This window comes from Mustelus asterias, chromosome 17 (genome assembly GCF_964213995.1).
Source record: "Mustelus asterias chromosome 17, sMusAst1.hap1.1, whole genome shotgun sequence".
Classification (NCBI taxonomy): Eukaryota; Metazoa; Chordata; class Chondrichthyes; order Carcharhiniformes; family Triakidae; genus Mustelus; species Mustelus asterias.
Genome location: NC_135817.1, coordinates 84,452,318 through 84,522,324, shown reverse-complemented (window position 1 = coordinate 84,522,324; position 70,007 = coordinate 84,452,318). Strand labels below are relative to the sequence as shown.

Here is a 70,007-nt window from a genome sequence, read left to right as displayed (position 1 = left end):
AGAGAACACAAGGGGGATTTTTATATATACGTATGTGATGTGAGAAGTGAGAGTGACAGCCCTTGATATCAAAGCCCCATTCAACTGAGTGTGGCATCAAGGAGCCCCAGCAAAACTGGAGTCAATGGGTATCAGGGGGCAAACTCTCCGCTGGTTGGAGTCATGCCTGGTATATAGGAAGATGGCTGTGGTTGTGGAGGGTCAGTCATCTCAGTTCCAGGACATCTCTGCAAACGTCCCTCAGAGTAGTGTCCTAGGTCCAACCATCATCAGCTGCTTCATCAATGACCTTCACTCTGTCATAAGGTCAGAAGTGTAAAAAACATCCCTCTAATATCTGAGTTATACTTCGCCCCTCTCACCTTGAGCCCGTGACCCCTCGTGATTGTCACTTCTGATCTGGGAAAAAGCTTCCCACCGTTCACCCTATCTGTGTCTTTCATAATTTTATACACCTCTATTAGGTCTCCCCTCATCCTCCGTCTTTCCAGTGAGAACAACCCCAGTTTACCCAATCTCTCCTCATAACTAAGCCCCTCCATACCAGGCAACATCCTGGTAAACCTCCTCTGCACTTTCTCTAAAGCCTCCACGTCCTTCTGGTAGTGTGGCGACCAGAACTGGACGCAGTATTCTAAATGCGGCCGAACCAACGTTCTATACATCTGCAACATCAGACCCCAACTTTTATACCCTATGCCCCGTCCTATAAAAGCAAACATGCCATATGCCTTCTTCACCACCTTCTCCACCTGTGACGTCACCTTCAAGGATCTGTGGACTTGCACACCCAAGTCCCTCTGCGTATCTACATCCTTTATGGTTCTGCCATTTATCATATAGCTCCCCCTACATTAGCTCGACCAAAAATGAGCTCACCCATTATCCACAATCAGGGGTGGGGATTGGGTCATACAACATCTGTTATTGAAAGGCAACTTAAAATGCTGCTCTCTGCTACCTGGAGAAAATCCCCAGCGACCAAGAATGTCTCAATTTACAGACAGAGTCCTAGTTTCAAGAAGACTTGTTACAAGAACATTTGTTACATATAATGCAGTAATAGTCCAATATGATGGTAGACAGAATGGACTCGCTGGAACTGAGATCACTATTGTTGACTGAATGGTCACATGAGAACGTGATGACGTACCTATCGAAGAGGTCACATAGTGAGAAGTGCGGGAAGTAGTTGTGGCATGGTGGTACAGTAGTTAGCACTGTTGCCTCGCAGCGCCGGGGCTTGAGTTCAATTCTGGCCTCGGGTGACTGGATGTGTGGAATTTGCATGTTCTCCCCGTGCCTGCATGGGTTTCCTCTGGGTGCTCTGGATTCCTCCCACAGTCCAAAGATGCGCAGGTTAGGTTAATTGGCCATGCTAAATTGATCCTTAGTGTCAGGATGATTTGCAGGGTAAATACATGGCGTGATGGGGATCAGGCCTGAATGGGATTGTTGTCGGTACAGGCATAGAACTATAGAACCATAGAAAAATACAGCTCAGAAACAGGCCTTTTGGCCCTTCTTGTCTGTGCCGAACCATTTTTTGCCTAGTCCCACTGACCTGCACTTGGACCATATCCCTCCACACCCCTCTCATCCATGAACCCGTCCAAGTTTTTCTTAAATGTTAAAAGTGACCCCGCATTTACCACTTTATCCGGCAGCTCATTCCACACTCCCACCACTCTCTGCGTGAAGAAGCCCCCCCTAATATTCCCTTTAAACTTTTCTCCTTTCACCCTTAACCCATGCCCTCTGGTTTTTTTCTCCCCTAGCCTCAGCGGAAAAAGCCTGCTTGCATTCACTCTATCTATACCCATCAAAATCTTATACACCTCTATCAAATCTCCCCTCAATCTTCTACGCTCCAGGGAATAAAGTCCCAACCTATTCAATCTCTCTCTGTAACTCAGCTTCTCAAGTCCCGGCAACATCCTTGTGAACCTTCTCTGCACTCTTTCAACCTTATTTACATCCTTCCTGTAACTAGGTGACCAAAACTGTACACAATACTCCAAATTCGGCCTCACCAATGCCTTATATAACCTTACCATAACACTCCAACTTTTATACTCGATACTCCGATTTATAAAGGCCAATGTACCAAAGGCACTCTTTACGACCCTATCCACCTGTGATGTCACTTTTAGGGAACTCTGTACCTGTATTCCCAGATCCCTCTGTTCAACTGCACTCTTCAGAGTCCTACCATTTACCCTGTACGTTCTACTTTGGTTTGTCCTTCCAATGTGCAATATCTCACACTTGTCTGCGTTAAATTCCATTTGCCATTTTTCAGCCCATTTTTCTAGTTGGTCCAAATCCCTCTGCAAGCTTTGAAAACCTTCCCCACTGTCCACTACACCTCCAATCTTTGTATCATCAGCAAACTTGCTGATCCAATTTACCACATTATCATCCAGATCATTGATATAGATGACAAACAACAATGGACCCAACACCGATCCCTGCGGCACACCACTAGTCACAGGCCTCCACTCAGAGAAGCAATCCTCCACAACCACTCTCTGGCTTCTTCCATTGAGCCAGTGTCTAATCCAATTTACTACCTTGATGGGCCGAATGATCTCCTTCTGCACTGTAGGGATTCTATGCTTCTATGATTCTAAGATTATCCCTGGGTTTCGCGCAGAGCACAAGTAGAGTGGAATTTTCCCATTCCGGGAATCGTAGCGGGCAGGGTTGGACCATGCAAAGGTCCATTGACCTCGGGCAGGAATTTCTGGCCTTGGGGCGAGCACGGCGGGAAAATCCCACCCGCAGTGTTTGTAGCTGTGAGCTTAGAAATAAACTACCTTTGTTCACAGTCTTTGATGCTGGTGAATTAAGGGACCCATAACATTCTATAACTAGCATTGACCAGGAGATGAGGAACATGGGAGGGTGGAGAGGAGTGAAAGAAATCTGCTTCCACTGGTGTTGCCTCATTGTGGCCCTGTTCACCCTCTCACTTCATTCTTAGCCAGCTGATCTCAGTCAGTGAGTCCACATGGACACCAAGAACTTGAATGTGATTATCCTGTCAAGAGAGAGGTGATGGGTAAGGCCAGTCACTTCCTCACAAAGTCCAGGAATTAAACGTATGGAATGTCCCAGCTACACAGCAGCTCGGTACAGGTTGTCTATCCCCTGTCTGGTAGAAACCTGTGTAGAATGTATTTGTCCCTGAAGTGCAGAAGGAAGTTAGCTTTCTTAATAAGAACATAAGAACATAAGAAATAGGAGCAGGAGTAGGCCATCTAGCCCCTCGAGCCTGCCCCGCCATTCAATAAGATCATGGCTGATCTGACGTGGATCAGTACCACTTACCCGCCTGATCCCCATAACCCTTAATTCCCTTACCGATCAGGAATCCATCCATCCGCGCTTTAAACATATTCAGCGAGGTAGCCTCCACCACCTCAGTGGGCAGAGAATTCCAGAGATTCACCACCCTCTGGGACAAGAAGTTCCTCCTCAACTCTGTCTTAAACCGACCCCCCTTTATTTTGAGGCTGTGTCCTCTAGTTTTAACTTCCTTACTAAGTGGAAAGAATCTCTCCGCCTCCACCCTATCCAGCCCCCGCATTATCTTATAAGTCTCCATAAGATCCCCCCTCATCCTTCTAAACTCCAACGAGTACAAACCCAATCTCCTCAGCCTCTCCTCATAATCCAAACCCCTCATCTCCGGTATCAACCTGGTGAACCTTCTCTGCACTCCCTCCAATGCCAATATATCCTTCCTCATATAAGGGGACCAATACTGCACACAGTATTCCAGCTGCGGCCTCACCAATGCCCTGTACAGGTGCATCAAGACATCCCTGCTTTTATATTCTATGCCCTTCGCAATATAGGCCAACATCCCATTTGCCTTCTTGATCACCTGTTGTACCTGCAGGCTGGGCTTTTGCGTCTCATGCACAAGGACCCCCAGGTCCCTTTGCACGGTAGCATGTTTTAATTTGTTTCCATTGAGAATTCTTATTCAGAATTTCACCTTTACAAATGATATATATGGTAAAATAAATCTCCTCTGAGCCACATAGTCTGAAAGACGTGCTGGTTAAGTGAATTGGCCATGCTAAATTCTCCCTCAATGTACCCGAACAGGCGCCGGAGTGTGGCGATTAGGGGATTTTCACAGTAACTTCATTGCAGTGTTAATGTAAGCCTACTTGTGACACTAATAAATAAACTAAATTAATGAACCGGATGGATTTTTACAACAATGGTTTCATGTTTATCATTAGACTTCTAATTCCATATTTGTATTGAATTCAGATTTCACTATCTACCATGGTGGGTTGCCAGGGCATTGCTCTGGGTCTCTGGATTACTAGTCCAGTGACTACACCACCTCCTCTCCCCCAGTATATTTATCAATATGAAAACCAATCCCTTAAAAAAACCTTTGTTTCCCTGGAGGATTTTCACAGTAACTTCATTGCAGTGTTAATGTAAGCCTACTTGTGACGCGAATAAAGAGGCGTTCAGGGCTGCCAGGGTATGCAGCTGTAAAGGAGGTGTTTTGGTGAGTTGGAATCCTGTTACTTTAGCAATTTTATTATTTGTTGCTGCAACTTGCTGCTTCAGATCATGGTTCCAGCTTCCTGCTCTCCAATTTCAGTTTGTTCTGTGATTGCAACAGGACACTAGAAATACGAACAGCAGCAAAAACAACCGAGAGAAACATCCATCTCCTCCTTCATCAAAAATAAAACGTAAACTCTTCCGGATTTTTTTGTTGCCCATCACCAGTGTAATCGTGAATCAAACAGAGAATGCTGGGAAAACTCAGCAGGTCTGGCAGTGCATGTGGAGAGAGAAACAGAGTTAATGTTTTGAGTCCAAAAGACTCTTCTTCAGAGCCAGTGAAATCTGCTCTGATAATGGATTCTCTGGAGCAATTATTCCATCTGAGTTCTCTTTGCTAAGACCAATCAAAATGTATTAATTGCTTCAGTGTTCATTCTTGATTGCAACACAGGCAAACTATTTGAATTTTATCAGATCATCTCTAAACTCAGTGATAGGTTGAGTTTATTCAACAATGGGGTGGCGCTGTGCGGGCACAGTGGTTAGCACTGCTGCCTCATGGCGCCAGAGACCTGGGATCAATTCCAGCCTTGGGTGTCTGTGTGGAGTCTGCATTTTCTTCCCGTGTCTGCGTGTGTTTACTCCGGGTGCTCCGGTTTCCTCCCACAGTCCAAAGATGTGCAGGTTAGGTGGATTGGCCGTGCTGAATTGCCCCTTAGTGTCCAAAGATTTATAAGTTTGTGGGTGAATACATGGGGTTACAAGGATAGGGCCTGGGTGGGATGCTCTGTTGGAGAGTGGGTGCAGACTCAATGGGCCGAATGGCCTCCTTCGGCCCTGTAAGGAGTCTATGAACATGGTGGAGTGAACTCAAAGGGCCGAATGGCCTACTTCTGCTTCTATTTTCTATATCCTCTTAACTTAACCCTTTAAGCCCTGTTTTCATTCGAGTCAATCTGCAGATGACTGCAGATGATACAAAGTTGGGTGGGAGGGTGAGCAGTGAGGAGGATGCGGAGATGCTTCAGCGCCAGGGACTCGGGTTTGATTCCAGGCTTGAGTCACTGTCAGTGTGTCAGTGGGGTATGTTCTCCCCGTGTCTGCGTGGGTTTCCTCCGGGTGCTCCGGTTTCCTCCCACAGATTGGAAGACGTGCTGGTTAGGGTGAATTGGCCATGCTAAATTCTCCCTCAATGTATCCAAACAGGCGCCGGAGTGTGGCGACTAGGGGATTTTCACAGTAACTTCAGTGCGCATGTAAGTATACTTGTGACTAATAAATAAACTTTAACAATTAATTAACAACATCTGTGCGTTAGCAAGGTATATTTTCTTGGATGTTCATCTGTGTCGACATTCAATTTGTGAAGAAATCCCAGATAAACCACATAATAAAAGTTCGACCAATTTTCAATCGCAGGATTGAGTGAAACACTGAAAATTACTAGCGAAGCCATGGATCCTTTGTCCTTTCATCGGAAGCCCTGATATTTTAATTCTCCACCTTGCTCCCATCTTTGCCGCCAACTGACCGTCGTGTGTCAACCTCAACGTAACCGTACCTTTGGATTAGTTTCTGAATTTAACAATGAATTGGACAATTTACGATTGTAACCTCTGCCTCCATTTTGTTTCCTTTTATTTGCAAGTTTCAGCCTTAATTTACTTTTCCTCTTGTTTTTCTTATCGAGGACATCTGTTCATTAATCTGTCATTCGAACCACTTTGAGATTCAGCTTCTGTTTCTACATTGGTCCCATCACCATTCCCTTTGCCAGTTAATGTCTTCCATCTTCCAACCCCCTCATGGACCTTTATTTTCTTCATTCCCTCACCGCTGCCCGCCCGCCCCCCCCCCCCCCCCCCCCCCCCCCGGCCCCCATCGACCCAGGTGACACCAATTGTGTTTCTAATTTTCCCCAGATCAGAAGAAGGATCATCGACATGAAACATTGGGCCGCATTTTTTGGCCCTTCCCACTGGATCTTCCGGTCCAGCTGAAGACGCCTTCTCTCAGCGGGATGGGCAAGTCACACAAAACATCATAGACAGTGGTGGGACCGGGAGACCCCACTGGCGGCCAATGGAGATGAGGAGCCTCTGCTGCCTGAAGACACACCATAGATAGGGCAAGGAAAAATCCCAGCCATTGACTCTGTTTCGCTGGCCAAAATTCTCCCATTGCTGCCTGCTGTGGGAATGGGCGGGACAGAAGTTCAGCAGACCATAAAAAGGTCCGTTGAGCTCAGGCAGGAATTTCCGGTCTTGGAAAGCATCCAGCCAAGGAATCCTGCCCACCCTGCAAAGGCAGCTTGTTGTTGTTGTTGAAAGAATGTTCCAGACACCGACTGTTTAGCTTGTGTTGCTGCGTTTATTTATTTGCTAACTCTTGTGGGTAAAAATTGTCAAATAACTCCCCACAAAGCTGGAGCTTGAAGCGTTACAGAAGCAGAATGGAAGCAATGAAGGGAGTTGTTGGAAGGTTGGGACAAGTTAACACTTCACATGGTAACTCTCTCTGTCCCTCCCCATCACAATCCACAGCGTGTAATGATCATTCATTGAAACTCTGGACTGAATGGGAGGATTTGGAGCCAGTCTCTGACACTGAGAGTACTACATTGTTGATTGGGTTTCAGATTCACTGCAGCAGATCCAGTCCATTGCTTTATTTTTACCCTCTACAGCCCAGAGACATTGAAGGCACATAGGTCTGCATGGTGGCACAGTGGTTAGCACTGCTGCCTCACAGCACCAGGGACCCGAGTTCGATTCCCAGCTTGGGTGACTGTCTGTGTGGAGTTTGCACGTTCTCCCCGTGTCTGCGTGGGTTTCCTCCGGGAGCTCCAGTTTCCTCCCACAGTTTGAAAGACGTGCTGGTTAGGTGCATTGACCTGAACAGGCGCTGGAGTGTGGCGACTAGGGGAATTACACAGCAACTTCATTGCAGTGTTAGTGTAAGCCTTACTCGTGATGAATAAATAAACTTTAAACTTTAAAAAGCTGCTCAGAGTCCGACCCAATCCCCTCACACTCTGCAGGGAGAGAGGGAACAGATTCGGGAACGCCATGGTACTTATCCTTGGGATTCACATTGGATGATGATTCACACGGATGCTTGGAATGGGTATCTCCAGGATCAGGTCCCTCCCTCCAAACGGTGATCAGGTAAGGAAGGTCACAACTCCTAACAATGAGTCACCCCTTCACCCCAGCCACTCCAGCTAAAGGAGTAGAGTGCGATCCCAGGGGCCTGACTACTGGTAAGGACAGGTTGATGAGGTGTGATTGTCCCAGAAATGCAAAGCTGAATGGTTAAAGGAGTCTCATGCTGTGATAGGAGGAGTGCAGAGCAGAATGCTGAGTGAAGGGTCTTCCATCTTTAGAGTTTGCAATCATCCAGAAAGTGACTGAGATCAAGTTTGCTGCATTTCTTTCTCCAGGCAGGCCTGCAAAGGAAAACAGTGTCAGAAATGAAGGACAGGGGCCAGGTCTGAAGATGCTTCTGCCTTATGGTTTGCACTGATGTGCTGGTCTCCCCAACATTGAGAATGCGGATATTTGTGGAACCCTCCTGTCTGGTTATCCTCCTGCAATCGTCAGCGAACCAGGATTGATCCTGACTTGATAGCGATGGTGGAGTGGGAGATATACCGGGCTGTGAAGTTGCAATTTATGGTTTATGACAATTCTGCTGCTGCTGATGGCCCACAATGCCTCATGGATGCCCAGATTTGAGTTGCTAAATCTCTGTTCAAAGTCTATCCTATTTAACATTGCGGTGATGCCACACAACACGAAGGAGGGCAACCTTAACGCAAAGAGCCGGGGCAGCACGGTGGCACAGTGATTAGCACTGCTGCCTCACAGCGCCAGGGACCTGCGTTCGATTCCTGGCTTTCATAGAATCATAGAAACCCTACAGTGCAGAAGGAGGCCATTCGGCCCATCGAGTCTGCACCGACCACAATCCCACCCAGGCCCTACCCGCTAATCCCTTTTTTTTTACCCGCTAATTTACCCGCTAATCCCTCTAACCTACGCATCCCAGGACTCTAAGGGGCAATTTTTAACCTGGCCAATCAACCTAACCCGCACATCTTTGGACTGTGGGAGGAAACCGGAGCACTCGGAGGAAACCCACGCAGACACGAGGAGAATGTGCAAACTCCACACAGACAGTGACCCGAGCCGGGAATCGAACCCGGGACCCTGGAGCTGTGAAGAAGCAGTGCTAACTACTGTGCTACCGTGCCGCCCAAACCACTGTGCTACCGTGCCGCCCACCGTACCGTACCGTACCGTGTCACTGTCTGAGTGGAGATTGCACATTCTCCCCGTGTCTGCGTGGGTTTCCTTCGGTTGCTCCGTTTTTCTCCCACAGTCCGAAAGACATGCTGGTTAGGTGCAGTGACCCGAACAAGCGTCTGAGTGTGACAACTAGGGGAATTTCACAGCAACTTCATTGCAGTGTTAATGTAAGCCTAACTTGTGACTAATAAATTAACTTTAACGCTTGTCTAGTGGTTGTAGGAAGGCAGTGAGACAGGAGAACGGGGAAAAGGCAGGAACACAGCTGGAGCTGTGTGGGGGCAATGGTCATTTGATGGCACCTCCAGCAACCCCTCCATCTGGGATTGGCTGCTCTGCCTTCCGACTCAGCGCCACAACGGAGCAATGGTTTATGCCAATCATGTCTTATCAAGTTGCCATTTTCTGCTAATTCATTCCCCAAAGTCCTGGAGCTTCTTATCAGCCTGCTCATTTCCTGATCTAAAATTCTGAACCCTGAGTGTTAATGCCACTACTTTCGCTTCTTATTTGATTTTCTTTTACATTGTTTTCCCCCACGATATTATTCTGATCCTTGACCCTGCACCGCGAGGCTCCACTTAAATCCATTTTGTCCATCATTTTGAACTGTAACAGTTAGCGAGAGCTGAAAGAATATAACAGCGATCAACATACCACATGAACATTCCAGGACGGGCCAGAGATACAGTAATGGCACACTTAATATCGTCAGTGAGATTATTGTCCAACAAACCTATAACAGAGAATAACACAACCTGTCAGAGTTCCACCATTACAGCAGGGATACCAGTGCGCCAACTAATGTGTTAGGTGTGGAGTCAGGAGGTGAGTTACTCTTTGCAGAATTCCCAGCCTCTGAACTATTCTTGTGGCCACAGTATTTATATGGATGGGCCCAGTTCTGTGTCTGATTAATGGTAACCCCCAGGATGCTGATAGTGGGAGACCCAATGGCAATAATGCCATTTCAGGTCAAGAGAAGTTGGTTAGATTCTCTCTTACTGGAGGTGGCCATTCTCTGGCCAGTAATTGAATGTTGTCTTGGCCTTGCTACACGTGGACATGGACTGTCTCAGTGTCTGAGGAGTCGCAAATGGTGCTGAACATTATGCAACCATCAGCAAACATCCCCACTTCAGACCTTATGATGGAGGGAAGGTCATTCATGATGCAGTTGAAGATGGTTGGGCTTCGGAACCTAAAGAACTAAGACAGTGATGATTGATCTTTAACAACCACATCCATCATTCTTTGTACAAGGTAAGATTCCAGATGCCTTTCTCCACGGTGACACAGTGGTTAGCACTGCTGCCTCACAGATCCAGGGACCCGGGTTCGATTCCCAGCTTGGGTCACTGCCTGTGCAGAGTTTGCACATTCTCCCCATGTCTGTGTAGGTTTCCCCCCACAGTCTGAAAGACGTGTTGGTTAGGGTGCATTGGCCATGCTAAATTCTCCCTCAGTGTACCCGAACAGGCGCCGGAGTGTGGCGACTAGGGGATTTTCACAGTAACTTCATTGCAGTGTTAATGTAAGCCTACTTGTGACACTAACAAATAAACTTCAATAAACTTTAAAGAAATCTATCCCAGTTAGCACCTCATCCGGGCCACACAACATGGTGGAAGTTATCCTTAATGTGAAGACGGGATTTCATCTCCTAAATTTTTATATCACATTATCAGAGTATTTCCAAATGCTTTACAGCAATGAAATGAAGTGTAGACATACTGCGATATAGAAACTTTAGCAGTCAATACACAAACAACAAACTCCCACAAAAAGCAATGGTATAGTGACCTGAGCACTCCTTTGTTCAGTGATGTTCGTTCAGGGAGGAAGATTCACCCCGGGCGCGAGAGATAACTCCCTGGCTCACCTTCAAAACGGCGGCCGTGGGATCTTTGACGCCAGACAGGGCCTCAGTTTAACATTCGGCCCAAAGGTCAGCGCCTCCAACAGTGTCGCACTCCTGCTGCGCTGCACCAGAAAATGTCAGCCTGAAGTTTGTGTTCAACCCTCTCAAAATGGACCTGGACCGACGCTCTCATGATTCAGAGATTGTGAGTGTTACTCACGGAGCCACAGCTGGCCACTGATAGCTAAAATAACCTGCACAATCAATATAGCGCTGGTTGACTTACTGCTACAGCTGATCCCACATTGACTGTAGCCGGGATTGGAACTACCATCGTCACACCATAAGGGGCTGCCAATCTGGAAGATCCCATATTTAGTCGTTGTTTTTGCTTCTGTGTTGAAGCTACTTTCATTTTCAGCCAAGCATACCCCTAAAATTAAAACAGCACAAGAACAATATTGGTGGTGATATTGCACCGACATCAGTTTTTCTCTTGTTGAACCTTTGTTCTTTGAGGCTGACAAAACTGCATTGTTTTTTTGGGGTTGGAGAATAGAAAGGGTGGAAGGTCATGTGATGAAATCTCCAGCGGTACATCGAGCCAGAGTTGGCAACCTCACTTCCTGCCCAGTTTGCTGTTACAAAGTGATTGCGGAGTATTTTTTATATAATTCAGATGAATCACATGTTGTGTGAAGTCACATGAGGAGCAAGCCTGGGCAGCAGATTCTCTCCCTCAGAGCGATCGGCGAATTCCTTCTACTTGTGCAACATTCCAGCAAAATACCTTATAGCTCAGGCATAGGCCGTTCAGCCTGACAGTTCTGTGCTGGTGTTTAAGCTCCATCTGAGCCACCTTGGCCACTTCATCTCACACCATCAACATATCCCTCCACACTTTTCCACCCCATAAATTGATCCAGCTGCTCTGTACAAGTTGGCGCAGTTAAATTTTATAATTTGGCGGGATGTTAATTCTGGATCTCTGGCCTATGTGCATCGCCACCTCAGAACTCGAGACGATGCAACAGGCACAAGATATCTTTTAGCAGATACTTTGGCCAGAATTTTCCAGCCTCGCCCACAGCTGGAATTCTCCAGCCCCGCTGCTGTGAATGGAGATTTGGCTGATCTGTGGTAGCAGGGTGTGCACGACTGGAGATTATTTCATGTTTTTTCTCCTTCCCTCTATTGCCCTTGTCATTAAGCTATTCCTCTTAGTTTTGATGAAGCTATGTTAAGAGTCTTTCTCCATCCTCCTTTCTCTCTCTTGTGCTGTTCCCCATTTCTCTCTCTCTCACAGACAATTTACAATGCTGTTACGGAGTGGCCTTTTATTGCCTTGAGGCAGAGCTTTCACCCCCTCATTGGGGAGGAAGAGCCATCTCCAATAATGGCTGGCCATTCAAATGGTCACTTGGGCGGCATGGTGGCACAGTGGTTAGCACTGCTGCCTCACAGCGCCAGGGACACAGGTTCGATTCCCAGCTTGGGTCATTGTGCGGAGTTTGCACGTTTTCCCCGTGTCTGCGTGGGTTTCCTCCGGGTGCTCCGGTTTCCTCCCACAGTCCGAAAGACATGCTGGTTAGGGTGCATTGGACATGCTAAATTCTCCCTCAGTGTACCTGAACAGGCGCCAGAGTGTGGCGACTAGGGGATTTTCACAGTAACTTCATTGCAGTATTAATGTAAGCCTATTGTGACACTAATGAATAAACTTTACTCTACTTTGCTTTGTCCCAGCAGACATTGCTGAAGTGTTGTAGGCCGTCCCGAAAGTTAGTCCAGGATTCTGTCGGGGTCTGCTTGGCAGGCCCTGGTGAGGGGCTTGGTGGCTGAGGTCCTTGGGGCGGATGGGGAAGCGGGGGGCGGGGGGCGGGGGGAAGCATGTAGAGGAGGGGATATTTTGGAGGGGTGGCCTGCAATGGGAGGCCAGGTTTCCAGTTTCACTGGTTTGGTTTCCCCAAAGGGGGGGAAAACCCCAGTGTTGGCAGGGATCAGTAATTGGCGTGTGAGTGATGGTGGGGTGGGGGGACGGAGTCATGTAATGGGTTTGGGACTGCGGCTAATGTACCCAATTTGCACCAGGTTGCCTGCTGGACCTTCCTGCGGGGGCATTAACACTCCCACATTCTCCAAGCCTTGGAGTTGCAGAAAATTGGAGAAAAGACTGTTTCCAGCTCTTTCCCCTTTATCCCCCCTCACATTTCCTGGGATATTGTTCAGTCACGTGACCCAAGCTGAATGTGCTGGAACTCTGGACTTTGTGATCTGTACAGACCGACCCCACACCACACATTGCATTTACTCTCCAACCCACTGACAGAAACCTGTGACCTTAAATTATCGCCTTTGTGGGAGGGAATGTGGTCAAAGTGGAAGCTCCCGGTGATACAGTGGGAATATTCAAGTACTCTTGGCTTTGTTAATAGTACTGACACAGTGAGACTCACAGCTAGCCAAGCTCTGGGGATGGCCCTTCAGTTCACTATTCTTGAAGATCTGAGCCAGTTCACACTTGGTAAAGATTCTTCCACTTGTGGCCTGAAGCAGGAGACTGAAGACGAGGAAAATTTTCATTGGCACAGCCTCGGGTCTGGAATCCATTCTGCCCTCATGCAGGAATGTTCAGCTCACAAAATTCCTCAAATGGGATGAAACAAAAGAAAGAAAATGCTTTTTGGATGTGATGGTGTCATAGAATCATAGAATCCTAAAGTATAAAAGGAGGCCATTCAGCCCATCGAGTCTGCACTGACCACAATCCCACCCAGACCCTATCCCCATTACCTCATGCATTTACCCTAGCTTGGCCCCCGTGACATCCAAGGGCAATTTAGCACGGCCAATCAACCTAACCCCCGCACATCTTTGGACTGTGGGAGGAAACCAGAGCACCCGGAGGAATCCCACGCAGACACGGGGAGAATGTGCAGACTCCGCACAGACAGTGACCCAAGCCGGGAATTGAACCCGGGTCCCTGGTGCTGTGAGGCAGCATTGCTAACCACTGTGCCACTCACTGATTTAATAACAATCAGATTGAGATGCACCGGGTGATGGGGGGCTGGGGTGGTGGGGGGGGGGGGTGGGAGGGGTGCAGGGGTGGGTTGCTTTCACTACATTGCTCAGATCAACCACTCTTAATATATGAATAAACAAAGGAACAGAGGAAGAGAAGGAGTCATTCAGCCCCTCAGGCCTGTGCTCTCTTCAACTGTTCACTCATGTAGTCATAGAATCACAGAACCTAGAGTGCAGAAGGAGGCCATCAAGTTTGCACCCAGGCCCTACCCCCATAACCCCACTTATTTACCCTCCTAATGCCCCTGACATTACGGGACAATTTGACGTGGCCAATCAACCTGATCGATACATTTTTGGAATGTGGTCGGAAACCGGAGCACCCAGAGGAAACCCACGCAGACACGGGGAGAATGTGCAGACTCCACATAGGCAGTCACACAAGCTGGGAATCGAACCCGGATCCCTGCCGCTGTGAGACAGCAGTGCTAACCATTGTGCCACCGCGCCGCCCAAGGGACAAGGATAGTGTCCAAGGGAAAAGGGGCTGGCTAGGTTGCAACTGCTTCTTCCTGCTCTTCCCATCTCTTCACATTCTCCTGTTCCACCTCCAACTCTGCCACTTCTCTCTAACGGAGAGAAATACCCGGTGTCATTGATGGCCAATGGCTAATTATCAATTCATTAGAAAGAGCAGCAGATGTGTCAGGTTAAAGCTTGTCTGTACCTCAGACAATAACAATAGTCCCTCGGTACTGCACCAGGTTACCTTCAATTCCCTAGAGTACCAATTAAACAAAAGACTGAAGAGTTAAGAGTGCTACCCAGTGAGCTCGAGGAACTGAAACCTTTCAGGTGAAGTGTCTGATCTAGAAGTGTACCCTTGCATGAAAAGAGAGTGCAAGAAACAGGTAACATGGGCAAGGAAACCGCCTGTTGATTAGAGCACCCCATTCCCCCTCACCAAACTCGCTCCCCACCTGACTCACTCCGCCCCATTTCCCCAGAACCTCGCAGCTAATCAATCCTCCATGTTGAACACCAACTTGGAGAATGACTGAGGGTGTCAATGGTGCACAATGTACTCCAGATGGTGGCTTCAATATCCATCACCAAGAGTGTTACAGTATAGTCAATAGACCGAGATGGCCAGCTCCTCAAGGATGTAGCTACTAGACTGGTCTGAGGCTCATGGTGAGGGAACCAATAAGAGGAAAAAATATATTTGACCTTACCCTTACCAACATGCCTGCCACAAATGAATCTGTCCATGACAATATTGGTAAGAGTGTCCACCACACAGTCCCTGTGGAGACAAAGTCCTGTCTTCGTATTGAGGATGGCCTCCATTGTGTAACGCACCATGAGCAATCAGCAGCAGCAGAATTGTCCTCAACCACATCTGCAACCTCATGGCCTGGCATATCCTCCACTCTACCATTACTACTAATCCAGAGGGTCAGCCCTGCATCAATGAAGAGTGCAGGAAGGCATGCCAGGGATGGCACCAGGCATACCAGAAATGAGATGTCAGACCTAAGCACTGTAGTCTGCCATATCTGGCCATGAATGATGGCAGACAGTTAAACAACTCACCGGAGGAGCAGGCTACACAAATATCCCCATCCTCAATGGTGGAGGAGGCCAGAACATCACTGCAAAGGATAAGGCCCTGGAGGTCCCCAGTGTCACAGATGTCAGTTTTCAGCCAATTTGATTTGCTCCGCGTGATATCAAGAAATGGTTACTGGAACATTTCGAAAGGTAAAGGCTGAGCAATATTCCAACAATAGTACTGAGGCCTTGTGCTCCAGAATAGGACATCCTAACTAGCCAAGCTGTTCCAGTACAGCTACAGCACTGGCCTCTACCTGGCAATGTGGATAATTGACCACGTATGTGCTGTACAAAAAGCCAGGCGAATCAAAAACAATGACAGTCCCATCTGTCTACTCTTGCTCATCAGTAATGTGATGGAGGGGGTCACCAAACAACGCTATCAAGCGGCACTTACTCAGCAATAACCTGCTCACTGACAATTTGGGTTCCGCCAGGGTCACTCAATTCCTGACCTCATTATAACCTTGGTTCAAACATGGGTGGCACGGTGGCACAGTGGTTAGCACTGCTGCCTCACAGCTCCAGGGACCCGGGTTCGATTCCAACCTTGGGTGAATGTCTGTATGGAGCCTGCATGTTCTCCCCATGTCTGTGTGGGTTTCCTCCGGATGTTCCGGTTTCCTCCCACAGTCCAAAGATGTGCGGGTTACGTTGATTGGCCATGCTAAATTTCCCCTTAGTGTCCAAAGATATATCGGTTAGGGGGATTAACAGGGTAAATACATTGGGTTACGGGGTAAGCCTGGGTATGAGTCAGTGCAGACTTGATGGGCCGAATGGCCTCCTTCTGCACTGTAAGAATTCTATGATTCTATGAAAAGAGTTGAACTCCAGAAGTGCGGTGAGAGCGACCAACTGCTTCATCAACAACCTTCCTTCCATCATAAAGTCAGAAGTGAGGATATTCACTGATAATTGCACAATGTTCAGTATCATTCCGGACTTCTCAGACACTGAACCAGTCCATGTCCAAATGCAGCAAGACCTGGACAATATCCCGGCTTGGGCTGACAAGTGGCAAGTAACATTCGCGCCACTCAAATGTCAGGCAATGACCATGAAATTAATCGTCATCCTGACATTCAATGCCATTAACATCACTGAATCCCCGACTATCAACATCCTGGGATTACCATTGACCAGAAACTGAATTCGACCAGCCATATAAATAATCTACAAGAGCAGGTCAGACGCTGGGGATTAGGCAGCGAGTAACTCACCTTCTGATTCCCCAAAGCCTGCCTGTAATCTCAGGGTGAATGCAGCCTCAATAACAGTCAAAAAGCTTGACAAAGATGGCACAGCTGGGTGGCACTGTGGCACAATGGTTAGCACTGCTGCCTCACAGCGCCTTTGTTTCCTGGCTGGGGTCGCTGTCTGTGCAGAGTCTGCACTGTCTCCCCATGTCTGCATGGGTTCCATCCGGGTGCTCCGACTTCCTGCCACAGTCCGAAAAATGTGCTGGTTAGGTGCAACTCCCTCAATGTACCCGAACAAGCACCGGAGTGTGGCGACTCGGGGATTTTCACAGTAACTTCATTGCAGTGTTAATGTAAGTCTACTTGTGACACTAATAAATAAATTAATAAATAAAATATCACCCAGAACCATGCCTCCCACTTGATTGGCATCCCATCAACAAACATTTGTCCGCTCAATCACTGATGGACAATAATAGCTGATTTTACCATCTACCCTGCAGCAACTCATCAAAGTTCCTTTGGCAGCACCTTCCAAACCCCTGACCATTACCATCTTGAAGGACAAGAGCAGAAGACAAATGGGAACACCACCACTTGAAAGTTCCCCTCCAAATCACTCACCATCCTGATTTGGAAATATATCGCTGTTCCTTCACTGCCCCTGGGTCAAAAACCTGGAACTCCCTCCCTAGCAGCACTGTGGGTGTACCTACACCACAAGACAGGAAGCTCACCACCACCTCCCGAAGGGCAATTAGGGATGGCAGTAAATGTTGGCTGAGCCAGCCACATCCACATCCCAGGAATGAATAATAAATAAATCCATTTGACAGGAATAGAGTTAGAGCCAGCTTCACCCAAGTTTCTGGGTTTAACATGTTTATGGAATATTAGCTGTTTGACCTCTCCAGCCTCCTCTGCCATTTAATACGATCACGGCTGATCTTCAAGTGTTTCAAACTTCACCTCTCCACCTGCTCCTCATGTTCTTGACTCCTGAGAGAACCAATAATCTGTCTCTCCCAGCCTTAAATATATTCAACGATGGAGCAACCACAACTCTCTGGGGGAGAGAATTCCAAAAATTCACAACCCTTTGAGTGAAGAACTTTCTCCTCAGTGTCAGTCCTAACTGATCGCCCCCTTATCCTGAGACTGCGCCCCTGACTGTTTGATTCTCCGATCAGCAGAAACAATCTTTTCACGTTTATCCTATCAAAATTCCCTTCAGAAGTTTGCATGTTTCAGTGAGATAGATGTGGGGTTCTTTAAAACAACTCCTCGAGTTGCATTGATATGGCGCTGGGGGTGGGGTGGCGGGGGCGGGGGGGGGGGGGGGGGGGGGGAGTCCCTTTCATATCCTGCAGCCCAGTCAGGATGAAGGATAACACGACTGACTCACCGTGTGTTTGAAGGAATCAGGCTTGGTGATCTTGCTGTCCCTTCAGATTTTGCTTCTCGGGGAAGATAAGCTCACCTTAAAGGAATTCCTTTAATGATTCCTGTAAATAGATCACTGTCCCCTCCAATCACACACCCCTCACAACTGCCAGTGGCATGTTCCTCCCCCACTGTCAGCCAATAGGACACTTCCACGGCCTGAATTCTGGTGTTGGCAACTCTTTCCTTCCTGGGAGTGAGGTGGAGGCTGGCACAAGTCTGGGTTGGCGGGGGTGGTGGGGGGAGATGAGGGGCGTCGATTAGTGAAAGGAGACAGGATGGGTTAATGCGTTGGAGACACACTAAAGCTTAAGTTTATTTTATTGTTGTCACAAGTAGGCTTACATTAACACTGCAATGAAGTTACTGTGAAAATTCCCCAGTTGCCACACTCCAGTGCCTGTTCGGGTACACTGAGGGAGAATTTAGCATGGTCAATGCCCCTAATCAGCACGTCTTTTGGACTGTGAGAGGAAACCCACGGGAAGAACGTACAGACTCTGCACAGACAGTGACCCAAGCCGGGAATTGAAACCAGGTCCCTGGCGCTGTGAGGCAGCAGTGCTAACCATTGTGCCACCATGAGTACACACCAGTTCTGCACGGTACTGGGTGAGACATACTGTCCAACTCCTCAATGTTCTGGATCATATCATTAACTCAATGTCCTGCTCCAGATAGAATATCATGTCCTGGCTCTAACAGCTCACAGTTTAAACATTACAATAGTACAATGTGTTACTAACCATAGAGATAATAAATACAGCAGTGCCTATTCTCTTTACTGTACCATAGTTCTCACCCAGAAGTACCTCCTGCTCAGGTCCTATGGCCTGTTGCAGCACGTCAGATAATGTTGTGTAAAAAAGAATGCTCAGTAAAGGTCAGCAGGCACTAGGAAGCCTTTGGCTGGGATTGAGGAATTGAAAAGGGTGGGCTTTTTTAAATTCACTTACGGGATGTGGACATCATTGGCTGGGCCAGCTTTGATGGGAGTTATTTATCGAGCTCAAGATAGCAGATAAATGAACAGAAAACTGTCCCATGGAAATAAAAGCAAAATGCCACATGTGCTGGAGACATGCAATAAAAGTGCGAGAAAAATTCCGTGGGTCTGGCAACGTCCGTGGAGAGAGAAACACTCACGTCCAATGGGGGGAGCTCTTCTTCAGCCCTGAAGAGGGGCAGGAATGTGATGGTTTTTACAGTGTTGAAAAAGTGGGAGGAGGGTCAGGTGGAGCCAAAAGGAAGGTTAGGGGAGGTTAGAGTGGGGAGGAGAATAAACTAAAAATGTGTCTTGGAAAAAAAGGCATAGCAGTTGGAAATGGGGGTAGCAAAAGAACAAAACATTGGTCTAGAGTAGGTTTCGCAGGGTGGCACAGTGCTTAGCACCGCTGCCTCACAGTGCCAGGGACCTAGGTTCGACTCCCAGCTTGGCCACTGTCTGCGTGGAGTTTGCACGTTCTCCCCATGTCTCTGTGGGCTTCCTCCCACAGTCCGAAGGACGTGCTGGTTAGGGTGCATTGGCCATGCTAAATTCTCCCTCAGTGTACCCGAACAGATGCCGGAGTGTGGTGGCTAGGGGATTTTCACAGTAACTTCATTGCAGTGTTAATGTAAGCCTAATCGTGACACTCATAAATAAGCAATAACAGATTAAAGGTCAGTGCTGTCTGAAAACAAGACATGAGCAAGATACAGACTGGCACTGGGGAAAATACAAAATGAAAGACAGATTTCATGGTTTGAAATTGTTGAACTCAATCCTGAGTCCAGAAGGCAGTGGCCATGTGGTATTGTCACTGGAATAGTAATCCAGAGACCCAGGCTAATGCTCCGGGGATCTGGGTTCAAATCCCATCATGGGATCTGAGTCTTGAATATGTTGGATACAGTTTTCTGGAACAAGAAAGCTTGCTACCTTACATTTAGCAATGAATTGATCAATAATCGAACAGTGAGAGAACACCAACTAACCAGATTGACATAAAATGATTGTGTTCAAACTGAGGGTTGTGAAGGAGAGAGTAATTCATGAAGTAGAATCATAGAATCTCCAGTGCAGAAGGAGGCCATATTTCCCATCGCGTCTGCACTAACAACAATCCCACCCAGGTCCTATCCTATCCCCGTAACCCCACATATTTACCATCCTAATCCCCATGACATTAAGAGGAAATTTAGCATGGCCAGTCAACCTAACCCACACATCTTTGGACTGTGGGAGGAAACCGGAGCACCCGGATGAAACCCACGCAGACACGGGGAGAATGTGCAGACTCCGCACAGACAGTGACCCAAGCCGGGAATCGAACCCAGGTCCCTGGTGCTGATTTTTTAAATTTAGGAAAGGTGGACTTTGAAGAGGGTGGAAGGTAAAAAATAGAGAAAAAAAAGGCAGGAATTGACCACCAGTGATTCCCCTGCACAAAATCTTCCCGAAACCTCTGTTTATTTTGCAATGATAGGATGACAATTACAGGAATGAGAAGTTCTTCCCTATTACTCTGATAAAGGAAGGAGTGTTAGAACAATGGGATGTGAGTGAGAGCTATCTGAAAGAAGCTGCTGTAATGAAGGGCTGAATGAGTGCGTGGGGATAGTTGCTGGGGGGTATACTTAGAGTCATAAAGTCATAGAACTTTACAGCATGGAAACAGACCCTTCGGCCCAACTTGAATTGCCCATGTCATTGACATCTTGGATCAATTCAAATCCCTGTCGGGTGGTTTTAGGGCCTTGAGTTTGAACAGAATGAATGGCCTCCTGTTTCTGTATTTCTTTCCTCGGTTTCTGATCGATAAGGAACGGCGATGTGGATATCGATAAGGAACGGCGATGTGGATATCGATAAGGAACGGCGATGTGGATATCGATAAGGAACGGCGATGTGGATATCGATAAGGAACGGCGATGTGCTCTTTCTGAGAACAAAGGGCAGTTCATGCCCTTGAAAAGAAAGAAGAACTGCATTTCTTAAATATAATTTATTTTTGATAGTTCTCCAGGAAGTTCCTCAGCAAGCTGGAGATCAGAGAAAACAAGAAAATAAACCTCGAGGAAACGTTTGAGGAATTTGAAGATCCTCGTGTCTCGAGATAATCCTTTAACACAAGAGGCGCTGGGGATGGGAGTAGGCTTGGCAAGACTCCAGCTTCATGGCTCAACTGCAGAGAAAACCCTTTTGCAAAAGGGTTCGAGCAAATACTTTTTTTTTACTTTGTTCATTTGGAGATTGCTGACATTGAGGGAGACTTGCAGGGGCAGTGTCCCCATGTGTCTGCTGTCCCTCTTCCTCTTGATAGAGGTTGCAGGTTTGGAAGGTGCTGTCAAAGGGACCTTGGTGAATTTCTCCAGTGTCGCTTGTATATGGCGCACACTGTTGACATTGTGCGCCAGTAGTTGAGGGAGTGAATTTGGAGGTGGTGGAAGGAGGCACGTTAGCAACGTTCAAGGTGTACCTTGATAGACATGATGTGGAGATGCCAGTGTTGGACTGGGGTGAACACAGTAAGAAGTCTCACAACACCAGGTTAAAGTCCAACAGGTTTATTTGGTGGCAAAAGTTTATGGCATTTGGTATGGTATTATGGTAGCATTATGGTATTATGGTAGCATATGGTAGTATTATGGTATGGTATATGGTATTATGGTAGCGAAAACTTACCATAATACCATATAAATCTGTTGGACTTTAACCTGGTGTTGTGAGACTTCTTACTATCTTGATAGACACAGGAACAGGAGACAAACAGAGGGATATAAACCAAATATCAGTGTTCCTGTGCCACATTGTTCTTTGTTCTTTGAAAGTTCATTTGCAAGGGTTGCAGAGCAAGTCCAATTCAGTCCAGTCTGCAAAAGAGAAAGAGGATGATGTGCCTTTCTTCAGAAAATTAGAAGCTTTTGACCTTGCTACAGCAGACTGGGTAGAGTGTGTGGAGCGTTTGGAATATAGAGGGGGAAGGTAACAAGCAAATTATGGGGGCGATTCTCCCAAAAGTGCTGAATTGGTGGGAAAACTGTTCTAGATCACGATTGTTTTGTCAGTTCAACTTTTCACCTGAATCTCCGCACTCTGTGCACTGCAGAGGTCCCAGTTGTGAATTTCATTAAAAACCCAGGGGGACGGGGCCTATTCGCGCCGCAGTCAGACAGTTCTGGAACTCCACGGATGCGCAGTGGCCCCGATCTTTCAGACTCCCCATTTGCTGGCCAGCCCGGGACCCCCGCAGTGTTGCTCCTTCAGCCCCCCACTCCCATGGCCCAATCGCAGCCCCCACAACGATTCCCGGGCCAGCCCTGACCTCCCCCCACCCCGGAGCACCCCGATGTACAGCCAACCCCCCCCAGCAGTGGCGATCCCCCCACCCCTCTCACCCCGGCAGATCCCACCCCCGCTGACCCCCCCAGGGGGCAGGCCCCCCCGACAAAGCACCCCCCCAACCCCCAGTCTGCCCCAATCGCTGCCCTGCCTCCAGCCCAGACCGATCCCAATGCAGAGTGGCAGCGGGACCTCCCACCCCCACCGATCACCCCTAGGCCTCACCCCCTTGGCACTGCCCGATGCCTGTTGGACAGTGCCAAGGTGCCCCCTGGGCATGGGCACTTTGCCTCCTGGGCACTGCCAGGGTGCCCATGCCCAGGGGGCACCACCCCACCCCCATCGCCTGACACCCTGAGGGACCTCAATTGCCCCCCCTTCATTCCGGCGTGGTCTCCCGCTAGTTCCCCAAACATGGGGAGCTACTCTAAACCCCGCCGGAATGAAGCACTCCTGACAGGGTGGGAGATTCAATCGGGACCGGCAAGTTCCCGATAATGAAATGGAAAACATATTTGAAATACATGAAAAAAAGGTTCAAATGACTTAGCTGCCTTCCTGCCGGTTTCCAGCGTGGTCTGGACTTCGAGTGCTCGCCGGCTGTGGGAGATGCGCATGCGTTCCCGGCACATGCACAAATCCCAGAACAAGGCCGACAACGCGCTTCTCCCAGCCCGACCCGCCAGAAAAGTTGCGGGTCGCGACGGGAGAATCACCCCCTATATTTCTGACTGCATTTCAGATTCAGATGTATAACTTGTTCCGACGTTTAATGTCCCCCAGAAGCTCCCAACACAAACACGTTTGCAGAGCTCATTGAGCTAGCAAAGGGGCAAAAGCGCACTGTGCACTGAGTAATATTGCAAAGATACAAATTTAACTTCATGGGGAGAGCCCCACAGGAGTGCATTGCAGCCTTTCGAGCACGGCTAAAGCAAACCGCGGAGCATCGCAATTTTGGGTCAGCGTTGAATGACATGTTCGTTTAATATGCGGTGTAAATGATGGACCTATACAGAGAAAATTATTAGCTGAATCAGAGTTTAATTTTCAAAAGGTGCTAGAAATGGTATTAGCAATAGAGAACGCTGAGGAACAGAGTGTACAGAGTGACAAGGTTCATTAGGTAGGGTAGGAAGCTGCAAGCATCAGTGGTGAAGGTTCTGGTTTAATTGTGAGATAAATGCAGAAGCCAGAAAAGTCACAAGGTATAGAAAATTTAATTCACAGCCTCGGAATAATGCTGGAGACAGACATTCCCCAGAAACGTGTCGATATAGAGAAGCAAAGTGCTTAGTGTGTGGATGAAAAGGACATTTGAGACACAAGTGTAAAAACAAGCAGGGCCAGTCCAGTACCAGCAGAGTCAATAATCCAGCCCCAGTGAATAGTATGGAGGATTACTTAGCAGGTGAACGGACCATTTTATCACTAAATAATATGAAAGCAGCAAGGTAGCCCCTATCGCAGTGGTGTTGTTAGTGAACAGCTAGCCACTGGAGGTAGAAGTAGACATAGGAGTGTCAGCTACTGTCGTGAGTGAGCAGATTTGCCAGTAGCTCTGGATAGGGGCTCCACCCCTGAGGCTGAAGAACATTGCAACTGGAATGGCTACATATACTGGAGAGGCCATCAACAAAATAGTAGGGATGACCATAACTCCAGTGAGTTATTTACAGCAGTCTGCACAGCGACTGTTAATGGTAATGTCTGGCCAAGGACTGAGTTTAATGGGGTGTGACTGGCTCCAAGAGATCATTTGAGACAGACCATCCAGTCCATTGCTGTTGATGTATTTTCAAAAGATATTCGATACAGTGCCAAACAAAAGACTCATGAGCTAAGGTACTGCTAATGGAATAAAAAGGACAGCAGTAATGTGGATACAAAATTCACTGAATGATTGGAAGCAGATAGTACTGGTGGATGGATTTTTGGGGGGGCTGGAGGAAGGTTTGTGGTGGTGTTCCTCAGAGGTCAGTTTTAGGTCCCTTGCTTTTCCTGATATGGAGTCATAGATGTTTACAGCACGGAAACAGGCCCTTCGGCCCAACTTGTCCATGCCGCTCTTTTTTTTAAACCCCTAAGCTAATCCCAATTGCCCGCATTTGACACATATTTCTCTATATCCATCTTACCCATGTAACTATCTAAGTGCTTTTTAAAAGACAACATTGTACCTGCCTCTACTATTACCTCTGGCAGCTTGTTCCAGACACTCACCACCTTCTGTGTGAAAAAATTGCCCCTCTGGACCCTTTTATATCGCTCCCCTCTCACCTTAAACTTATGTCCTCTAGTTTTAGATTCTCCTACTTTTGGGAAAAGATATTGACTATTTAGCTGATCTGTGCCCCTCATTATTTTATAGACCTCTATAAGATCACCCCTCAGCCTCCTATGCTCCAGAGAAAAAAGTCCTAGTCTATCCAGCCTCCCCTTATAACCCAAACCATCAAGTCCCGGTAGCATCCTGGTAAATCTTTTCTGCACTCTTTCTAATTTAATAATATCCTTTCTATAATAGGGTGACCAGAACTGCACACAGTATTCCAAGTGTGGCCTTACCAATGTCTTGTACAACTTCAACAAGACGTCCCAATTCCTGTATTCAATGTTCTGACCAATTAAACCAAGCATGCCGAATGCCTATTTCACGATAGATGATGGGGCAGGGCTGGGTCAAATACAAAACTCTCTCGCCTGACCAAAATCCTGGAACTCCCTCTTCGCATTGTTCGTGTACTCCCGGGTGAAGAAGGTGGCTCAGTTGGGGTGGCGATGGTCTAGTGGCATCATCGCTAGACTATTAAGCCAGAAACTCAGCTAATGGTCTGGGGACCTGGGTTCAAATCCTGCCATGGCAGATGTTGGAATTTGAATTCAATAAAATATGCCTAGAATTAACAATTTACTGATGACCATGAAACCACTGTCGATTGTTAGAAAAACCCATCTGGTTCACTAATGCCCTTCAGGGAAGGGAATCTATCATCCTGGTCTGGCCTACATGTGATTCCAGATCCACAGCAATGTGGTTGACTCTTCACTGCCCTCTGAAATGCGCCACTCAGTTGTATCAATCGCTCAAGAAGCCAGATCACCACCTTCTCAAGAGTAACTAGATATGGGCAATAAATATTGGCCAGCAAGTGATGCCCATGCCCTACGAATGAATTAAAAAAAGGATCCTTTTCCGAAGTGCCACTAAGACCTGTGAGCAACATCCTCTACCCCAAAATGCTGGGACTTACCCCTCCCCTCACCCCCATCAGACCCGCGTTCCACGTATCTGGGTTCCCTTGTGTCCTGTCTGCTGCCCCCTCTCCAATTTACCCCCTGGAGAGCGATGTGGGTGTGACTGCTCCCCTCCATTACCCCCTTCAGAGATGAGGTCACCAGGTTCTTGTTTGAATTGTGCTGATGTGATGTCACACCAGCACCCAGTGAATATTTAGTAAGGGGATCGTCCCGGCCGGAGGGACCTCTAATGATATTTATAATGTATTTAAATACGGTCCCTGACCTTCCTGGGAGATGTTCAGTATTCTGCAAAGGAGGTCAAGGAGATTGATTAAGAAGGGAATAACGCTTATGAGAGTATGAGAGTAAACTCACTAATTAACATAAAAATGGATTGTAAAAGTTTCTATAAGTATAAAAAAAAGATTAGCGAAGACAAATGTAGGTCCCTTGCAGTCAAAAACAGGAGAATCTACAATAGAGAACAAGGAAATGACAGAGCAATTGTTGAGGTTCATTCTTCACAGAGGAGGACTCAAATAACTTCCCATAATGGCTAAGAGATCAAGGGTCCAGTGAGAAAGAGGAATTGAGGGAAATTAGTATTACTATAAAAATAATGCTGGAGAAATTAATGGGACTGAAAGCTGATAAATCCCTAGGGTCTGATAATCTACAACCTGAGGGATTAAAGGAGGTGACCATGGAAATAATGGATGTTGTCATGGATGTCATGGAAATAATGGATGTTGTCATCTTCCAAAATTCTGGACATTCTGGAGCAGACCCAGCAGGCTGGAGGGTAACCCCACTATATAAAAAAGAGAGAGGGGGAAAACAGGGAATTACAGACCGGTTAGCCTAACATCAATAATAGGGAAAACGTTAGAGTCTATTATAAAGGATGGGATAACAGGACACTTGGAAAATATCAATAGGATTAGATAAAGTCAACATGGATTTGTGAAAGGAAATCATGTTTGACAAACATACTGGAGCTTTTCGAGGACTTAATGAATATAATAGATAAGGATGAACCAATGGATGTGGTGCATTTGGATTTTCAGAAAGCTTTTGAGAAAGTCCCGCTTAAGAGATTAGTGTGCAAAATTAAAGCACACGGGATTGGGGGTGATATATTGGCATGAATTGAGGATTGTTTAGCAGACAGGAAGCAGAGAGTAGGAATAAATGGGTCTTTTTTGAAGTGGCAGATATGACTAATGGAGTCCCACAGGTTTCCTGGGATGGAAGGATTGTCATATGAGGAGAGATTGGGTCAACTATGCCTATATTCACTGGAATTTAGAAGAATGAGCGGGGATCTAATTGAAATGCATGAAATTCTGACAGGGCTGGACAGACTGGATGGAGGGATGTTGTTTCCCCTGGCTGGGGGTGTGTAGAACAAGGGGTCACCATCTCAGGATACAGGGTAGGCCATTTAGGATTGAGATGAGGAGAAATGTCTTCAGTCAGTGGAATTCCCTACTACACAGAAGACTGTGGAGGCCAAGTCACTGAATATGTTTAATCAGGAAACAGATAGATTTCTAGACTCTAAAGGTGTGAAGGGGTATGGGGAGAGTGCTGGAGTATAATGTTGAGATGGTGGGTAAGCCATGATCGCACTGAATGGTGGGTGGAGCAGGCTCAATGGACTGAATGGCCTACTCCAGCTCCTATTTTCTATGTTTCTATGAGATGCAAATGAATGTGACATAGGTTGAAGGGGCTGAATGGCCTACTCCTGTTCCAATGTTCCTGTGTGCCTATTCACTTTGGAAAGTGGCTCAGCTGAGAGCTCAGCATAGAACATAGAACATAGAACATTACAGCGCAGAACAGGCCCTTCGGCCCACGATGTTGCACCGACCAGTTAAAAAAAAACTGTGACCCTCCAACCTAAACCAATTTCTTTTCGTCCATGAACCTATCTACGGATCTCTTAAACGCCCCCAAACTAGGCGCATTTACTACTGATGCTGGCAGGGCATTCCAATCCCTCACCACCCTCTGGGTAAAGAACCTACCCCTGACATCGGTTCTATAACTACCCCCCCTCAATTTAAAGCCATGCCCCCTCGTGCTGGATTTCTCCATCAGAGGAAAAAGGCTATCACTATCCACCCTATCTAAACCTCTAATCATCTTATATGTTTCAATAAGATCCCCTCTTAGCCGCCGCCTTTCCAGCGAAAACAATCCCAAATCCCTCAGCCTCTCCTCATAGGATCTCCCCTCCATACCAGGCAACATCCTGGTAAACCTCCTCTGCACCCTCTCCAAAGCCTCCACATCCTTCCTGTAATGTGGGGACCAGAACTGCACACAGTACTCCAAGTGCGGCCGCACCAGAGTTGTGTACAGTTGCAACATAACGCTACGACTCCTAAATTCAATCCCCCTACCAATAAACGCCAAGACACCATATGCCTTCTTAACAACCTTATCTACTTGATTCCCAACTTTCAGGGATCTATGCACACATACACCTAGATCCCTCTGCTCCTCCACACTATTCAAAGTCCTCCCGTTAGCCCTATACTCAACACATCTGTTATTCCTACCAAAGTGAATTACCTCACACTTCTCCGCATTAAACTCCATCCGCCACCTCTCGGCCCAACTTTGCAACCTGTCTAAGTCTTCCTGCAAACTACGACACCCTTCCTCACTGTCTACCACACCACCGACTTTGGTGTCATCAGCAAATTTGCTAATCCACCCAACTATACCCTCATCCAGATCATTAATAAATATTACAAACAGCAGTGGCCCCAAAACAGATCCCTGAGGTACACCACTTGTAACCGCACTCCATGATGAATATTTACTATCAACCACCACCCTCTGTTTCCTATCCGCTAGCCAATTCCTGATCCAATTTCCTAGATCACCCCCAATCCCATACATCTGCATTTTCTGCAGAAGCCTACCATGGTGAACCTTATCAAACGCCTTACTAAAATCCATATATACCACGTCCACTGCCTTGCCCCCATCCACCTCCTTGGTCACTTTCTCAAAAAACTCAATAAGGTTAGTAAGGCACGACCTACCTGCCACAAAACCATGCTGACTATCACCTATCAATTCATTACTCTCCAAATAACTATAAATCCTATCCCTTATAATTTTTTCCAACATCTTGCCGACAACAGAAGTGAGACTCACCGGTCTATAATTCCCGGGGAAGTCTCTGTTCCCCTTCTTAAACAATGGGACAACATTCGCTAACCTCCAATCTTCTGGTACTATACCAGAGGCCAACGACGACCTGAAGATCAGAGCCAGAGGCTCTGCAATCACTTCTCTTGCCTCCCAGAGAATCCTTGGATAAATCCCATCCGCACCAGGGGATTTATCTATTTTCAGACCCTCCAGAATATCCTGCACATCCTCCTTATCAACTGTAATACTGTCTATTCTACTCCCTTGCAACCCAGTGTCCTCCTCAGCTATATTCATGTCCCCTTGCGTGAACACCGAAGAGAAATATTGGTTCAATGCTTCACCAATCTCCTCCGGTTCCACACATAACTTCCCTCTGCCATCTATAACTGGCCCTAAACTTGCCCTAACCAACCTTCTGTTCTTGACATACCTATAGAACGCCTTAGGATTCTCTTTAACCCTATCCGCCAAAGTCTTCTCATGTCCCCTTTTAGCCCTTCTAAGCTCGCTCTTCAACTCCCTCTTAGCCAATCTAAAGCTTTCTAGTGCACTACCCGAGTGCTCACGTCTCATCCGAACATAAGCCTCCTTTTTCTTTTTAACCAACAAAGAAACTTTTTTGGTGCACCACGGCTCCCTAGCCCTACCAATTCCTCCTTGCCTGACAGGGACATACCTATCACAGACTCGCAGTAGCTGCTCCTTGAAAAAACTCCACATGTCGGACGTTCCCAGTCCCTGTAATCTCCTAGTCCAACCTATGTTTCCTAATTCTCTCCTAATAGCCTCATAATTACCCTTCCCCCAGCTAAAACCACTGGCCCGAGGTTCATGCCTATCCCTTTCCATCACTAAGGTGAACGTAACCGAATTGTGGTCACTATCACCAAAATGCACACCAACTTCCAAGTCTAGCACCTGGTCTGGCTCATTTCCCAGCACCAGATCCAATATAGCCTCACCTCTAGTTGGCCTGTCTACATACTGAGTCAAAAAACCTTCCTGCACGCTTTGAACAAAAACTGACCCCTCTAACGAGCTAGAGCTATAACAATTCCAGTCAATATTAGTCAAGTTAAAATCCCCCATAACAATTGCCCTATTACTTTCACTCCTAAGCAGGATTGACTCCGCAATCCTTTCCTCAACCTCTCTAGAACTTTTAGGAGGTCTATAAAAGACTCCCAACAGGGTGACCTCTCCTCTCCTATTTCTAATCTCCGCCCATACTACCTCAACAGATAAGTCCTCAGCAGGTCAGATAAAGCCAAGCAATGATGTATCCAAAAATGAGATCTGCATATTAGTTGCACTTTGTCATCGCGTAGCAACTGCTCGTGTTTGGATAACAGAGATCGCAAGATTCGATAACTATACGCAAATGTTGTTCGACTTACCTCAGGGGAACTGTGAGCAACTTTGTTTTGGAAATTAAGTGTACTGGATCAAGTCCAATCCTGGGCCCGTGGTAGTTTCTAGTGTACTGCAGTGGGTGTTAGCTACAGCAGAAGGTGCTGGTGCACCAGGGTGGCAATTGCTGATGGTGAGGTGAGAGATGCCAAGCCAAGGAAGAGCTAATGATTGTACAACAGTGAATCTGGCACACACACAAAGCAGAGTGTCTATGTGACCAAAACTGGACAGGAGTTTCAAAATAAGCACGGTTGAAATGAGGATATGGGAAATCCTTTACCCTTATATGTTTCCGCTTCCAAATGTGGGTCAGGATCGAGATGAGGCTGGGGAAGCTCGAGGGACTGGGGTCAACTGGCCAGCTCCGAGGAGGAGGGATCCTCAGAGGGTGCAGTCTCACATCATTTCCTGTCACCTTCCGCCAGTGCCAAGGCATTCACCTCCGTGCATTTGTGTTCATGGTTCGATTCAGAGTGACAAGCCGGTGAGTATCTCACAGACCTTTTATTACCTTTTCTTCCATGGGATGTGGACATTACTGGCTAGACCAAAGAAACAAAGAACAGTACAGCACAGGAACAGGCCCTTTGACCCTCCAAGCCTGCGCCAATCATGATGTCTGCCTAAACTAAAACCGTATGCACTTACGGAGTCCATATCCTTCCATTCCCGTCCTATTCATGTATTCCTCTAGTTGCCCTTAAATGCCGCTATCGTAACTGCTCCCACCACCTCCCGGGCAGCGCATTCCAGACATTCACCACCCTCTGTGTAAAAAACTTGCCCCTCACACATCTCCTCTAAACATTTCCCCACGCACCTTAAACCTCTGTCCCCTAGTACTTGACTTTTCTACCCTCGGAAAGAGTATCTGACTATCCACTCTGTCCATTCCACTCATAATCTTGGAAACCTCTATCAGGTCACCCCTCAACCTCCGTCGTTTCAGTGAGAACAAACCGAGTTTATCCAACCTCTCCTCATAGCTACTATCCTCCAGACCAGGCAACATCCTGGAAAACCTCTTCTGTACTCTCTCCAAAACATTCACATCCTTCTGGGAGTGTGGCGACCAGAATTGTACACAATATTCTAAATGAGGCCTAACTAAGGTTCTGTACAGCTGCAGCATGACCTGCCAATTTTTATACTCAATGCCCCGACCGATGAAGGCAAGCATGCCGTATGTTTGCTTGACTACCTTATCCACCTGCGTTGCCACTTTCAGTGATCGGTGGACATGTACACCCAGATCTCTCTGCCTATCAATACTCTTAAGGGTTCTACCATTTACTGTATAATTCCTACATGCATTGGACCTTCCAAAATGCATTATCTCACACTTGTCCGGATTAAACTCCATCTGCCATTTCTCCGCCCATGTCTTGCTGTATCCTCTGATAATCCTCTTCATTATCCGCAACTCCACCAATTTTTATGTCATCTGTGAACTTACCAATCAGACCAGCTACGTTTTCCTCCAGTACTTATTTCTTATCCCTAATTGTGCTTGTGATGGTTTCCCCCTGATTCCCATTAACTCCAGCCCTGCTGGGGCTCCTTGATGCCCACACTCGACTAAATGCTGCCTTGATGTCAAGGGCTGACACTCTCACCTCACCTCTGGCATTCAGCTCTTTTGTCCATGTTTGGACAAGGTAACAAGGTCAGGAGCTGAGTGACCCTGGAATAACCCCAACTGAGTGTCGGTGGACAAGTCATTTCTGTGTACGTTCCTCTTGATAGCACTGCCAACAGCCCCTTCCATCTCTTTGCTGATGGTCTAGAGTAGACTGATGGGGCAGTAATTGGCTGGGTTGGATTTGTTCTGCTTGTTGTTTACGGGACATACCTGGGCAATTTTCTACATTGCCGGGTCAATGCCAGTGTCGTAACTGTATTGGAAGAGCTTGGCTAGGAGCGCAGCAAGTTCTGGAGCCTTTAGGACTATTGCTGGACTATTGTCAGGGTGTGGAGATGCCGGCATTGGACTGGGGTAAGCACAGTAAGAAGTCTCACAACACCAGGTTAAAGTCCAACAGGTTTATTTGGTAGCAAATACCATAAGCTTTCGGAGCATCGCTCCGAAAGCTTATGGTATTTGCTACCAAATAAACCTGTTGGACTTTAACCTGGTGTTGTGAGACTTCTTACTATTGTCAGGGCCCATAGACCTTTCAATATTCAGTGCTTTCAACCTTTCCTTTACACCATGTTAAGTGAATCAAATTGGCTGAAGACTGACATCTGTGATGCTGGGGACCTCCAGAGGAGGCTGAGATCTTTTAAAGCTTATTTATTAGTGTCACAAGTAGGCTTACATGAGGTTACTGTGAAAATCCCCGAGTCACCACACTCCGGCGCCCATTTGGGTACACTGAGGGAGAATTTAGCACCGCCAATGCACCTAACCAGCACGTCTTTCGGACTGTGGGAGGAAACTGGAGCACCCGGAGGAAACCCACGCAGACACGGGGTGAATGTACAGACTCCAAACAGGCAATAACTCAAGCCGGGAATCCAACCCGGGTCCCTGGCACTGTGAGGCAGCAGTGCTAACCACTATGCCACTGTGCCGCCCTGTCGTAGTGCCAACACAATGGAAGGTATCCTCAGTATGAAGACAGGACTTTGTCTCCAGCCATAAGACTGTCCTCTGGTTATTTCTGTAAATTCTGCCATGGACAGATGCATCTGCAGCAGGGAGCTTGGGGAGGATGGGGTCAAGTATGTATTTTCCCTCTTGGTAGTTACTCACCACCTCCCACAGTCCCAGTCTTGCAGCTATGCCCTTTATGACCCAGCCAGCTTGGTCTATGGTGGTACTACCAAGCCTCCCTTGGTGATGGACATTGAAATCCCCCACCCGGAGGACATCCTGAGCCCTTGCCACCCTCAGTTCTTCCTCCAAGTGTGTTCAACATGGAGGAGTACGGATTCATCAGCTGATGAGGGACAGTGGATGATAACCAGCAGTAATTTTCCTTGCCCATATTTGACCTGATGCCATGAGACGACATAGAAACATAGAAGCTCAGAGCAGGAGTAGGCCATTCGGCCCTTTGAACCTGCCCCGCCATTCAAAATGGTCATGGCTGGTCCTCTATCTCAATGCCATATTCCCGCTTTCTCCCCTTACCCCTTAATGCCATTAAAACCTAAAAAATAAGCTATCTCTTTCTTGAATATATTCATTGACTTGGCCTCTACAGCCTTCTGTGGTAGAGAATTCCACAGATACACTTGCCTTTGAGCCTTAGTTGCTCCAAATGTGAACACTCATTCGTTTATTAGTCCACTGCATTGGGTGGAACCTGGATCACAGGCACAGATCACTAATTGATGTGGTTCATCTGAATTTCCAAAAGGCCTTTGATAATGTTTGGTTTATTCATTTTATGGGATGTGGGCATTGCTGGCTGGGTCAGCATTTACTGCCCATCCCTCATTGTTGCCCAGCAGGTGGTGGTGGTGAGGTACCTTCTTGAACTGCTGCAGTTCATGTAGTGTAGATATACCCACAGTGCTGTTAGGTGCCTTATTACAGACTAATGAATAAGGTGAGAGAACGTGGAGTCGAAGACAAGTGACAAGAATGGATTGCGAGCTGGATTTAAGCAGAAAGCAGAGAGTGGTTATAGTGGATAGTTATTGAGCGTGGTGGAGGGTGGGAAGTGGGATGATCAGTGCCGGAAACACTGCTGTTCAGCTTACATCAACAATGTTTCTAAACCTGCGGATGAGATCCAGTTGGAGAGGGTGGGAACAGGGAAAGGGAGGACAGTCAATGTTGAGGAGGACTGCAACGAACTACAGGACGACATTAATATTTTATTCATTCGTGGGACATGGGCGTCGCTGGCTGGCCAGCATTCATTGCCAATCCCCAGTTGCCCTTGTTCAGAGGGCAGTTAAGAATCAACCTCATTGCTGTGGCTCTGGACTCACATGTAGGCCAGACTGGGTAAGGACAGCAGATTTCCTTCCCTAAAGGACATTAGTGAACCAGATGGGTTTTATTAGTGAACCCAGAGGGGTGGCACAGTGGTTAGCACTGCTGGCTCACAGCACCAGGGACCCAGGTTCGATTCCCGGCTTGGGTCATTGTCTGTGTGGAGTCTGCAGGTTCTCCCCGTGTCTGCGTGGGTTTCCTCCAGGTGTTCTGGTTTCCTCCCACATTTTGAAGGACGTGCTGGTTCGGTGCATTGACCCGAACAGGTGCCGGAGTGTGGTGACTAGGGGAATTTTACAGTAACTTCATTGCAGTGTTAATGTAAGCCTTACTTGTGACACTAGTGAATGGTTGGGATCCAATTGGCACTTCTCCGCTTTGGCCAAAAAACTTTACTTTGCAAACTTTGAAAGTGTCGCCTGCACACCCAAATCTGGATCATTAATATATATCTGGAAAAGCAAGGATCCCAAGCAAACTCGACCACAATTATCAAAGATTTTATAGCAGAGTGCTTGGTAAACAGTGGTAGAATCGGACAGAGTCAGCATGGATTTACGAAAGGGAAATCCTGCTTGAACAATTTACTGGAGGATGTCACTAACAGAGCTCATGACGGGGAGCCAGTGGATGTGGTTTATTTGGACTTTCAGAAGGTTTTCGACAAAGTCCCACATAAATGATTCTCTGCTGAGGGAAACAGATCCTTCCATCTATACAATCTAGGCTTTTCATAATTGTCCACATCTCAATTAAATACCCCTCAGCCTCATTTATTCCAAAGAATACAACCCCAGCCTATCCACCTTTCCTCATAGCTGAAATCTTCCACTCCTGGCAACATTATCGTAAACTTCCTCTGCGCTCTCTCGAGTGAGATCACATTCTTTTTACTGTGATGACCAGAACTGTACGCAGTACTCCAGCTGTGGCCTAACTGGTTTTTTATCTAGTTCCAGCTTAACCTCCCACCATATTCTACAATTTGGTAAATAAGGAATACTATTCTATAATGCTGTTTTAACCATCTTACGTATGTTAGTGACGATACTTCCAAAATCTAAATGACAGAGTTGGGCAGAGCATTGTCAGCTTATAACATACCACTCAAATAGGAACATGGAAATCAAATGGAGTTTTTTGCCTCCTTAACGAAAAAGCACTGAGTAAGTTGCTCTGCTACAGACTCGTCATTATTTATTTCATTGTCTGAAGGAGGTGATGTTGATGGGGACAGCAGGCAAGAAGCAGAAAATCAAACTCTCTCAAATCATTCCTTGTCCCCAAGAAAGCAGCCAAGCAAAGGCTGCAGTAACTCGATAATAGACTTGAGCAACTTCCCAAGTACCAACCTTAGGCTCACTGGTCTATAGTTCCCTGTTTTTTCTCTACCTCCCTTTTTAAACAGTTGGCCGGAATTTTCCAACACCATACACCCCGCCGCCGCTGCCAGCGAGAACGGAGAATTAGGCGCTCTGCCAAATCTCCAGTCACTTCAGCGGGACCGGAGAATCCCAGTTGTGGACGAGGTCGGAGAGCTCTGGCCCACTATTCTTCACTCCTTGCTGATTACATTTGATAGCTAGCTTTAAGAGGCCCTTCAGGAATAGAACTGGAACATCAGTCAATTGAAATTTTGGAGGTTTTAATTGATCAACTTCACAAACATAGAGATATTTCAACACATTGTCCTGTATTATGATGATAGTGTGCCTGTAAGAAATATATTTTGGTCATGTTTCTTGTTTTAGCTGTTTGTTTTATTGTCGGTGCCGCTTTGTCTGAAACCAGCAGCCCCTGTTGTTGCTGCAGCAGCATCATTGATTTTTATTACTAAAATGTTTGTTTTAATCTGGCCCGATGCAAGGTTGATTTATTTTGCGTTTTCCCTGGGGTTTTTCAGAGTGGGGCTTGATTCGGGTTTTGACAGGAAAAGCCATGTTAGTGGGTGAGGCTAGTCTCACAGATTGAAACCCAGTTTAGTTGGTGTTTGGGATCTGTAGAGAGAAGTAACTCTTTCTCTCTCTGAAGCCTGGAGACTGGGATCTGCCAGAAACTAGCGCTGGAATTCTACCACCCTGCCCACCACGGAATCGGAGCGGGCGAGGAGTGGACAATGGAAATGTCCATTGACCTCAGGCAGGAACTTCTGGTCTTATTTGAGCAATGCTGTAAAATCCCATGCTAGGGCTCTTTCTCTGAAGTTCCACTGTTTGGTGGTCAATCTTTCTCTGGAGACTGCTGTGTGCAAGTCAGAAGGCAGATGGCTTGGTGTATCAGTTCTGAGGGGTTAAAAGGCTGGAAAATGAATGTCCATGTGGGCATATCTCTTTTTGGTGCTAATTGGTTCGGATGAAGGGTTTATGTCTATGGGGATATTGCTTAATTTGGAATTAATAGGGACAGCTATCTGTTAAAAATTATACCTTGTCATATTTAAATATTTTAATTGGTAAAAGTTATGCAAATTATTTTTGTTATATTCTAACTGTTCTTAAATAAAGTTTGTTCAATTAAAAACTATCTGTTGGGTCAATAAAATCACACCTGGAGTGAAACACCTTATGCTCACACTAATGCAAAAATCACATAAAGTTGGGGTCTAGGCTAACTTCGTAATATACCTTGGAGTTTATTATCTGGTTCCTAACAGTATCTGGAGGTGTTTGAAGAGGAGAAGCATCCTATCTACCTAACATTTGCTTCAGCTAACCTTACAGTACTTCATGCAACTGCATTGAAGCAAATTTCCTCTCAGGCTGATCTACCTTTGATCAATAGACCATTATTTGATGAGATAATGTGGCACTATAAATACCTTACTTCTGAAAATCCAGTGTCATAGCTGGGAACCATTGAGAAGTCACTGGTTTTGAAATAATGTCAACATCAGATTGCTCGGAACAAATTGTTCAATTCTCCTCATTACCGAAAATGAACAATTTTCTTTTGGCCGCACAAGCTGAAGATTAATGTTTGACTCTTCTAATTCAGTGCAGCTTTGTGATAATACCCAAAAAGAGATCAGCTGTCAATGATAAATCCCAGGAAGTGTTGGGTGAACTGACACAAACAAATCCTCCCAAATTTTAGGAAAACTCTCATAAACTCCCCACTTAGTTCTTGCAAAGAAAAGAATCATGGGTGGCTATTTCCAGCACCCTCCCCGATGGTGTGTTTTCCAGCAGTGAAGGCAGCTCGCCATTGGCCGGCAGTGGAATCTTCCAGTCCTGCTGATGTCTACAGGATTTTGCGTAGCCTGCGCTCTCTACCCCTTGGGGAAACCAACACGGGGAGGGGGGGGGGGTCGCCAGTGGCAGGACTGGAAGATCCTATTGGCGGGACTGGAAGATCCCACCAGCAGAAAGGGCTGAAAACTTCTGCCTCATGTCCAGAGATGTACTCAATATCATCTCATATGGTACATGTTTTGTGGGTATTGGTGTGGTCATAGATGTTGATTTTTTGATTTGATTTATTATTGTCACATGTATTAGTATACAGTAAAAAGTATTGTTTATTGCTATACAGACAAAGCATACCATTCATAGAGAAGAACTGGAGAGGGTGCAGAATGTGGTGTTACAGTCATAGCTAGGGTGTAGAGAAAGATAATCTTAATATATGGCAAGTCCATTCAAAAGTCTGATGGCAGCAGGGAAGAAGCTGTTCTTGAGTCGGTTGGTACGTGATCTCAGACTTTTATATCTTTTTCCCGACAGAAGAAGGTGGAACAGAGTATGTCCGAGGTGCGTGGGGTCCTTGATTATGCTGGCTACTTTTCCGAGGCAGCGGGAAGTGTAGACAGAGTCAATGGATGGGAGGCTGGTTTGCATGATGGACTGGGCTACGTTCACAAACCTTTGTAGTTTCTTGTGGTCTTGGTCAGAGCCGGAGCAATTCCAAGCTGTGATACAACCAGAAAGAATGCTTCCTATGGTGCATCTTTAAAAATTGGTGGGATATGTAGTGGACAAGCTGAATTTAAATTTTAAGTTTATTCATTAGTGTCACAATAGGCTTACATTAACACTGCAATGAAGTTACTGTGAAAATCCCCTTGTCGCCACACTCCAGCGCCTGTTCGGGTACACTGAGGGAGAATTTAGCATGGCCAATGTACATAACCAGCACGTCTTTAAGATTGTGGGAGGAAACCGGAGGACCCGGAGGAAACCCACGCAGACACGGGGAGAATGTGCACATTCCGTACAGACAGTAACCCAAGCCAGGAATCGAACCCGGGTCCTTGGCACTGTGAGGCAGCATTGCTAAGCACTGTGCACCTTACCTTAGCCTCCTGAGAAAGTAGAGTCATTGGCGAGCTTTCATAACTCTTGCGTCAGCATGGAGGGACCGGGATAGGTTGTTGGTGATCTAGACACCTAGAAACCTGAAGCTTTCGACCATTTCCACTTCGTACGTGAATTATTTAGAAAGTGCAAGCCATGCTGGTGAAAGGTACAAAGGATACTAATACACCAGTCTCTCAAAGTTGCACATTAGCATAAAAATGTTTCCCTCAATGTCACACACCATCCTGATTTACATCGCTGTAGTTTAATTGTCGCTGAGTCTAAATCCTGGAACTGCATCCTGAATTTCACCTCGCCCAAACCCTAACCTGAATTCAGCAGTTCAGAGAACTGACTCACCACCAAATTCTCAAGAGCAAATAGGAATCTGTAATAAATGCCTGTCCTCTTAATAATGTTCACATCCCACGAATGAATAAAAAATGCTTCCAACATGTGTGATGGCCTAGTGGCATTATCGCTAGACTGTTAGTCCCTCAACTCGTGTTCTGGGAACCCGGGTTTGAATCCCGCCACGGCAGATGATGGAATTTGAATTCAATAAAAAATATCTGGAATTAAGAATCTACTGATGACCATGAAACCATTGTCAATTGTCGGAAAAACCCATCTGGTTCTCGAATGTCCTTTAGGGAAGGAAATCTGCCATCCTTACCTGGTCTGGCCTACATGTGATTCCAGAGCCAGAGCAATGTGGTTGACTCTCAAGTGCCCTCTGAAAAGGCCAAGCAAGCCACTCAGTTCAAGGGCAACTCGGAATGGGTGGCATAGTGGCGCAGTGGTTAGCACTGCTGCCTCACAGCATCAGGGACCCGGGTTCGATTCCCAGCTTGGGTCACTGTCTGTGCGGAATTTGCACGTTCTCCCCATGTCTGCGTGGGTTTCCTCTGGATGCTCTGGCTTCCTCCCACAGTCTGAAAGACGTGCTGGTTAGGTGCATTGGCTGTGCTAAATTCTCCCTCCGTGTACCCGAACAAGGGCCGGAGTGTGGCGACTAGGGGATTTTCACGTAAATTCATTGCAGCGTTAATGTAAGCCTAATTGTGACTGATAGATAAACTTTAACTTTAAATTCTGGCCCAGCCAGCGACGCCCATGTCCCACAAATGAATTAAAAAAAGAAAATTGACCCAATCTATTTCTTTCAAAATCCAAAAAAATCCCATCAAATTACACCTGAACCTTTTACACTCCACAGATACAAGCTTAGTTTATACAAGCTCTCCTCTTAATCTAACCCTTGGACCCTCGGCAACATTCTAGTAAAGCTGGCCTCAGCAACAACACATATCTGCTGACAGAATTCCATTTTGGAAAATGGGAGAGCAGCAAGTGCACACCTGGAAAATCCTGGTCTATTTACTCCGAGAGAACGACCTGCCAGTGACCTAAAGTGGTCAGACTTAAATGAATAAATAGGTATTGTGAAGGAATGAGTGAATGTTTGAAGCACTCAAGCAGGTCGAAGCTGGTGTTGTGTTGGGCAGAATGCCCTTTGTTTCCCGCAGATCAATAACCAGTTGGAGTGTGCTGTTGTTTTTTAAAACATTTGGCTGATGTGGCAGAGGTCACAGACAAGTCAAGGAGAGGAGCAAAAGTTCCAGTAACCCATTACGGTCTAAACCATTGCATCCCCAGAACTGCCCCCCAAGACAAATTTATATCTTACAGGAAGGCAGGCTTTGCTAATCAAGTGATTAAAAGTCAGTGCTGCAGTCAGTGTTAACACCAGTGCCTCAAGTTACAAAATCGCAGATGAATAAAACCAATACAAAGGTGCAAGCAACATACTTATTGCAACTGTGACGTTATCTAGGGTGGGTTGTGAGAACAGGGCAACTCTTACAGCAGTGAACTAACCATTCAGCCCATCAAACCAGTACTGGCTCTTTGAAAAACGTGATGGTTAGGTTCATTGGCTGTGCTAAATTCTCCCTCTGTGTACCCGATAAGGCGCCAGAGAGTGGCAACTGGGGATTTTCGCAGTAACTTCATTGCAGAGTTAATGTAAGCCTACTTGTGAATAATAAATAAACTTTCACTTTACTGAAAGAGATAGCCAACAACAACCTATATTTGCAGAGCACATTTAACATGTAATGAAATGTTCACAAGATACTGATGAATTATAATGCCAGTAAATGTGACAATGACCCTCATAAGGAGAAGTTGGGTCAGATGTAGGTTTTAAAAGAGGGAGGTAAGTTAGGGAGGGTGAGAGATGGAGTGATTACGATAGAGGAGGGCAGAGTTAGAGGAAGGCAGATACCCTGGAGGGTTGTTGGACTGGAGGAGTTTGCAGAGATAGAGAGAAGCAAGGCCTTGGAGCAATTTGAATACAAGGATGGGAACTTTAAAATCAAGATCATGCTTGACCAGATGCCAATGTGAGCCAGGGGTGATAGGAGGACAGGGCTTGGTGCCTTTTAAGACAGGGGAAGTGGAATTCTGCAAAATCTTAGGTTTATGGAGGTAGCATTTTAGGGGACCAGCCAGAAGTGCAATGGAAGAGCCATGTCATAGTTTTTTTATTATTCATTCGTGGGACATGGCATTGCTGGCAGGCTAGCATTTATTGCCCATCCCTAGTTGCCCTTGAGAAGGCAGTTGAGAGTCAGGCTCTGGAGTCACATGTAGGCCAGACCGGGTAACAACAGCAGATTTCCTTCCCTAAAGGACATTAGTGAACCAGATGGGTTTTTCCAACAATTGACAATGGTTTCATGGTCATCAGTAGATTCTTAATTCCAGATATTTTTTTTAATTGACTTCAAATTCCACCATCAGGAGACACGGTGGCACAGTGGTTAGCACTGCTGCCTCACAGCGCCAGGGACCCGGGTTCGATTCCCGGCTTGGGTCACTGTCTGTGTGAAGTTTGCACGTTCTCCCCGTGTCTGTGTGGGTTTCCTCCGGGTGCTCTGGTTTCCTCCCACAGTGTGAAAGGCGTGCTGGTTAGGGTGCATTGGCCATGCTAAATTCTCCCTCAGTGTACCCGAACAGGCGCCGGAGCGTGACGACTGGGGGATTTTCACAGTAACTTCATTGCAGTGTTAACGTAAGCCTAGTTGTGACACTAATAAAGAAAGTATAACTTTACTATAAAGAATACAAACACATTCCAGCAATAGAAGTAAATCAAGAGGTGGAAGGGAGAGAGGAACTTGGTCAAATTGCAATCACTAGGGAAGTGGTACTGAATAAACTGATGGAGCTGTGGGCTGACTTGTCTCTGGGTCTTGATGTACTTCATCCCTGGGTCTTAGCGAGAAGTTACATATATTAGTACACAGCACCCTGTTCTTTGCAATCAGGAACAACAAGCAAACACATAGCACCTGTTTCAAATAAACAAATTAGTCAACAGCCACTCCCTGGATCCTTCCCCTGGCTCAAGAGAATAGCTGTGGGAGGAAACTGAAGCACCCGGAGGAAACCCAGGCAGACACGGGGAGAATGTGCAAACTCCACTCAGACAGTGACCTGAGGCTGGAATTGAACCCGGGTCCCTGGCGCTGTGAGGCAGGAGTGCTAACCACTGTGCCGCCCGATTAACACAGAGCAAGATTCCACAAACAGCAATCAGTGACATGAGAGTGGTCAGGTATAATTCATTCGAGTGGTGTTGGTTGAGGGCTAAGTTTGGGCCAGAACATCAGGAGATCACCCTTGCTCCTCTGCAAGTATCGCGATGGGGTCTTTTGTCGCCATCTGAGAGGTCAAAGATATGGGCAGACTTCGCTTCACACCTTAAAGAACAAAGAACAAAGAACAGTACAGCACAGGAAACAGGCCCTTCGGCCCTCCAAGCCTGTGCCGCTCCTTGGTCCAACTAGACCAATCGTTTGTATCCCTCCATTCCCAGGCTGCTCATGTGAAAAGACAGCACCTCTGACTTGCAGCATTCTCTCAGGCACAGTTCCATCCCAAAAATTCAGGGCAAATCTTGCCAAAAGCCCAAGGCCTTTTTGAAATAAAACCCCGTTCCCATATCATAAGTGTTAGAGTGGGAGTGTTAGAGCCTAGATTTTGTGTTCTAGGCTCTGAACCCCTACTGTCTGACACACAGCACTCCCCACTGAGACACAACTCTTACATAATGAAAGAACAGATTTCATATTGATGCTACATTGACTGACTGATCATAACTGCTGAGCTGATGCTGATTTTGGGGAAGTTGCACGTGTCCTTATTGTTAATCTGGATAATCCCAGAGTTAATTGACACGTTTATTCCATCATTCTCGATTGCCTTTTGTATGACACCACCTGATAGTTCAGTAGCACCAACCCAACACTGAATCACACCTGACACTCCCAGTTTTAAGTTTATTTATTAGTGTCACAAGCAGTCTTACATTAACACTACAATGAAGTTACTGTGAAAATCCCCTAGTCGCCACATTCCGGCGCCTGTTCGGGTACACTGAGGGAGGATTTAGCATGGCCAATGCACCCTAACCAGCACGTCTTTCAGAGGAAACCGGAGCACCCGGAGGAAACCCACGCAGACACGGGGAGAACGTGCAGACTCCACACAGACAGTGACCCAAGCTGGGAATTGAACCCGGGTCCCTGGTGCCGTGAGGCAGCAGGGCTAACCACTGTGCCAACATATCACCACATTTTAGCTGGCTTGACCCTCCCAATGCTCTCCCAAAAAATTCCCCACTGGTTTCCGGGTGTGAATTATGATATGGGACGGGGTTTTATTTCAAAAGGGCCTTGGGCTTTTGGCAAAATTTGCCCTGAAGTTCTGGCATGGAACTGTGCCTGTTATCCAAACTTCCTTTTGCGTCTAAGTCCCAGGAAACACTGAAGAGGGAATATCTGGGAATGTTTGTTTGCTGTGCTTTGTTTCAATGTTGTGCAACACCATTGCTGAAATATAAAACTGCTGCACCAGGACAGAATTAGATTCAGATTGGAGGAGCGGATCTCACAGTGAATCAACGTGACTCTCTGCGTTCCGTGCTGCGACAACAGGTAACTGAATCAGAACGGGATAACCAGAATTTATTTAAATGCTTTAATCCTTGCATTTAAGGCTTTAATGACATTATCCATGCTGAATTTAAAATTAATGGCTTCCTCTCACAGGAGTCTCTCTTGGGTGGCACAGTGGTTAGCGCTGCTGCCTCACAGCGCCAGGGACCCGGGTTCAATTCTGGCCTTGGGTCACTGTCTGGGCCTGATTTTACCATTTTCATTCTGAGTGCTGAATCTGGGCGCTATTCAGATCCAGCCTGGAAACCTGCTCTCCCATACGCACTTAGCGTGAAAATGAAATCGCAAGTCTGAATCGCACTGTGGGCGGGGCTTATCACGCCCGAAACGCTGCAGTTCCAATCAGAGCCTTCAACTGCGCATGCGCGGTAAAACAAATTTGAAAAACGCACCCCTGTCATATCACTCCCGGGCCGCAAAAAGCGGTTAAAGCGGCCCGGGAGCGATGGCCCCCATAGATATCACCTCACCCACACAACCTAACTGCCCCCCTTATCCACCCACCTCCCCCCGCCCCCAACACTATCCAGACCCGACCGTGACCCTCTGCCCCCCCTTCCCCCCACCAATCGCCCACAGAGTGGCAGCGGACCCCCCCCTGCTCCCCCTCCCCCCCACCTGAGATCCATTTCACCTCCCTCCCCTCCCCCAAACAGAGAATGATCTGGCCCTGCCCACAGCGCGATTCAGACTCACGATTTTTCTTTCATTCAGGCTAAGTGAGGATGGGGGCACCTGAGAACAGATTTCCAAGTCGGATCTGAATTTCGCCCAGATTCAGCGCTTGGAATCAAAATGGTAAAATCAGGCCCTTAGTGTCAGGGGATTAGCAGGGTAAATATGTGGGGTTATGGGAATAGGTCCTGGGTGGGATTGTGGTCGGCGCAGACTCGATGGGCTGAATGGCCTCCTTCTGCTCTGCAGGGATTCTATGATTCTCTCATCTTGGTGACGCTGCCAGTGTTTCACTGTGGAATCATACAGCACAGAAGGTGGCCATTCGGCCCATTGACTATGTGCTATCCCTTTGTTAAAGCTATTTAATTAATCCCACATGGCCATCTGCTCATTTTGTTTTAATTATATGTCCAATTGCTCGGTCACAGTTACGACTGAGACTTCTTCAATCACCCTATTAAGGCACAACTCACCTACTGACTCCCCAAAGCCTGTCCACAACGTGCAATTCAGGACTGTGATGGAATAGTCTCCCTTCGTCTGGGTGAGTGCAGCTCCAACACCATCCAGGACAAAGCAGCCTGCTGATTCGCACCACAGCTTCAACATTCACTCCCTCCACCACCAATACACAGTAGCAGCCGTGTGTACCATCTGCAAGATGCACTGCAGCAACTCATCAAGGCTCCTTCAACAGCATCTTCCAAACCCATGACCTCTACCACCTAGAAGGACAAAGGCATCAGACACATGGAAATACCACCATTTGCAAGTTCCCCTCCAAGCCACTCATCATCTATGGGAACCACATCGCAGTCCCTTCACTGTCGCTGGCTCAAAATCCTGAAACTCCCTCCCTAACAGTGCTGTGGATGTGCCTTTGGGAAAGCGTTAAATTATATTTCCCTCACCCACTGCTGTGTCAGTAATCAATCTCGATGGTGAGAATGAATGATTTTGAATACTCAACATCCACCCAATGGTGTAAATCGCATGCGTGAAGCTTCTTAATTGTGTCCAATTTTGAAATGTTGATTTTCCTATTCTTTGTTGCAGAATTTTAATCCAGGGCACCTTTCCTGCAGGACCATTCGAAACTTCACTTGTGTACCTCTCAGCAAAATGAAGACCCTTGTAATTCTCAGTGCCCTGCTCGCAGTGGCAAGCCCCTACGTCTATTCCAAATGTGAGCTTGCTCGTACTTTTTGGAGGAATGGATTGGACGGATATCAGGGTTACAGTTTGGCAGATTGTGAGTCTTACGTTCTCTATATTCGTTAATTGTGACTGAATATCCTCGCCTCATGGGTTCTATCCACACTATTCCTTTCAGCCTGATTTTTATCCATCACACTCCCTTTTAAATGCACCATTTGTAATTTTAAAAAATGGTTTTAGTTATTCGAGTTACTGCTAGTTGAGGCAGACTGAACAAAGTTCTCATTCTTTGTTCTTTCATGAAATTGTGTGTGTTATTGGCAGAGCCAGCACTTAATGCCCATTGCCCTTGAACTGAGCGGCTTACTAAGAGTCAACCACATTGCTGTGTATCTGGAGTCAAAACTAGGGCAGACTGCGTAAGGACGGCAGATTTCCTTCCTTAAAAGACATTAGTGAACCAGATGGGTTTTTGCACAATCAATGGTAAGGTCCCCCATGCAAGACTTCTTGAGAAAGTGAGAGGGCATGGGATCCAAGGGGCTGTTGCCTTGTGGATCCAGAACTGGCTTGCCTGCAGAAGGCAGAGAGTGGCTGTGGAGGGGTCTTTCTCTGCATGGAGGTCAGTGACCAGTGGAGTGCCCCAGGGATCTGTTCTGGGACCCTTGCTGTTTGTCATTTTCATAAATGACCTGGATGAGGAAGTGGAGGGATGGGTTGGTAAGTTTGCTGACGACACCAAGGTAGGTGGTGTTGTGGATAGTTTGGAGGGATGTCAGAAGTTGCAGCGAGACATAGATAGAATGCAAGACTGGGCGGAGAAGTGGCAGATGGACTTCAACCCGGATAAGTGTGTAGTGATCCATTTTGGCAGATCCAATGGGATGAAGCAGCAGTATAATATGAAGGGTACCATTCTTAGCAGTGTAGAGGATCAGAAGGACCTTGGGGTCCGGGTCCATAGGACTCTTAAATCGGCCTCGCAGGTGGAGGATGCGGTCAAGAAGGCGTACGGCGTACTAGCCTTCATTAATCGAGGGATTGAGTTTAGGAGTCGGGAGATAATGCTGCAGCTTTATAGGACCCTGGTTAGACCCCACTTGGAGTACTGCGCGCAGTTCTGGTCACCTCATTACAGGAAAGATGTTGAAGCCATTGAAAGGGTGCAGAGGAGATTTACAAGGATGTTGCCTGGATTGGGGGGCATGCCTTATGAGGATAGGTTGAGGGAGCTTGGTCTCTTCTCCCTGGAGAGACGAAGGATGAGAGGTGACCTGATAGAGGTTTACAAGATGTTGAGAGGTCTGGATAGGGTAGACTCTCAGAGGCTATTTCCAAGGGCTGAAATGGTTGCTACGAGAGGACACAGGTTTAAGGTGCTGGGGGGTAGGTACAGAGGAGATGTCAGGGGTAAGTTTTTCACTCAGAGGGTGGTGGGTGAGTGGAATCGGCTGACGTCGGTGGTGGTGGAGGCAAACTCGTTGGGGTCTTTTAAGAGACTTCTGGATGAGTACATGGGATTTAATGGGATCGAGGGCTATAGATAGGCCTAGAGGTAGGGATATGATCGGCGCAACTTGTGGGCCGAAGGGCCTGTTTGTGCTGTGGCTTTCTATGTTCTATGTAATGAATTAATGAAACTAGCTTTCAATCCTAGATTCATTCATTGAATTTTAAGTCACATCCCCAGAGCAACACCTTGGGCCTTTATAGAACCTTAGTTGCGGCTTTATAGAACCTTAGTTAGGCCGCACTTGAAATATAGTGTTCAGTTCTGGTCACCACACGAACAGAAGGATGTGAAGGCTTTGGAGAGGGTACAGAAAAGATTTTGGATGTTGCCTGGTATGGAGGGCATTAGCTATGAGGAGAGGTTGGAGAAACTTGGTTTGTTCTCACTGGAACGACGGAGTTTGAGGTGGGACCTGATAGAAGTCTACTAGATTATGAGGGGCATGGACAGAGTGGATAATCAGAAGTTTTTTCCCAGGGTGGAAGAGTCAATTACTAGGGGGCATAAGTTTAAGGTGCGAGGGATAAGGTTTAAAGGAGATGCACAAGACAAGTTTTTTACAGAGGGTGGTGGTTGCCTGGAATGCGCTGCGGGGGGAGGTACTGGAAGCGGATACAGTAGTGACTTTTAAGGGGCGTCTGGACAAATACATGAATAGGATGGGAATGGAGGGATATGGTCCCTGGAAGGTTTTAATTCAAACGGGTAGCATGGTCGGTGCAGGCTTGGAGGGCCGAAGGGCCTGTTCCTGTGCTGTAATTTTTTTGTTCTTTGTTCTTTGGAGGACTAGTCCAATGGCATTAAAACTACGCCACGGTCTTCCCAATTTCAGCTGTGCTCAGCCAAGCACAGATGACCCAAACTAGGTCAGAATGCAATGTTGTTGTTGCCTTGTGGTACTGACCAAGAACACTTCTTTACAATCCAACTACAGGCTCCTCCATCTCGCTTTCCAAACCCAACCTCCCTGTGCTCAATTCTAGCATGGACCAGGACTTCGGATTTCTGCTATTTCACAGGAATTATCATGCCAGAATGAGGACTTCTCAAATCGAGCAACTTCCTGATGCAGATTTCAGTTTAAAAATGAAGAGTTTGCGATCGCAGATGGCACCCGCAGAGACTGAATAAATCTTTTGCACAGGGTTGTCGGGAGGAGGAAAAACGTCAGAAAGTTGTTTCAAAACCCAAGCAACCCTGGACTGACCGACCACAGAGTTTGTCGGTGAGAATGTGGGAGTCATATTTGTGGTGTAACCTTTTTTTGGTTTTATTTCAGGGGTGTGTTTGGCTCAATATGAAAGCACCTATGACACAGAGGCAATTGGACGCAATAGGAGAGGTGGTGTCGTTGTATCATCAGACTATGGAATATTACAGATCAATAGCTACTGGTGGTGTGATGATCATCAAACTCGGAACACTCGTAACGGGTGTCACAGAAACTGTAATGGTGAGCTATTCAACACATCATTAAAAGAAGAATTAGCTTCCTTTCTCTTGCTGATCCCGTTTGTTCATTCTTCTCATTTGTTGACTTCAAAAGGGGGACCTCCTCTTGACGCAGGTACCAACAACACCTTGCATTGATATGGTGCACTTAATATAGCTGAAGATGCTTAATAGAAGCATGACCAAAGAGGTGACATCAGGCACATAAGGTTAGATGACCAAGAACATGGTCAAGGAGCTACATTTAAGTGTACTAGTAAAAGGAGAGTGAGTTTTAAATGAGCTCAACTTCATAGAGGCTGACAGGTGGCAATCAATAGGAGGTTTCCTTGCCCATTTTGACATAATTCCATAAACCTTCACAAAGTCTGGAGTCAATATTGAGAACTCCAAGAGCCACTTCCTCCTGACTGCACACTGTTGAGTCACCACTCTGCTGCTTTAATCTGATTGGTGGAACAGGATATACCCAGGGAGGGTAATGGGATATCTGATACTGAAGTATTTTGTAGAATGGATAATTATATGCTAACTTTGCAATAGATTATAACTGGATATGAAACTCTTTTAAAAGGTCCAGTTCCTCGTAAAAGCTTAGTCCCTCTCAGCCAGCAGTAGATACTCAGTGATCAATATACATTTCTCGTATAAGACGGCCGTTAAGGAGATCGTGTCGTCCAGATTTCCAGCTGGAAGACTATGAACCTTTATACACTGAGGGCATGAGCAAAGCAAGAGTGATATATATAAATGATTTGGAAGAAGGTGTAACTGGTGTTATCAGCAAGTTTGCAGATGACACGAAGATGGCTGGACTTGCGGATAGCGATGAGCACTATCGGGCAATACAGCAGGATATAGACAGGCTGAAAAATTGGGCGGAGAGGTGGCAGATGGAATTTAATCCGGATAATTGCGCAGTGATGCATTTTGGAAGAAATAATGTAGGGAGGAGTTATACAATAAATGGCAGAGCCATCAAGAGTACAGAAACACAGAGGGACCTAGGTGTGCAAGCCCACAAATCCTTGAAGGTGGCAACACAGGTGGAGAAGGTCGTGAAGAAGGCATATGGTATGCTTGCCTTTATAGGACGGGGTATAGAGTATAAAAGCTGGAGTCTGATGATGCAGCTGTATAGATCGCTGGTTCGGCCACATTTGGAGTACTGCGTCCAGTTCTGCTCACCGCACTACCAGAAGGACGTGGAGGCTTTAGACAGAGTGCAGAGAAGGTTTACCAGGATGTTGCCTGGTATGGAGGGTCTTAGGTATGAGGAGAGATTGGGTAAACTGGGGTTGTTCTCCCTGGAAAGATGGAGAATGAGGGGAGATCTAATGGAGGTGTACAAGATTATGAAGGGGATAGATAGGGTGAACGGTGGGAAGCTTTTTCCCAGATCAGAAGTGACGATCACGAGGGGTCACGGGCTCAAGGTGAGAGGGGCGAAGTATAACTCAGATATTAGAGGGATGTTTTTTACACAGAGGGTGGTGGGGGCCTAGAATGCGCTGCCAAGTAGGGTGGTGGAGGCAGACACACTGACATCGTTTAAGACTTACCTGGATAGTCACATGAGCAGCCTGGGAATGGAGGGATACAAACGATTGGACCAAGGAGCAGCACAGGCTTGGAGGGCCGAAGGGCCTGTTTCCTGTGCTGTACTGTTCTTTGTTCTTTGTTTTTTTGTCCTAACCCATCAGTCAGCAAGCTCAGGATCTATTTCTATCCAATTTTCATCTTCCTTGTGGGAATCTCTGGCGCGATTTGCTGAGTAAGACATTGGGTTGGATTTTCCGGCCCTTCCCGCCGGTGGATTCTTCTGGTCTTGCAATTGGTAATAACCCCAGCCCGACCTCTCCCCCCCACCCCACCCCCCCCAACATCCCCCCCACTCTCCCCCCACCCCCCCAGGTTACCCGGTGGCACAGTTGGCAAACAACGCATATAAACGGAGGAATTTAAACCACAAATTGGAATTTTAGATTTGATGCATAGGTGAACTGGAAGCCCATGTAGATCAATGATGATGGGCGTTGTACAAGTCAATGCAACCAGAGAAGCGTGATTGGTATGTTATAAGATACCGGTGGTTTTGATTGAGGTGAAATGGTCGTAGGACAGGGGCTAAGAGAAGACTATTGTAGCAATCCACGTGCGATCTAATTTCTGCGAAAGTGTCAACTTTTTCAGGGTAGGGGGTTTCAGTTCAGTCGGGCAGCATGGTCGGTGCAGGCTTGGAGGGCCGAAGGGCCTGTTCCTGTGCTGTAATTTTCTTTGTTCTTTGTTCTTTTGTTCTATTCACTTTTAATTTGTAACACGAAAATCAGCACACACAGAACATCTGAACATTCAATAAGTTGATTTGAATACCATATTGCATTTTCCTTTGCAGATTTCCTTGATAGAGATATCACAAATGACATTGAGTGTGCGAAAAGGGTGGTAAGAGACTTCCAAGGGATGAATGCATGGTATGTTCAAACATTTCCTTTTTTGATTCTAGCTGTCTCTAAGTATCATTTCCATTTGGAAGTAATAGAGTTTCTATAGGTTGGTGGCTGCAAATACTGTAGCCACTTGGCCTATGAACTGTCCATAAGTCTCACAGATATGATATATCGGGACAATCACCCACCTTTTCCCATTGATTTGATTTGTTGTTGTCACATATATTAGTACACAGTGAAAATATTGTTTCTTATGCACTATACAGACAAAGCATACCACTCATAGGGTTTGAAAGAATCATAGAATTCTACAGTACAGAATCGAGTCTGCACCGACCACAATCCCACCCAGGCCCTACCCCTATAACCCCGTACATTTACCCTAGCTAGTCCCCTTGACACTAAGGGGCAATTTAGCATGGCCAATCCACCTAACCCGCACATGTTAGGACTGTGGGAGGAAACCGGAGCACCCGGAGGAAACCCACGCAGACACGGGGAGAATGTGCAAACTCCACACAGACAGTGACCCAAGCCGGGATTGGACCCCGGGTCCCTGGTGCTGTGAGGCAGCAGTATCAACCACTGTGCTGCTGTGAGAGGTGCAGAACGTAGTGTTAGTGTTACAGTCATAGCTGGGGTGCAGAGAAAGATCAACTTAATGCAAGGTAGGTCCATTCAAAGGTCTGATGGCAGCAGGGAAGAAGCTGTTCTTGGATATCCTGAAAATATTGTTGGACTGAAGCTTGGATGGGCTGCTTCATCCACTGCTCAATGGCTAACCCTAAAATGACCCCTATGGGATATGGTTTAAAATTATTGTTTCCAATTTCTAGCCAGTTGTTGATAACTCTACCTGTTGCAATTAATTCATATTAAACAAAAAAGAAAGAGGAGTACAATAGGAAGAAGATTTCTCTTGTACAGGATTGACCATCAATGGGCACTTCAATATCACAAAATAGAGGCACAGCCCTTTCTACCCCTCAAGAGGTGAAACCAGTGAGGTTTCCCCACAGTCCCACAAAGGAAGTTTGTGATGGGTTATTAATTGGGTCGTTGTGGACTACACCCAGATACTCATCTTCATGCAGAGAAATATCCCAGTCAGGCAAGAGAAACAAGGATGGGGATATTGGAAAGGATAACCACAAAGTTCATCAAATAAATTGCTATGCCAGAGGACGTGAAAGGAGGAATGGGAAATGGGGTGGTGGATAGGATATGAATAGGGAATTCTGGGAGGATGGTCAAGCTGACTGAAGGTACAGTTGCCAATAGTGGAATCAACGTTGGGCAGTCAATGAAATAGAGGCTATAGACAAAGGACTGGGTGAGATCCTGGGCAATAATTTTAAATTTGATGTTTGTCTTGATGGAAGACAGTGTCAATGTGCATGATATGGAAGGGCTTGGGATATGTTATAGGATATGGGCAGCAGATATTTGAATGGGATGAAGTTTCTGTGGGGGTGTGAGGAGGAGAACAATGGATTAATCCATCTGCAGTCCAGTAATTGCATTACAGTCATATAATTCCTACAGTGTGGAAGGTGGCCATTTGGCCCATCGAGTTTGCACTGACTCTCTGACAGAACATCTTCCCCAGGCCCTATCCCCGTAACTTCACATATTTCCCCAGTTAATTCCTCTAACCTGCACATCTTGGGACACTAAGGAGAAATTTGGCATGGCCGATCCCCCGAGAGAGGGATGCGGGATGGGGGGAGGGGAGGGAGTGAGTGATGGGAGTCAGCAGCAAGGGCAGGGGTGACAGCTTACATCGGTCATCCCTGAGGCCGGAGACCCATCCCCAGCAATCCACAGGGCCTTTGAATACTTTTAAGGCAGAGCTAGATAGATGCTTGATTAACAAGGAGGTGAAAGGTATCGGGGGTAGGTGGGAATGTGGAGTTGAAGTTACAATCAGATCAGTCATTCTCTTATTGAATGGTAGAGCAGGTGTGAGGGGCCTAGTGGTCTACTCCTGCTCCCAATCTGTATGTTCATAACTTAATCGTTCGAGGTTTTCCATTGCTTGGAAACTGACATGCGCTCTGTCCCCTAATTACTTGCCCCGGCTGCCATGTTTCCCACCATGGCATGCTGAATTACATCCAGCCCAGTGAATGACTACTTGATGAAGTGCTGGAGTCCTGTCAGCATCAGGAGAACTGTACCCCATTCCAGGTTCAAGCCCATCAGTGAAAGGTTGGCAATCGATAATCTATTCCTAGTGCCATCGTGTCTAATGCTCTTTTATTTGTAGGTACGGCTGGAAGAATAACTGCAAGAACCGAGATCTTAGCCGTTTTCTGGCTGAGTGCAACCTGTAATGGGCGATGGAGCTGATTTTTGGGACAACTTGCTGTAACCAACTCTAAAACCTGTCGCATTTATCTTGACATTGTTAACAGTTCAGTAAACGTGTGATAGGATAAGCTGTTTTTTCTGTTGATGTTAAACATTTGTAATTGCTTTCTGTGCATTTGAATGATTGGGGTCCAATTGGGACTTCTCCGCTTTGGCCAACATAGCTTTGCTTTAGCTGACGCCAATCAGGCCACATCAGGGTGGGTGATCAAGAGAAACACCGAGGAAATTTCCAGCGCACCAAGGATCAGACAAGGTTTTCTATAGTCAAATATCCTCCGTTATCCACTGTCTGGGGCCAAGAATGATCATGTATCCCTCACACAAGGGAAACAGCCGGAACCTGTGGAACTGACATGAGTTCAAGGCACCACTTCCACCTGAGGCAGGGGTAACATCTGATTTTAAGGGGGTGAGATGGAACTGCCTCGTGTTGGGTATGAGTTGTAAATCCATTCCCGCAATGTCAGTTTGTTTCTTTTCTCCCAAGCGCGCAGCCTCTGCTACCCATGCATACGCACCAGCCCTTCTCCTTCGCCACAGACAGTGCCAGATTCAGCCCACCAGACACCATCATAACCCTGGATCATGTTACAGTGAGAGGCTACCATGGTAACCACAAACCAGTTCCAGCCTTGTACTGATTCCATACACTGCTTAGAATCCATTTTCATGCTTACAATACAATGAACCCAAGAAAATATCCTGCTTTGTAACACTTCTTTCCAACTAACATTTAAACTGTGGCAATGCCCGTTCTGGAGTTATTTTTTAGCATTATGCCATCAATAAAGAAATCCAGAAAATATCAAGCCTCGAGTTTATTTTTCATTTCTTTATGGGATGTAGCCATCACTGGCACTTAGCAAAGTGATGTTTATTTTATTCATTCTTGGGACATGGGTGTCGCTGGCTGGCCAGCATTTATTGCCCATCCCTAGTTGCCCTTGTTCAAAGGGCAGTTGGGAGTCTGGATGTGATTGCTGTGATTCTGGAGTCACATGGAGGCCAGACTAGGTAAGGATGTCAGATTTCCTTCCCTAAAGGACATTCGTGACCTAGATGGGTTTTTACGACAATCATTTCATGGTCATCAGTAGATTCTGAGGGCAGGATTTTAAGGCCTTGTGATCCCGAAACCATAAAATCCCGCCCGAGGTCAACGGACCTTCCCATTCTCTGTCCCTCACCCGCTCCGATTCCTTTGGCGGGTGGGGTGGTAAAATTCCGGTGTTAATTCCAGATATTTTTTTATTGAATTTAAATTCCACCCTCTCCTGTGGCGGGATTCAAACCCAGGTCCCCAGAACATCAGCTGAGTTTCTGGATTAATATTCTAGCGATAATACCACTAGGCCATCACCTCATCACCTCAGCTGCCTTTTTCAACCGATGAGGTACACCAACAATGCTAAGAGGGAGTTCCAGGATTTTGGTCTGGCGATGATGAAAAACTACAATATAAATATTCCCAAACTAGATGGCTTATGCATTGGGGGAAAATTTGGATATGGTGATATTCCATGCGCCCGCTTCCCTTGTCTTCCTCATTTCAGAGGATCAGATTTGGGAAGTTTTTGTTTCATTCGTTCATGGGATGTGGACATTGCTGGTTGGACCGGCATTTGTTGCCCATCCCTAATTGTCCTTGAACTAACTGGCTTGTTAGGCTATTTCAGAGGGCATTTGAAGAATCAAACACATTGCTGTGGCTCTGGAGGCACATGTAGGCCAGACCAGGTAAGGATGGCAGATTTCCTTCCATAAAGGACATTAGTGAACCAGATGGGCTTTTACAACAATCGACAATGGTTTCATTTTCTTAGGTTACTTCCAGAGCAAGGGAGTAGAAATAAACTAATCTTTTTCCTGTTAAGTACAGAAGTCTTTGCTGCTGTGTTATTTTAAACTGACTCACTCACTTCAAGGGCAAGGAATATATATCCACATACAAGAATGCTGATCATGGGCAACTTTAAGGAGTTCCCACAGAATTCCCACTCACCTGAAGAAGGGGCTTGCAGCTCCGAAAGCTTGTGTGGCTTTTGCTACCAAATAAACCTGTTGGACTTTAATCTGGTGTTGTTAAACTTCTTACTGTGTTAACTTTAATGAGACCAGACGCATTGGAACACCACCACTTTCAACTTCTCCAAGTCACGCACCATCCTGGCTTGGAAGTGTTTTCCCTGTTCCTTCACTGACGTTAGGTCAAAATCCCGGAACTCCCTCTCCAATGGCAAGGGGGGTTGTACCTACATCACATGGACTGCAGCAAGAAGGCAGATCACCACCCCTTTTTCAAGGGGCAACTATAGGAATAGATAACAAATGCTGGCATAGCCAGTGACATTCACATCTCAACAAATTTTTAAAAATTCAGCTTGGAGGCGACCCTATAAGCATTGGGAGACAGAAATGCTAACCACTGTGCCACCACACGGAGACCCAGGCTCAATTCTGGTCTGTGTGAACATAAGAACATAAGAAATAGGAGCAGGAGTAGGCCATCTAGCCCCTCGAGCCTGCCCCGCCATTCAATAAGATCATGGCTGATCTGACGTGGATCAGTACCACTTACCCGCCTGATCCCCATAACCCTTAATTCCCTTACCGATCAGGAATCGATCCATCCACGCTTTAAACATATTCAGCGAGGTAGCCTCCACCACCTCAGTGGGCAGAGAATTCCAGAGATTCACCACCCTCTGGGACAAGAAGTTCCTCCTCAACTCTGTCTTAAACCGACCCCCCTTTATTTTGAGGCTGTGTCCTCTAGTTTTAACTTCCTTACTAAGTGGAAAGAATCTCTCCGCCTCCACCCTATCCAGCCCCCGCATTATCTTATAAGTCTCCATAAGATCCCCCCTCATCCTTCTAAACTCCAACGAGTACAAACCCAATCTCCTCAGCCTCTCCTCATAATCCAAACCCCTCATCTCCGGTATCAACCTGGTGAACCTTCTCTGCACTCCCTCCAATGCCAATATATCCTTCCTCATATAAGGGGACCAATACTGCACACAGTATTCCAGCTGCGGCCTCACCAATGCCCTGTACAGGTGCATCAAGACATCCCTGCTTTTATATTCTATCCCCCTCGCAATATAGGCCAACATCCCATTTGCCTTCTTGATCACCTGTTGTACCTGCAGACTGGGCTTTTGCGTCTCATGCACAAGGACCCCCAGGTCCCTTTGCACGGTAGCATGTTTTAATTTGTTTCCATTGAGATAGTAATCCCATTTGTTATTATTTCCTCCAAAGTGTATAACCTCGCATTTCTCAACGTTATACTCCATTTGCCATATCCTCGCCCACTCACTCAGCCTGTCCAAATCTCTCTGCAGATCTTCTCCGTCCTCCACACGATTCACTTTTCCACTTATCTTTGTGTCGTCTGCAAACTTCGTTACCCTACACTCCGTCCCCTCCTCCAGATCATCTATATAAATGGTAAACAGTTGCGGCCCAAGTACCGATCCCTGCGGCACGCCACTAGTTACCTTCCTCCAACCGGAAAAACACCCATTTATTCCGACTCTTTGCTTCCTGTCGGATAGCCAGTCCCCAATCCACTTTAACACACTACCCCCAACTCCATGTGCCCTAATCTTCTTCAGCAGCCTTTTATGGGGCACCTTATCAAACGCCTTTTGGAAATCCAAAAACACCGCATCCACCGGTTCTCCTCCATCAACCGCCCTAGTCACATCTTCATAAAAATCCAACATGTTCGTCAAGCACGACTTTCCCCTCATGAATCCATGCTGCGTCTGATTGATCGAACCATTTCTATCCAGATGCCCTGCTATCTCCTCTTTAATAATGGATTCCAGCATTTTCCCTACTACAGACGTTAAGCTGACCGGCCTATAGTTACCCGCCTTTTGTCTCCTTCCTTTTTTAAACAGCGGCGTAACATTAGCCGTTTTCCAATCAACCGGCACTACCCCAGAATGCAACGAGTTTTGATAAATAATCACTAACGCATCCACTATTACCTCTGACATTTCTTTCAATACCCTGGGATGCATTCCATCCGGACCCGGGGACTTGTCCACCTTCAGTCCCATTAGTCTACCCAGCACTGCCTCTCTGGTAACATTAATCGTATTAAGTATTTCTCCTGCTGCCAACCCTCTATCGTTAATATTTGGCAAACTATTTGTGTCCTCCACCGTGAAGACCGACACAAAAAACTTATTTAAAGACTCAGCCATATCCTCATTTCCCACTATTAACTCCCCCCTCTCGTCCTCCAAGGGTCCAACATTCACTCTAGCCACTCTATTCCTTTTTATATATTTATAAAAACTTTTACTATCATTTTTTATATTAATTGCTAGCCTAGCTTCATAGTCTATCCTTCCTTTCTTTATCACTTTCTTAGTCTCTCTTTGTTGTTTCTTAAATTTTTCCCAATCACTTGTTTCTCCACTATTTTTGGACACTCTGTACGCAGCTGTTTTTATTTTAATACTCTCCTTTATTTCCTTCGTTATCCACGGCTGGTTCTCCCTTTTCTTACAATCCTTGTTTTTTGCTGGAATATATTTTTGCTGAGAACTGAAAAGGATCTCCTTAAAAATCCTCCACTGTTCCTCAGCTATCCTACCTGCCAGCCTGCTCTCCCAGTCTACCTTAGCCAATTCATCCCTCATCCTATCATATTTCGCTCTGTTCAAACAGAGGACACTGGTTTGAGACCAAACTTTCTCCTCTTCCATCTGAATCAGAAATTCGACCATATTGTGGTCACTAGACCCAAGAGGGTCCTTCACAATAAGATCCTTAATTCTACCTACCTCGTTACACAATACCAGATCCAAAATAGCTCGTTCCCTCGTCGGTTCCGTAACATGCTGTTCAAGGAAACTATCCCGACAGCATTCTAAGAACTCTTCCTCCATTCCACCCTTACCGACTTGAGTCTGCCAGTCAATGTGCATGTTGAAGTCCCCCATGATTATTGCCGTTCCGTTTTTACACGCATCCCTTATCTGCTTGTTTATAGCCCTCCCTACCTCAACATTATTATTTGGGGGCCTATATACCACACCTACTAGTGTCTTTCTCCCTCTACTATTCCTCATCTCTACCCATAACGATTCCACGTTTTGTTTCTCAGAGCCTATGTCATCCCTCAGTACTACCCTGATATTATCTCTTATTAATAGCGCGACCCCACCACCTTTTCCTTCCTGTCTATTCTTCCTAAACGCCTGATACCCCTGGATATTCATCTCCCAGTCCTGGTCACCTTTCAGCCACGTTTCTGTAATGGCCACCAGATCGTACCCACTTGTGCTGATTTGCACCATCAACTCATTCACCTTGTTCCGAATGCTTCGTGCATTCAGGCAAAGTGTCCTTATTCCAGCTTTTATCTGGACCCGCTTTGATGAGTCGCGAACACCCTCTCCCTCTACTCCCTTATCTAAATTACCGCCTTCATTCACTTGCACCCTCTCCTCTACCATTAATTTTGTAATTCCCCTTACCCCTGCATCCTCCCCCCCATCAATTAGTTCCTTGATCCTAGTCAACTCTTCTAGCTCCCCTCCCCCCAACCTATCTAGTTTAAATTCTCCCCAGTAGCCTTAGCCAACCTACCGGCCAGGATATTGGTCCCCGTGTGATTCAAGTTCCACCCGTTTTTTGTATACAGATCACCCCTGCCCCTAAAGAGGTCTCAATGGTCCAGGAACCTGAATCCCTGCCCCCTGCACCAGTCCCTCAGCCACACATTCATCCTCCACCTCACTCCATTCCTGCCCTCACCTTCCCGTGGCACAGGCAGTAATCCTGAGATTACTACCTTTGCTTTCCTCTTTCTCAGCTGTCTCCCTAATTCCCTGTACTCCCTTTTCATGACCCCTTCTCCCTTCCTACCCACATCAGCGGTACCAATATGTACCGCTACCTCAGGCTCCTCTCCCTCCCACCTCAGGATTTCCGGGACGCGACTAGCGACATCCTGGATCCCGGCCCCAGGGAGGCAGACCACCATGCGAGAATCCCGCCTACCTCCGCAGAAACGCCTGTCTGTCCCCTTCACCATCGAGTCCCCGATTAATACCGCCTTCCTCCTCTTTTCCTTAGCCCTCTGAGTTACAGGGCTGGACTCCACTGCGGAGACACGGCCACTGCTGCTTCCCCCAGGCGGGCTGTCCCCCCCAGCAGTACTCAAGCAGGAGTACTTGTTGTGCAGGGGCAAATCCACCGGGGTGCTCTCAACCACCCTAGCCTTACCCTTCCTGGCCGTCACCCACTTGGCCTCCTCCCGTGGCCCTGGTGTGACCACCTGATGATAGCTCTTGTCTATCACCTCCTCATTCTCCCTCATCAGCCTAAGATCCTCGAGCTGCAGTTCCAGCTCCCTAACACGGTCCCTCAGGAACCGCAGCTCGACACACCCCTCACAGATGTGGATGTCCGGGAGGCAAGATGCCTCCAGGACCTCCCACATCCTACACTGGGAACGACACACTGGTTTCACACTCATACTGGACACTTTATGTCAAGTAAGACAGTGAAAAGTTAATAAGAGTGTGAGGAAACAAAAACTCACCCCTGCTCGTCCAAGCCCTGTGAGCCAAAGCCCTGACAGCTCACTCAACTTCCCACTCACTCTGCTGCCTGCTACGATGCTGCCCGCTGTATACTTTGGTGCACTTTTAAACCCTCCAAAAACTTCCCCTGGCCTCTCCTGGCCTGACTTCCGGTTTTGAAAAAAACCTCCGATTTTAAACCCAAAATTAACTGAAAAAATAAATAATTAATTACAGTCAGAGAACCCACTCTCTTACCCTCAGCCTGCTCCTGGGAACAAGTTTACACATTCTCCCCATGTCTGCGTGGGTTTCCTCCAGGTGCTCCGGTTCCCTTCCACAATCCAAAGATATGCGGGTTCGGTGGATTGGCCATGCTGAATTGCCCCTTCATGTCTAAAGATGTGTAGGTTTGGTAGATTAGCCACGGTAGCTGTGTGGGGTTATGGGAATAGTGCAGTGGGCTGGGCCTGGGGAAGATGCTCTTTTGGAGAGTCAGTGCAGACTGGATGGGCCGAATGGCTTCCTTCTGCACTGTAGGGATTCTATGGTTCTATAAACTTAAGGATAATCAGCTTTTGTGTCCTTTATTAGGCACAAATGAAGTTACTTCACCCTCCCATGTTTCCATATGTCCAAACTTACACCTACTGTAAATACAGTAAACTGAATTACACCAGCTCCACCTACTGGTGCCTCATTCTCTCAAGAAACACAAGGCACAACAGCCACGCTTTGTTCTTATTCGGTCGATTCTGGAGTTGAGAGGGTTGGCTTATGAGGAGAGGCTGAGGAGATTGGAAACTCATTGGAATTCAGAAGAATGAGGGGAGATCTTATCGAAACATATAAGATTATGAAAGGAATAGATAAGATAGAAGCAGGGAAGTTGTTTCCATTGGCGGGTTAAACTAGAACTAAGGGGCATGGCCTCAAAATAAGGGGGAACAGATTTAGGACTGAGTTGAGGAGGAACTTCTTCACCCAAAAGGTTGTGAATCTTTTTTCAAAGTTTATTTATTAGTCACAAGTAAGGCTTTCAATAACACTGCAATTGTTATTGTGAAATTCCCCTAATCGCCACAGTCCAGCACCTGTTTGGGTCAATGCACCCCTAACCAGCATGTCTTTCAGAATGTGGGAGGAAACTGGAGCACCCGGAGGAAACCCACGCAGACACGGGGAGAACGTGCAAACTCCACACAGACAGTGACATAAGCCAGGAATCGAACCTGGGTCCCTGGCACTGTGAAGCAGTGCTAACCACTGCGCTACCGTGCGGCCCCAGGAATCTGTGGAATTCCCTGCCCAGTGAAGCAGTTGAGGCTACCTCATTGAATGTTTTTAAGGCAAGGATAGATAAATTTTTGAACAGTAAAGGAATTAAGGGTTATGGTGAGCGGGCAGGTAAGTGGAGCTGAGTCCACGAAAAGGGCAGCCATGATCTTATTGAATGGCGGAGCAGGCTCGAGGGGCCTGATGGCCTACTCCTGCTCCTAGTTCTTATGTTCTTATGTTCTTAACACTTGACAGCAATCTGCTTTCACATGCCTTGCCTTATGACAATAAGATCATGTTGGTCTCTTTGAATCATTCCTAGCCTCTAAAGAGTCTCGTTTACCACTTCATCTTTTCATTTTGACCATCCTCACACATGGTCATTAGTTTCCTGTTCATTATCAACTCAATTTTATCCCCAAGCATCTGTGTGGGTTTTCAAAGGTTCACCGCTAATATGTGGCAGGATCATATGTTGTGGTTGTCAGGAATTTTCTGGCCATTCATGCCAGCCTGATTCCCTGGTCCCTCTGCAGTGAATGGAGATTTGTCTGAGTGCCAAATTCTCCACCCTCACTTGCAGGGCTAATGGGTCATGAACAACTGGAAAGTTTCGGCCATCATCTAAAACAGCTGACATCCCTGCATTAGAAACTTGACAGTCTTCTTGGTGGGACTTGATAAACCTCAAATCATAGAATCCCTACAGTGCAGAAGGAGGCCGTTCGACCCATCGAGACTGCACTGACCACAATTTCACCCAGCCCCAATACCTGTAGCCCCCCGTATTTCCGCTGCTAGTCTCCCTGACACTAAGGGGCAATTTACCATGGCCAATCCACCTAACTTGCACATCTTTGGACCAATGTATATCCTACCAAAACACTCCGTAATGGGATTGTCAAAATATCTTGTGATCGTTGTAACTTTGTAGTCATTTTCCCAAATGAGAGAAAATACATTTCAACTCCATCAGTTTTAGATACTAAGCAAATATTCCTTGCTAAATCAAGATATGGATATGCTGGCGTTGGACTGGGATGGGCACAGCAAGAAGTCGCACAACACCAGGTTAAAGTCCAATAGGTTTATTTGGTATCATGAGAGGGACAGCCGGGGGCATTCGGATTGTACCGCTAGAGGTGAAATTCTTGGACCGGCGCAAGACGAACAAAAGCAAAAACACTTCCTAAGAATGTTTTCATTAATCAAGAACGGAAGTCGGAGGTTCGAAGACGACCGGATACCGTTGTAGTTCCGACCATAAATGATGCCGACTAGCGATCTGGCAACGTTATTCCCATGACCCGCCGAGCAGCTTCCGGGAAAGCAAATTCTTTGGGGGTTGCAAAGCTGAAACTTAAAGGAGGCTGAATGCCCTTGACTGCTGAAGTGTTCCCTGACAGGAAGGGAACACTCCTGCCTGGTGATTGTCGCGTGGTGTCCGTTCATCCGTTGTCGTAGCGTCTGCATGGCCTCACCAATTGGTAAAACAAAGTCAGGAGTTAAATCTGTTAAACTGTGAAGTTGTTTAAATCCCCCAGCTTGCGTGCTATACAGATAAAATGTACCATTTATAGAGTGCATACTGGAGAAGGAAAGAAGAGGGGACAGAATGTAGTGTTGTGGTTACAGGTAGGGTGAAGAGAAAGATCAGCTGATGGGAAGGTGGGGGGGAGTGAAGGCACAAAGGAGGTGGGGGAAAAGGGGAGAGGGTGAGGCGGAGGAGGTGAGGGGTGAAGGGGGAGGGGACAAAGGGGGAGGCAGTGACAGAGGCAAGACAGAGAAGGTGGAAAGTAGAGAAAAAGGAGGGGGGAAGGGAGAAGGTGAGGACTGAGAGTCCCTCTTGCTGATATTACAGAGTCAGTGACGAAGGTACAATGAGGGATGAGCGAGAGGCATTCACTGGTGTTTGGTAAATTGGCAGTGGGTAAGTAGTTACCAGCTGGCTGAGGATTACTGGTGCCTATACAGGTGACCACTCAGAAACTGAAAGCCATCATGGGTTTCCAAAGAGTCCAGTAGTGGCACGGTGGCACAGTGGTTAGATTCCTGGCTTTGGTCACTGTCTGTGTGGAGTTTGTACTTTCTCCCTGTGTCTGCGTGGGTTTCCTCCGGGTGCTCCGGTTTCCTCCCACAGTCCAAAGATGTGTGGGTTAGATGGATTGGCCATGCTAAATTGCTCTTTAGTGTCAGGAGGGTTAGCAGGGTAAGTATGTGGGGTTATGGGAGTAGGGCCTGGGTGGGAGTGTGGTCAGTGGGCCGAATGGCCTTCTTCTGCACTGTAGAGATTCTATGAGCAGAAATAGTAGCATTGTCACTTTATTAGTTACTTCCATTACAATCCAGTTCAGACCAGTTTAGTACGAGTTTGGGCGAGTTCAGGGTTCAACTGGTTTGAATAGTCTTTTTCCCCTTTTGGGCTTTGAGCTTGCTGTGTCTAATCAATAGTGAGAAAAGCCTATGGCATCCGAAGTGATTTTTCCTCATCTTTGTCCACTGTCTCTCCTTCACATCGGCTTTCCACAATGACTGCTTCTCCTGGGAATATCACAGCTCCTCCTCCTTTTACAAGTTCTTAGGCAAGTTTGATCCACATTTTTTGAAGTTTCTTTTGTCTTAGCCTTGTGCATTCTGACAGCTATTAAAGGAGATCTTTTTCTGACTGAGATCAGTGCACTGTTTCAGACTCACTCTATCTCTGTTTTCTGGGCTTTCAGAATCACAGAATCCTACAGTGGAGAAGAGGCCCTTCGGCCCATCGAGTCTGCACCAACGCATTAAATGCCCTGACCTGCCCATCTAATCCCACTTGCCAGCACTTGGCCCATAGCCTTGAATGTTATGATGTGCCAAGTACGCATCCAGGTACTTTTTAAAGGATGTGAGGCATCCCGCCTCCACCACCCTCCCAGGCAGCGCATTCCAGACCGTCACCACCCGCTGGGTAAAAAGATTTTTCCTCAAATCCCCCCTAAACCTCCCACCCCTCACTTTTGTGTCCCCTCGTAACTGACCCTTCAACTAAGGGGAACAGCTGCACCTTATCCAACCTGTCCATGCCCCTCATAATCTTGAACACCTCAATCAGGTCAGTCCTCAAGCATCTCTGCACCAGAGAAAACAACCCAAGCCTATCCAACCTCTCTTTATAACTTAAATGCTCCGTCCCAGGCAGCATCCTGGTGAATCTCCTCTGCACCCCCTCCAGTGCAATCACACCCTTCCTATAATGTGGCGACCAGAACTGCACACAGTGCTCCAGCTGTGGCCTCACCAAAGTTCTATACAACTCCATCATGACCTCTCTGCTTTTGTAATCTATACCCCGATTGATAAAGGCGAGTGTGCCATAGGCCTTTTCACCATCCTATTTATCTGCCTTTCCAACTTCAGAGATCTCTGGACAAAGACGTCAAAGTCCCTTTGTTTTTCGGAACTTCCCAGTGTCAGACTTTCATCGTATATTTCTTTGTCAAATTACCCCTTCCAAAGTGCATCACTTCACACTTTTCAGGGTTAAATTCCATCTGCCACCTATCCGCCCATTTGACCATCTCATCCATATCTTCCTGTAACCCAAAACTCTCAACCTCACTGTTCACCATCCGGCCAATCTTAGTGGCATCGGCAAACTTACTGATCCTACTCCCCACATAGTCATCTATGTCATTTATATAAATGACAAACAATAGGGGGCCCAGCACGGATCCCTGTGGTACCCCATTGGTCATTGGCCTCCAGTCACTAAAGCAACCGTCTGTCACCACCCTCTGTCTTCCACAGCTAAGCCAATTATGAATCCACCTTGTCAGATTGCTCTGTATCCCATGTGCATTCGCCTTCTGAATGGGACTTCAGTCCCATGGGGACTTTGTCAAAGGTTTTGCCGAAATCCATGTAAACTACATCAACCGCACTACCCTCATTCACACACTTGGTTGCATGCTCAAAAAATTCAATGAAATTTGTTAGGCATGACCTCCCTCTGACAAAGCCATGCTGACTATCCCTGATCAAACCTTGCCTCTCCAAATGGAGATAGATTCTCGCCTTCAGAATCTTCTCCAGTAGTTTCCCAACCACAGATATGAGATTCACTGGTCTGTAGTTCCCTGGCTTGTCTCTACAACCTTTCTTAAATAGTGGTCACATTCGCTGTTCTCCAGCCCTCTGGCACCTCCCCGGTGGTCAGGGAGGAATTAAAAATTTTGATCAGAGCCCCTGCAAATTCTCCCCTCGCCTTCCACAACAGCTTGGGACACAATTCATCTGGACCTGGATATTTGTCCACTTTTCAGCCTGCCAATCCCTCCAATACCTTGTCACTCTCTATGATTTTCTCTGGAACCTCACAGTCTCTCTCCCCGAGCTCCATAACCACCACCTCATTCTCATGGGTGAAGACAAATGTGAAATATTCATCTAACACCCTACCAATGTCCTCTGCCTCCACCCTCAGATTTCCCCCTTGGTCTGTAATGGGACCTCCTCTTTCCCTGGTTATCCTCTTCCCATTGATATACTTACATAATATCCTAGGATTTTCCCTACTTTTACCAGCCAGAGCTTTCTCATATCCCCTCTTTGCTCTCCTAATTGATTTCTTAAGCTCCATCCTGCACTTTCTGTACTCCACTAATGCCTCCACATACTTACTCCCTTTATACTTGTTAAAAGCCTCTCTTTTCCTTCTCATTGTATCCTGAATGTCTCTGGTCATCCATGGTTCTCTGAGTTTGTTACACTTTTCTATTACCCTAGAGGGAACATGTTAGGCCTGCACCCTCCCCATTTCATCTTTGAACACCCTCCACTGCTCTTCTGTAGATTTCCCCACATGTAACTCGTTCCAATCTACCTTGGCCAGATCCTGCCTAATTTTGTTAAAATCTACTCTCCCCCAATCCAAAACATTTTTCAATTTCTTTGTCCATAACAAATGTGAATTGAACCATGTTGTGGTCGCTATCACCAAAATGCTCCCCCACCAATACATCAACCACTTGTCTGGCTTCATTCCCCAGAATTAGGTCCACCACAGCTCCTTCCCTTGTTGGATCCTCTCACATGTTGACCTAAGAAGTTTTCCTGTATACATTTTAAGAACTCTACTCCATCAAAGCCCTTAACATGATGGCTATCCCAATTAATGTTGGGAAAGTTGAAATCACCTAATATAATTATTTTTACAGCCCTCTGCGAATTGCGCACATATTTGCTCTTCAATTTCCCGCTGACTATCAGCGGGTCGATAATAAACACCCAGCAACCTAGCTGTCCCTTTTTTATTCCTAAGCTCTACTTCTGAGCTCTTCTATCAGCACTGTTACCTGAACAGGATGAGTTATTTTTAGTCAACACTTTCCAAAATTTAACTCAATTCTGTGTCTTACTCCAAGAGTCAAGGCATCATTTGCAGCACAGAGGAGGCCACTCAGCCCACAGCGTCAATGTCAGCTCTCCATAGTGAAATCCATTCAGTCCCATTCCCCATTCTATCCATGTAACTCTGAAACTTGATTGCCAGCAAGTGCCCATCCTGGTTCCCTTTGAAATCATTGATTGTCTTCCCTTCCACATCCCGAATGGGCACGAGTTCCAGCTCATCACCACTGGTGGTGTCAAAATGTTCCTCCTCAAATCCCCCTGAAAACCTTGTCCAAAGCCTTAAATCTATATCCTCTAATGTTTGTCCCAGCAGCTAATGGGGACAGTTTTTGCATTGTCTACCTTGTCTAATCCTCTGTACGCCTATGTCAGATCTCCCTCCCAGGAGACTAACACCAGCTTCTCCAACCTAACCATTTAGCTAAAAGTCCCCCATTCCTGGGACCACTCTGGTGAATCTCTGCACCTTCCCAATACCCCACACGTCCCATTGAGGTTGAATTATAACTCTGCCATGGTTTTACTGTTGCTTGCTGCACTTCACTGAGAGGTGCTGGATGACTTTGAACACAAACTCTACCTTTCAGGGAAATCAGGGTGCGACCCTTCAGTCTCAATTCAGTTACAACTATACACTGCTACATCCGGAGATGAAACTGTTCGTGTGAGGATTTCGGTAAGACACTTCAGCGTTGACAACAGGGCCAGAATTCTCTGGTCTTGCACGTTCCACCACGGCGGCCGGCGAGGATGGAGAATGTGGCATGCAGACAAATCTCCATTCACAGCAGCAGGACCAGAGAATCCCAGCCGCAGGCGATGTTGGAGAATTCTGGCCCAGGCGCCATAAATGTACTGAAGGTACGGTAAACATAATAGCATGTAACCATACACTTATAAAGATAATTTTTTAAAAATGTTTTATTCCAATTCAATCAAATCAAGTCCAATTCAGAGTCTCAACAAGTTGAGACATTCCCGATCCAAGCTGACAAGACAGGGCTCTCACCTCCTGTCTTGGGCTTGATCTACATGATCCAAGCTGATTGGAGTAGGCATTGCACCCCCTCCAAGGCTTGATCTCATTTGCATCATTATTTTTAATCTACCTCAACATTCCAAAGTGCTAAGAAAGTCAAATGCCCATTACAAACTCCCCTGTTATTCATTTCTCTCCAGTTATATGACACTTATTTTCAATTCTTTCACAGGGTGGAGGAATCATAAGCTCCAGTATTTATTGCCCATCCCTAATTGCAAATTACAAATCAAATACAATTTCCTACAAGGCAAATTCAATTGACATAACCTTTATCCATCCAATGAGCTATCTTTACTTAACAAACTCCTTTTCTATGAGCCAACCCTTTGTTGTCTTATCGATAGTTTCACCCCTTGTTCTTGATTTCCCAATGAATGAAACCTTTCAGGAGAACATAGGTTTACTTGGTATTATTCAGTGCCAGTTATAAAAGGACGATGCATATGCTACTCAGATTATATCTCGCAGCTAGGCCGAGCCACCTCCAGTTGCTATGGGTGTAACAAGTTTATTTACAGTATTTTTAAATATAAACCCCATGATTACCGCTCCTTCTGCAACTTTGTTTGCTTTTTTGACTCCACACCCAAGCTTCGTTGTGCAATTAACACAGAAACACAGAAACGTTGAACAATGTTATTATGCACAGGTGTTTCACTCTCACAGAATCACCGACGCATGAAAGGTCCTGACCTGCCCACCTAATCCCACTTGCCAGCACTTGGCCCATAGCCTTGAATGTTATGATGTGTCAAGTACTCATCCAGGTACTTGTTAAAGGATGTGAGGCATCCCGCCTCTACCACCCTCCCAGGCAGCGCATTCCAGACCCTCACCACCCTCTGGGTAAAAAGATTTTTCCTCAAATCCCCCCTAAACCTCCCACCCCTCACTTTTAACTTGTGACCCCTCGTAACTGACCCTTCAACTCAGGGAAACAGCTGCTCCCTATCCACCCTGTCCATGCCCCTCATAGTCTTGAACACCTCAATCAGGTCGCCCCTCGGTCTTCTCTGCTCCAGAGAAAACAACCCCAGCCTATCCAACCTCTCTTCACAACTTAAATGTTCCATCCCAGGCAGCATCCTGGTGAATCTCCTCTGCACCCCCTCCACGTCCTTCCTATAATGTGGCGATCAGAATTGCACACAGTTCTCCAGCTGTGGCCTCACCAAAGTTCGATACAACTCCATCATGACCTCTTTGCTTTTGTAATCTATACCCCCGATTGATAAAGGCGAGTGTGCCATATGCCTTTTTCACCACCCTATTAACCTGCCTTTCCGCCTTCAGAGATCTATGGACAAACACGCCAAGGTCCCTTTGTTCTTTGGAACTTCCCAGTGTCAGAGCTTTCATAGTATACTTCCTTGTCAAATTACTCCTTCCGAAGTGCATACTGTGAAAAGTCTGCCATTTATTCATCCATTTGACCATCTTGTCTATAGCTTCCTGTAACCCAAGGCACTCAACTTCACTGTTAACCATCCAGCCAATCTTTATGTCATCAGCAAACTTACTGATCCTACCCCCCACATAGTCATCCATGTCATTTATATGATTAATGAACTTCCAAAACTTACTGTCTCCCAAAATCATTTACAAATGATTCACATTTATTGAAACAGGAATCAGTAACTTAGAACCCCAACAGGGCAGAAGGAGGTCATTCAGCCCATCGAGCTCGTGGAATTTTTCTCCTGCAGGAGAAAACCGGAGCACCTGGAAGAAACCCACATGAAAACGGGGAGAACATGCAAACTCCATACAGACGGTGACCCAAGGCCGGAGTTGAAACTGGGTCCGTGGCGCTGGGAGGCAGCGGTGCTAACCACTGTGCCACCGTGCCGCCCAATGCAATGGAAAGTATGCAATGGGATAAGATTATAGCGTTCATGCCATTGCAACACAGAGAAGCTATTTGACACATCAATTCCATGCAAGTTCTCAGCAGGAAAAATCCAATCATTCCCATTTCTCCAGTCTAAACCCATCGCCCTGCAAGCTTATTTCCCTCAGGGTTTGAGTCCTTCTTGAAATGATTGGGTTCAGGATCATTACCACTTGCTGCATTAAGACCTTAAACTTGCACCTCTCCCCCACTGCCACCACCCCCTCCCTACACACATACACTCACACACACATACACTCATGCACATACACACACACTCACACACACACACACATACACTCATGCACATACACACACACACGCACACTCGCACACACACACACACACACACTCACACACAGAAACACACACTCACACACACACAGAAACACACACACACACACAAACTCACACACATACACTCACACACACACTTGCACACACACACGCACACACACACACGCACACACACACATGTACACACACACGCACACACAAAAACACACACGCACACACAGAAACACAAACACACACACACACGCATGCACACACAGAAACACAAACACACACACACGGATGTACACACACACATGCACACACACAAACACACACTCACACACACACATACACACAAACACACACACACTCACACACACGCACACACACAGACACACTCACACACACACAATCACACACATACACACTCACACACACACAGAAACACACACACACAAACGCACGCACACACACACACAAACTCACACACATACTCACACACACACTCGCACACA

General features: G+C 46.6%; 2 protein-coding genes across 2 annotated transcripts; one reads left to right on the top strand and one right to left on the bottom strand.

Annotated features, from left to right (window-relative positions):
• Positions 1–7,451: 7,451 nt before the first annotated feature.
• Positions 7,452–15,361, bottom strand: LOC144506214 (lysozyme C-1-like). Its single transcript, XM_078232075.1, has 5 exons — positions 15,340–15,361; positions 13,173–13,363; positions 11,003–11,149; positions 9,513–9,591; positions 7,452–7,993 (listed from the first exon to the last, which is right to left on the bottom strand). Exons 2-5 carry the CDS (start codon positions 13,324–13,326, stop codon positions 7,927–7,929), a joined length of 447 nt encoding a protein of 148 aa, XP_078088201.1. The 5' UTR covers positions 13,327–13,363; positions 15,340–15,361; the 3' UTR covers positions 7,452–7,926.
• A 27,950-nt stretch (positions 15,362–43,311) lies between these two features.
• On the top strand, positions 43,312–53,857 carry LOC144506213 (lysozyme C-1-like). The gene is made up of 5 exons (XM_078232074.1): positions 43,312–43,415; positions 45,171–45,366; positions 48,065–48,238; positions 50,633–50,711; positions 52,957–53,857. Exons 2-5 carry the CDS (start codon positions 45,237–45,239, stop codon positions 53,021–53,023), a joined length of 450 nt encoding a protein of 149 aa, XP_078088200.1. The 5' UTR covers positions 43,312–43,415; positions 45,171–45,236; the 3' UTR covers positions 53,024–53,857.
• Positions 53,858–70,007: the final 16,150 nt, after the last annotated feature.

Bases quoted from the DNA above. Each gene is read 5' to 3' on its own strand.
- LOC144506214 (XM_078232075.1), bottom strand. From the start codon at position 13,326: ATGGATTCCAGACCCGAGGCTGTGCCAATGAAAATTTTCCTCGTCTTC. The intron at 9,592-11,002 runs GTAAGTCAACCA...TCTCTGTTATAG, and splicing joins ATGTGGGATCAGCTGTAGCA to GTTTGTTGGACAATAATCTC. The intron at 7,994-9,512 runs GTATGTTGATCG...TTTCCTTTGCAG, and splicing joins CGTCCTGGAATGTTCATGTG to GCCTGCCTGGAGAAAGAAAT.
- LOC144506213 (XM_078232074.1), top strand. From the start codon at position 45,237: ATGAAGACCCTTGTAATTCTCAGTGCCCTGCTCGCAGTGGCAAGCCCC. The intron at 48,239-50,632 runs GTGAGCTATTCA...TTTCCTTTGCAG, and splicing joins GTGTCACAGAAACTGTAATG to ATTTCCTTGATAGAGATATC. The intron at 50,712-52,956 runs GTATGTTCAAAC...TTTTATTTGTAG, and splicing joins TTCCAAGGGATGAATGCATG to GTACGGCTGGAAGAATAACT.